The following is a 72,089-nucleotide window of genomic DNA, read 5'->3' as shown; positions in this document are numbered from 1 at the left end:
GTAGAGGCCCCCAACCAATCAATTGGTTTAGTATGTTGATGGAGCCACCAGGAAAATTTGAGCTCCTAACCAAACAAACTGATTCTAGAATTTTCCAAGTCAGTTTGGTCACTTTTTGACCATTTTTAGGTCAATTAAGCTAACTTTTTGGAACTAGACTTGAATGAGGAGAGAGGAGAGATGAAATATCTTAATTTTTTATGAGTTTAAAACTCATTCAAGCATGTGAAATATGCACCTCCTTTAAAGAATTCCCCTTCCTTACATATGTGTCATAATGGAATCATTTTAATATTGCTCATAGTTTTTTTACTAATAAGCCTTGTACATTTTCAACTCTTCATCTTATGTGAGCATTTAAGGGACTCCCCTTCCTTACATATGTGTCATAATAAAATCATTATTTCCAAAATATCTCATATTTTTAATATTGCTCATAGTTTTTTATTAATAGCCCTTGTACATTTTCAACTCTTCATCTTATGTGAAATATGCACCTCCTTTAAAGAACTCTCCTTCCTTACATATGTGTCATAATGGAATCATGCCAATGTGCAATTGGAATTAATTGGAAATAGGTATAAAGAATCTTAGCCTAAGGGTCTAGATTTTCAGAAATCTTTAGACTATGGTCCAATTAAGGTTTCTATGGGCCAATAGCATCAATCCATGTGTAGGGAGGAGATAAATCCAAATTGTAAAAGAAGATACCCAAAAATGAGTAAATGCTCACATAACATGAAGAGTTGAAAATGTACAAGGTTTATTAGTAAATAAACACATATGTAAGGAAGGGGAGTTCTTTAAAGGAGGTGCATATTTCACATAAGATGAAGAGTTGAAAATGTACAAGGTTTATTAGTAAATAAACACATATGTAAGGAAGGGGAGTTCTTTAAAGGAGGTGCATATTTCACATAAGATGAAGAGTTGAAAATGTACAAGGCTTATTAGTAAAAAAAACAAACTATGACACATATGTAAGGAAGAGGAGTTCTTTAAAGGAGGTGCATATTTCACATAAGATGAAGAGTTGAAAATGTACAAGGTTTATTAGTAAAAAAACTATGAGCAATATTAAAATGATTCCATTATGACACATATGTAAGGAAGGAGAGTTCTTTAAAGGAGGTGCATATTTCACATAAGATGAAGAGTTGAAAATGTACAAGGGTTATTAATAAAAACTATGAGCAATATTAAAAATATGAGATATTTTGGGAATAATGATTTTATTATGACACATATGTAAGGAAGGGGAGTCCCTTAAATGCTCACATAAGATGAAGAGTTGAAAATGTACAAGGCTTATTAGTAAAAAACTATGAGCAATATTAAAATGATTCCATTATGACACATATGTAAGGAAGGGGAATTCTTTAAAGGAGGTGCATATTTCACATGCTTGAATGAGTTTTAAACTCATAAAAATTAAGATATTTCATCTCTCCTCTCTCCTCATTCAAGTCTAGTTCCAAAAAGTTAGCTTAATTGACCTAAAAATGGTCAAAAAGTGACCAAACTGACTTGGAAAATTCTAGAATCAGTTTGTTTGGTTAGGAGCTCAAATTTTCCTATAAATAGAAGCCTCCCCTTGTTGAAAAAAAACATAGTGTCTTATGCTTTGTTACTCTACTCCTCCTAAGCCAAAATAGATAGTGTCTTATGCTTTGTTACTCTACTCCTCCTAAGCCAAAATAGATAGTGTCTTATGCTTTGTTACTCTACTCCTCCTAAGCCAAAATAGATAGTGTCTTATGCTTTGTTACTCTACTCCACCTAAGCCAAAATATAGAGTGTCTTAGGCATTGTTACTCTACTCTACCTAAGCCAAGAACTGTGAATTCTTTAATAATTCACTAGTTTTTGATACTTCTCTCTTTCTTCAATCCCCATTGGTGGCTCCATCAACATACTAAACCAATTGATTGGTTGGGGGCCTCTACCGTGAAGAATCAAGCAAATTATAAGGTAAGTATATTGAATTTTGATCTTTTCTATAATTACTCAATGATTCTCTCTTCTCAACCCCTCTCAAGCTTGAGAAGTTTAATTGGTATGGTTTTTTAAATGCTATTGAAGTTAATTGGTGAATAGTAGTGAAGAGTTACATAATTTAATAAATGCTATAGAAGTTAATTTCCATTTATATTTAAATTCTAATGGTTTTTATGTAATTTCTCTCTCTCACCCAAGAAATGGTCATACTCATGACCCATTCTCAATCCAAATGAAGCTTTTCATAAAGCTTTTCCTTAATCCAAGATTAAGCTATGCTTGAGGCCAAATTAATGGCTTTTTTCTATGCTTTTAGTTTATGTATGTTGATGATTCAATCCATTAGGGATTGATGATCCAATTAGAGACCATTCTAATTATTTTCTTAATGATCCAATTAGAGACCATTATGGATTGATGATCCAATTAGAGACCATTCTAATTATTTTATTAATGATCCAATTAGAGACCATTACGGATTGATGATCCAATTAGAGACCATTCTAATTATTTCTTTAATGATAAGCCTTATCCCTTAGAAAAAAATTGAGATTTATCCGTCATAGTAGCGGAACTATGACAAAATTTTTATAGAAATTACGCATAAAATAATTTCATTCAAAGCCTAAAAAGAGGACTTCCTACCATATCCTAGGAACTATCATCCTAGATTAATTAAAAGAATATTATTATGCATGGAGATATGGATGTTTGCATGTAGATGTAGAGGTATGGATGTGAGTGTGAATGTGGAGGTGGATGTATGCATGTAGATGTAGATGTATAGATGTAGATGTGGATGTGGAGGTGGGTGGATGCATGTAGATGTAGATGTATAGATGTAGGTGAGAATGGAGATGTGGATGTATACATGTAGATGTAGACGTATAGATGTAGATGTGAATAGAGATGTGGATGTATACATGTAGATGTAGATGTAGATGGGAATGGATGTATACATGTATACATGTAGATGTAGATGTGGATGTATACATGTAGATGTAGATGTAGATGTAGATGTATAGATGTAGATGGGAATGGAGATGTGAATGTATACATGTAGATGTAGATGTATAGATGTAGATGTGAATGGAGATGTGGATGTATGCATGTAGATGTAGGTGTATAGACGTAGATGTGGATGTAGAGGTGGATGTATACATGTAGATGTAGATGTATAGATGTGGATGTGAATGTGGAGGTGGATGTATGCATGTAGATGTAGATGTATGGAGGTGAATGTGAATGTGGATGTGGATGTATGCATAGGGATGTAGATGTATGCATGTAGATGTGAATGTACGCATATAGTTGTGGATGTATGGATGTGAATATACGATTGTGATGTGAGGGAATTTGAAGTGATGAGATGGAAATGATGAGATGGGATGAGTATACATATAAATGGAATATGGAATAAGTAATGTAGATTGAGGAGGGATAATGTGGAAAAATGAAAGTTAAAATAGAAATTGTATTGTAAACTGTTTGTAAATGCTGTTTGTAAATGCTGTTTGTAAATGATTGTTTTATGTCAAGAATGCTGGGGGGAGCATTTTGACCGTCTTGTGATTAAGGTCGTGATGAGAAAGTTGCAACTGCTGACGGGGAGTCAATGAAGGACGTCTCGCGTAGCAAGGTCGGCCGAGGTCTTGACCAGCCTCGGTGCGATTAAAATGGTGAGCTTCCGGTACGGTGGATGAGGGGCCAAGGAAGCGGCCTATGCGTGAAGCGCTAGGTTACCTGCGAAGGATCCTAGAGGGTGCTGACCATACGGTGCTCGGGCTCTGGGTCGCCTAGGATACCCACGCGTGCGTCGAGGAAGATATTGGAACAAAGTTGGAGTTGTTTTCTGAAATCGAGCATGGATCTGGTTGATTGACCTTGCTGGTCTTCAATGGATGAGTCCATGGCTCCTTATATGGATCTGTTGGTTGATCTTGCTGATCTTCAACGAGAGTCCATCTTGTTAAGTGATTATATTGCCAAGTATTATGGGCTAGGAACTATCGAAACGGCTCCTGAGCGTTCTAGTTGCCAATGATGCCATAGATACTCTGATGAAGGAATGATGGGAAATTAAGAATCAATTGGATAAATTGGAAGATGGTGATCAATGATACTATGGTTTTATTAAAGGATTCTTTTAAACTGGTTGAATCTGGTTGAAAAAGGCAATTTCATATTGGGTGTGTGAGTGGTGTGACTAGTTTTATTTTGCATGAACATCCGGCTAGGGGGCCTTGGAACTCTTTTCCTTGGTACCCGGGACAAAACCTAACCAAATTTTTAATTGGATCCCATCACTAGAGTGGTTGGGCGGTTGGCTAACCCATGGGATTGGATGGGGTTAGGCTGGACTGATGGATCCGTAAATCGAGACTCAAACTTTTGTTTTTACGATAGAAAAAAAAAATCCCGGACAGTAACTGTTCTATGGAAAGGAATCAATGGCTGTGCCTCTTGAATGGGGAAAAAAGCGTTGATCCCAATGATCCAAGTGCAAGTTTCTTCCTTGAACTGACTAAGTATCTTATAGATGTAATTGGATCATCTCGATCAGAAATGATCTTGACTATGTTAGAGTAAAAAGCTATCCTGGTGGAATCGCCCGTGCTTCCGGTTAAGGAAGTTTTTTCGGGTTCGGTTTTGGAACAACCGACGGATTAGTCTTTTATCCGGATATCCGTGGGCGAGGCCCCGAGTGTGGGACCCCTGTCCCGCGCGAGAAGCGCTGCTTCCGCTGCCAGTACCCCGAATCCGTTGCTCGGCCACCTAAGCCAAATTAGATAGAGTCTTATGCTTTGTTACTCTACTCCACCTAATCCAAATTAGATAGTGTCTTATGCTTTGTTACTCTACTCCACCTAAGCTAAAATATATAGTGTCTTATGCCTTGTTACTCTACTCTACCTAAGCCAAGAGCTGTGAATTCTTTAATAATTCACTAGTTTTTGATACTTCTCTCTTTCTTCAATCCCCATTGGTGGCTCCATCAACATACTAAACCAATTGATTGGTTGGGGGCCTCTACCGTGAATAAAGAATCGAGCAAATTATAAGGTAAGTATATTGAATTTTGATCTTTTCTATAATTACTCAATGATTCTCTCTTCTCAACCCCTCTCAAGCTTGAGAAGTTTAATTGGTATGGTTTTTTTTAATGCTATTGAAGTTAATTGGTGAATAGTAGTGAAGAGTTACATAATTTAATAAATGCTATAGAAGTTAATTTCCACTTATATTTAAATTCTAATGGTTTTTATAATTTCTCTCTCTCACTCAAGAAATGGTCATACTCATGACCCATTCTCAATCCAAATGAAACTTTTCATAAAGCTTTTCCTTAATCCAAGATTAAGCTATGCTTGAGGCCAAATTAATGGCTTTTTGCTATGCTTTTAGTTTATGCCCATTGATGATTCAATCCATTATGGATTGATGACCCAATTAGAGACCATTCTAATTGTTTTCTTAATGATCCAATTAGAGACCATTATGGATTGATGATCCAATTAGAGACCATTCTAATTAATTCTTTAATAATGAGCTTTATCCCTTAGAAAAAAAAATTGAGATTTATCAGTCATAGTAGCGGAGCTATGGCAAAATTCTTATAAAAATCACGCATAAAATAAATTCATTCAAAGCATAAAAAGAGGACTTCCTACCATATTCTAGGAACTATCATCCTAGATTAATTAAAAGAATTTTATTATGCATGGAGATGTGGATGTTTGCATGTAGATGTAGATGTATAGATGTAGATGTGGATGTGGAGGTGGATGGATGCATGTAGATGTAGATGTATAGATGTAGATGTGAATGGAGATGTGGATGTATGCATGTAGATGTAGATGTATAGATGTGGATGTGGATGTATACATGTAGATGTAGATGTATAGATGTAGATGTGGATGTGGAGGTAGATGGATGCATGTAGATGTAGATGTATAGATGTAGATGGGAATGGAGATATGGATGTATGCATGTAGATGTAGATGTATAGATGTAGATGTGGATGTGGAGGTGGATGGATGCATGTAGATGTAGATGTATAGATGTAGATGTGAATGGAGATGTGGATGTATGCATGTAGATGTAGATGTATGGAGGTGAATGTGAATGTGAATGTGGATGTGGATGTATGCATAGAGATGTAGATATATGCATGTAGATGTGAATGTACGCATATAGATGTGGATGTATGGATGTGAATATACAATATGCGATGTGAGGGAATCTGAAGTGATGAGATAGAAATGATGTGATGGGATGAGTATACATATAAATGGAATATGGAATAAGTAATGTAGATTGATGAGGGATAATGTGGAAAAATGAAAGTTAAAATAGAAATTGTGTTGTAAACTATTTGTAAATACTGTTTGTAAATGCTGTTTGTAAATGATTGTTTTATGTCAAGAATGCTGGGGGGAGCATTTTGACCGTCTTGTGATTAAAGTCGTGATGGTAAAGTTGCAACTGCTGACGGGGAGTCAATGAAGGACGTCTCGCGTAGCAAGGTCGGCCGAGGTCTTGACCAGCCTCGGTGCGATTAAAATGGTGAGCTTCCGGTACGGTGGATGAGGGGCCAAGGAAGCGGCCTATGCGTGAAGCGCTAGGTTACCTGCGAAGGATCCTAGAGGGTGCTGACCATACGGTGCTCGGGCTCTGGGTTGCCTAGGATACCCACGCGTGCGTCGAGGAAGATATTGGAACAGAGTTGGAGTTGTTTTCTGAAATCGAGCATGGATCTGGTTGATTGACCTTGCTGGTCTTCAATGGATGAGTCCATGGCTCCTTATATGGATCTGTTGGTTGATCTTGCTGATATTCAACGAGAGTCCATCTTGTTAAGTGATTATATTGCCAAGTATTATGGGCTAGGAACTATCGAAACGGCTCCTGAGCGTTCTAGTTGCCAATGATGCCATAGATACTCTGATGAAGGAATGATGGGAAATTAAGAATCAATTGGATAAATTGGAAGATGGTGATCAATGATACTATGGTTTTATTAAAGGATTCTTTTAAACTGGTTGAATCTGGTTGAAAAAGGCAATTTCATATTGGGTGTGTGAGTGGTGTGACTAGTTTTATTTTGCATGAACATCCGGCTAGGGGGCCTTGGAACTCTTTTCCTTGGTACCCGGGACAAAACCTAACCAAATTTTTAATTGGATCCCATCACTACAGTGGTTGGGCGGTTGGCTAACCCATGGGATTGGATGGGGTTAGGCTGGACTGATGGATCCGTAAATCGAGACTCAAACTTTTGTTTTTACGATAGAAAAAAAAATAATAAATCCCGGACCGAAACTGTTCTATGGATAGGAATCAACGGCTGTGCCTCTTGAATGGGGAAAAAAGCGTTGATCCCAATGATCCAAGTGCAAGTTTCTTCCTTGAACTGACTAAGTATCTTATAGATGTAATCGGATCATCTCGATCAGAAATGATCTTGACTACGTTAGAGTAAAAAGTTATCCTGGTGGAATCGCCCGTGCTTTCCGGTAAAGGAAGTTTTTCCGGGTTCGGTTTTGGAACAACCGACGGATTAGTCTCTTATCCGGATATCCGTGGGCGAGGCCCCGAGTGTGGGACCCCTGTCCCGCGCGAGAAGCGCTACTTCCGCTGCCAGTACCCCGAATCCGTTGCTCGGCGAGACGTCCTTCATTGACTCCCCGTCAGCAGTTGCAACTTTACCATCACGACTTTAATCACAAGACGGTCAAAATGCTCCCCCCAGCATTCTTGACATGAAACAATCATTTACAAACAGCATTTACAAACAGTATTTACAAATAGTTTACAACACAATTTCTATTTTAACTTTCATTTTTCCACATTATCCCTCATCAATCTACATTACTTATTCCATATTCCATTTATATGTATACTCATCCCATCACATCATTTCTATCTCATCACTTCAGATTCCCTCACATCGCATATTGTATATTCACATCCATACATCCACATCTATATGCGTACATTCACATCTACATGCATATATCTACATCTCTATGCATACATCCACATCCACATTCACATTCACCTCCATACATCTACATCTACATGCATACATCCACATCTCCATTCACATCTACATCTATACATCTACATCTACATGCATCCATCCACCTCCACATCCACATCTACATCTATACATCTACATCTACATGCATACATCCATATCTCCATTCCCATCTACATCTATACATCTACATCTACATGCATCCATCTACCTCCACATCCACATCTACATCTATACATCTACATCTACATGTATACATCCACATCCACATCTATACATCTACATCTACATGCATACATCCACATCTCCATTCACATCTACATCTATACATCTACATCTACATGCATCCATCCACCTCCACATCCACATCTACATCTATACATCTACATCTACATGAAAACATCCACATCTCCATGCATAATAAAATTCTTTTAATTAATCTAGGATGATAGTTCCTAGAATATGGTAGGAAGTCCTCTTTTTATACTTTGAATGAATTTATTTTATGCGTGATTTCTATAAAAATTTTGCCATAGCTCCGCTACTATGACTGATAAATCTCAATTTTTTTTTCTAAGGGATAAAGCTCATTATTAAAGAATTAATTAGAATGGTCTCTAATTGGATCATTAATCCATAATGGTCTCTAATTGGATCATTAAGAAAACAATTAGAATGGTCTCTAATTGGGTCATCAATCCATAATGGATTGAATCATCAATGGGCATAAACTAAAAGCATAGCAAAAAGCCATTAATTTGGCCTCAAGCATAGCTTAATCTTGGATTAAGGAAAAGCTTTATGAAAAGCTTCATTTGGATTGAGAATGGGTCATGAGTATGACCATTTCTTGAGTGAGAGAGAGAAATTATAAAAACCATTAGAATTTAAATATAAGTGGAAATTAACTTCTATAGCATTTATTAAATTATGTAACTCTTCACTACTATTCACCAATTAACTTCAATAGCATTAAAAAAAACCATACCAATTAAACTTCTCAAGCTTGAGAGGGGTTGAGAAGAGAGAATCATTGAGTAATTATAGAAAAGATCAAAATTCAATATACTTACCTTATAATTTGCTCGATTCTTTATTCACGGTAGAGGCCCCCAACCAATCAATTGGTTTAGTATGTTGATGGAGCCACCAATGGGGATTGAAGAAAGAGAGAAGTATCAAAAACTAGTGAATTATTAAAGAATTCACAGCTCTTGGCTTAGGTAGAGTAGAGTAACAAGGCATAAGAGACTATATATTTTAGCTTAGGTGGAGTAGAGTAACAAAGCATAAGACACTATCTAATTTGGCTTAGGTGGAGTAGAGTAACAAAGCATAAGACTCTATCTAATTTGGCTTAGGTGGAGTAGAGTAACAAGCATAAGAGACTATATATTTTGGCTTAGGTGGAGTAGAGTAACAAAGCATAAGAGACTATCTAATTTGGCTTAGGTGGAGTAGAGTAACAAGCATAAGAGACTATATATTTTGGCTTAGGTGGAGTAGAGAAACAAAGCATAAGAGACTATGTTTTTTTCAACAAGGGGAGGCTTCTATTTATAGGAAAATTTGAGCTCCTAACCAAACAAACTGATTCTAGAATTTTCCAAGTCAGTTTGGTCACTTTTTGACCATTTTTAGGTCAATTAAGCTAACTTTTTGGAACTAGACTTGAATGAGGAGAGAGGAGAGATGAAATATCTTAATTTTTTATGAGTTTAAAACTCATTCAAGCATGTGAAATATGCACCTCCTTTAAAGAATTCCCCTTCCTTACATATGTGTCATAATGGAATCATTTTAATATTGCTCATAGTTTTTTTACTAATAAGCCTTGTACATTTTCAACTCTTCATCTTATGTGAGCATTTAAGGGACTCCCCTTCCTTACATATGTGTCATAATAAAATCATTATTCCCAAAATATCTCATATTTTTAATATTGCTCATAGTTTTTTATTAATAACCCTTGTACATTTTCAACTCTTCATCTTATGTGAAATATGCACCTCCTTTAAAGAACTCTCCTTCCTTACATATGTGTCATAATGGAATCATTTTAATACTGCTCATAGTTTTTTACTAAAAAACCTTGTACATTTTCAACTCTTCATCTTATGTGAGCATTTAAGGGACTCCCCCTTCCTTACATATGTGTCATAATAAAATCATTATTCCCAAAATATCTCATATTTTTAATATTGCTCATAGTTTTTTACTAATAAACCTTGTACATTTTCAACTCTTCACCTCATGTGAGCATTTACTCATTTTTGGGTATTTTCTTTTTACAATTTGGATTTATCTCCTCCCTACACATGGATTGATGCTATTGGCCCATAGGAACCTTAATTGGACCATAGTCTAAAGATTTCTAAAAATCTAGACCCTTAGGCTAAGGTTCTTTATACCTATTTCCAATTAATTCCAATTGCACATTGGAAAATTCTTTTTAAAATTCTGTTTCAGGGGAACTCATCTGAATTATAAGAGATATTTTTCTATCCAAAAATATTCAAAATCTGAATATTCTCTCTCTAGAATATTTTCTCTCTCTAGGTTAAAACAGCCACAACAAGATCTCTTATATTTTAGAAAAGGAATTGATTACAGGGAAATATACTAGACATCAAAAAGGGGTTGGGAGAGGAATCTTACATTCTACCCCACTTAAAAAACGCGAGATGTCCTCATCTCGCAACTTGGAATAATTTTGCAAGATGCACGAATATGAGACTTAGAGAAAAATTTTAATCACGATTAACCACCAAGAAAAGTCTTAAAGAGAGCAAGATTCAAAATAAGAACAAGATTTAAACTTTATTCATTCACGGGACTTATACAGTAAAGATAGAAGAACTCTTTACACTTCCATAAGCCCGTCCATCATATGGTCACAAAAGCAGTCCTCACAAGCTGCACAAGTATAGGGTAACTCATCTATGGGAATGATTCTGCTGGTTATTGCCGCACCTATCTCAGTGGTATGAGGTGATCTAACAAAAGGACCTCTGAGAGGCAAGCCAAAAATGGGATAAAGGCATATCTTCTCATGAGGAAGAAAACTCGCCAGTAAGAAGACCCGCTCAGAAAACCCAAGATGCCTTGATCTCATGACGCAGTAGAATCGGGGACCCAAACCCAAAGCTTCAATAACCATGGCCAAGCGGACATTGTTACGAAAGTGCTGCTGACCCCAGGGTGTTACCCTAGTTATGTTTTGATAGGTCCGCCATTTGGTCTGCGCTACAGAAGTTCCTAGGTGAGGAAAAAGTGAGCGCTCATACTGTTCTATAAAGTCTTTCTTCACAGATTCTCTTGCGTCTTGAAGGTGAGAAATCATCAGGGATAAAACTAATTCCTATTGCCAGGCCGCCATGAAGGAGATTAAGAAAGAAAGGAGATTGATGGGAGTAAGATTACTGTGAGCGGCAAGTAAAAGTTACGACTTATATAAAGGGAGGAGCTAGCGTATCCTAGAAGCCAACGGTAACTTGCCACTGAAGTTTTACCGTCTTTCCATGATTTGGGTTTGGCACATTTTTCTATAGAAGGTATTAAGAATTTTGAGATGAGGAGATAAAAGAAACTTGTAGGCTAAGACACCTACTTTCATTGAATTCAGATATAAGGGTCACAATATCTGGGGGATAACTTCTTATACTCCCCAAGAGATAAAGAACTTCTTTTGGGCTGTACTCGAATGAAAATTAAAACCTTGGTATCCAAAACACCGATTCTCACTTTTGAACTCATTGTTCTAAATCCTTAAAACAGGTGGGACACCTGAGAAGTATTCTAGGGAAAGGGTCTTCCTTTTTTTTTAAACAGAAACATTCTTTTATTTTAGAGAGGGAGTAATTATAAGATCAAAAAGGGAGATTCTTACTCCTGTATACCTCGAAGTTTGGGGAGGAATCTTACATTCTACCCCACTTAAAAAGTGCGAGATGTCCTCATCTCGCAAGGTAGAGGACATCTCTTTTTCTTAAGATCCAATTTTATTCTAGGGTTCCTTATATTCTGGTCAACCCAACAGAACACTGGGATAAATATCCCTTATATAGAACTCATCATTAAATAACAATTCATTCAGATCATGTCATTCATATCTTTAACATGATAATGGTCCATTAGACCGAAAAGTTTCCTTCGGAACATTCCTCCACGGAAATTTCAGTCAAGCAAGTTCTCAATTTGACATCCCTTAACTTGATCTACCGGTCAAGTATTAATAGCAGCAATCTGACAGCACAACCCACTAATCTCATAGTGATTTGCTGAATTCATTATCATCATTCTAGTTATGAATATCATCACAGGGACTCGTCCCATTCCCCCTCATTGTGGTTTCATTATATTTCAACTAATTTTTAAAAATCAACATTTTTCAATCAGCATTTTCAATCAGAATCCAAATCAATTCATTCATTCTCAAACAGAATTAAAAATCATATCAATCACATTCGAAATCATCATCTAGATAGCATTAACGCTTATAATTTCAAGTCTTAGATTTACTCGTATATACTGTCAGTAAAGAGCTGCAGTATACTCTCGGTATATACGGGTAGTCACGGCCCTTGGAATTATAAGGTAAATACTATCATGTCTAGGCCTCAAGCAAGTCAGGGTTTCTATATAATTGCGGTACTTCCATATGAAGAACCAATTACCAAATTATGAATTTCAGTTTGAATATCAAATTGTATGAGTTATATCACACAATTATAACCTTTTTGTGTTTCTTGATAAATTTTTGACATATTTGTCTTCTCAGTTGATCTTTATTAACCAAATGCTCTGATACCAACTGTAAGATCCCTGTTCCCACCGAGCAACGGATTCGGGGTACTGGCAGCGGAAGTAGCGCTTCTCGCGCGGGACAGGGGTCCCACACTCGGGGCCTCGTCCACGGATATCCGGATAAGAGACTAATCCGTCGGTTGTTCCAAAACCGAACCCGGAAAAACTTCCTTTACCGGAAAGCACGGGCGATTCCACCAGGATAACTTTTTACTCTAACGTAGTCAAGATCATTTCTGATCGAGATGATCCGATTACATCTATAAGATACTTAGTCAGTTCAAGGAAGAAACTTGCACTTGGATCATTGGGATCAACGCTTGGTATCATTGATCACCATCTTCCAATTTATCCAATTGATTCTTAATTTCCCATCATTCCTTCATCAGAGTATCTATGGCATCATTGGCAACTAGAACGCTCAGGAGCCGTTTCGATAGTTCCTAGCCCATAATACTTGGCAATATAATCACTTAACAAGATGGACTCTCGTTGAAGATCAGCAAGATCAACCAACAGATCCATATAAGGAGCCATGGACTCATCCATTGAAGACCAGCAAGGTCAATCAACCAGATCCATGCTCGATTTCAGAAAACAACTCCAACTCTGTTCCAATATCTTCCTCGACGCACGCGTGGGTATCCTAGGCAACCCAGAGCCCGAGCACCGTATGGTCAGCACCCTCTAGGATCCTTCGCAGGTAACCTAGCGCTTCACGCATAGGCCGCTTCCTTGGCCCCTCATCCACCGTACCGGAAGCTCACCATTTTAATCGCACCGAGGCTGGTCAAGACCTCGGTCGACCTTGCTACGCGAGACGTCCTTCATTGACTCCCCGTCAGCAGTTGCAACTTTACCATCACGACTTTAATCACAAGACGGTCAAAATGCTCCCCCCAGCATTCTTGACATGAAACAATCATTTACAAACAGCATTTACAAACAGTATTTACAAATAGTTTACAACACAATTTCTATTTTAACTTTCATTTTTCCACATTATCCCTCATCAATCTACATTACTTATTCCATATTCCATTTATATGTATACTCATCCCATCACATCATTTCTATCTCATCACTTCAGATTCCCTCACATCGCATATTGTATATTCACATCCATACATCCACATCTATATGCGTATATTCACATCTACATGCATATATCTACATCTCTATGCATACATCCACATCCACATTCACATTCACCTCCATACATCTACATCTACATGCATACATCCACATCTCCATTCACATCTACATCTATACATCTACATCTACATGCATCCATCCACCTCCACATCCACATCTACATCTATACATCTACATCTACATGCATACATCCATATCTCCATTCCCATCTACATCTATACATCTACATCTACATGCATCCATCTACCTCCACATCCACATCTACATCTATACATCACATATGTAAGGAAGGGGAATTCTTTAAAGGAGGTGCATATTTCACATGCTTGAATGAGTTTTAAACTCATAAAAAATTAAGATATTTCATCTCTCCTCTCTCCTCATTCAAGTCTAGTTCCAAAAAGTTAGCTTAATTGACCTAAAAATGGTCAAAAAGTGACCAAACTGACTTGGAAAATTCTAGAATCAGTTTGTGTGGTTAGGAGCTCAAATTTTCCTATAAATAGAAGCCTCCCCTTGTTGAAAAAAACATAGTCTCTTATGCTTTGTTACTCTACTCCACCTAAGCCAAAATATATAGTCTCTTGTGCTTGTTACTCTACTCCACCTAAGCCAAATTAGATAGTCTCTTATGCTTTGTTACTCTACTCCACCTAAGCCAAAATATATAGTCTCTTATGCTTTGTTACTCTACTCCACCTAAGCCAAAATATATAGTCTCTTATGCTTGTTACTCTACTCCACCTAAGCCAAATTAGATAGTCTCTTATGCTTTGTTACTCTACTCCACCTAAGCCAAAATATATAGTCTCTTATGCTTGTTACTCTACTCCACCTAAGCCAAATTAGATAGAGTCTTATGCTTTGTTACTCTACTCCACCTAAGCCAAATTAGATAGTGTCTTATGCTTTGTTACTCTACTCCACCTAAGCTAAAATATATAGTGTCTTATGCCTTGTTACTCTACTCTACCTAAGCCAAGAGCTGTGAATTCTTTAATAATTCACTAGTTTTTGATACTTCTCTCTTTCTTCAATCCCCATTGGTGGCTCCATCAACATACTAAACCAATTGATTGGTTGGGGGCCTCTACCGTGAATAAAGAATCGAGCAAATTATAAGGTAAGTATATTGAATTTTGATCTTTTCTATAATTACTCAATGATTCTCTCTTCTCAACCCCTCTCAAGCTTGAGAAGTTTAATCGGTATGGTTTTTTTTAATGCTATTGAAGTTAATTGGTGAATAGTAGTGAAGAGTTACATAATTTAATGAATGCTATAGAAGTTAATTTCCACTTATATTTAAATTCTAATGGTTTTTATAATTTCTCTCTCTCACTCAAGAAATGGTCATACTCATGACCCATTCTCAATCCAAATGAAGCCTTTCATAAAGCTTTTCCTTAATCCAAGATTAAGCTATGCTTGAGGCCAAATTAATGGCTTTTTGCTATGCTTTTAGTTTATGCCCATTGATGATTCAATCCATTATGGATTGATGACCCAATTAGAGACCATTCTAATTGTTTTCTTAATGATCCAATTAGAGACCATTATGGATTGATGATCCAATTAGAGACCATTCTAATTAATTCTTTAATAATGAGCTTTATCCCTTAGAAAAAAAAATTGAGATTTATCAGTCATAGTAGCGGAGCTATGGCAAAATTTTTATAGAAATCACGCATAAAATAAATTCATTCAAAGCATAAAAAGAGGACTTCCTACCATATTCTAGGAACTATCATCCTAGATTAATTAAAAGAATTTTATTATGCATGGAGATGTGGATGTTTGCATGTAGATGTAGATGTATAGATGTAGATGTGGATGTGGAGGTGGATGGATGCATGTAGATGTAGATGTATAGATGTAGATGTGAATGGAGATGTGGATGTATGCATGTAGATGTAGATGTATAGATGTGGATGTGGATGTATACATGTAGATGTAGATGTATAGATGTAGATGTGGATGTGGAGGTAGATGGATGCATGTAGATGTAGATGTATAGATGTAGATGGGAATGGAGATATGGATGTATGCATGTAGATGTAGATGTAGATGTATAGATGTAGATGTGGATGTGGAGGTGGATGGATGCATGTAGATGTAGATGTATAGATGTAGATGTGAATGGAGATGTGGATGTATGCATGTAGATGTAGATGTATGGAGGTGAATGTGAATGTGGATGTGGATGTATGCATAGAGATGTAGATATATGCATGTAGATGTGAATGTACGCATATAGATGTGGATGTATGGATGTGAATATACAATATGCGATGTGAGGGAATCTGAAGTGATGAGATAGAAATGATGTGATGGGATGAGTATACATATAAATGGAATATGGAATAAGTAATGTAGATTGATGAGGGATAATGTGGAAAAATGAAAGTTAAAATAGAAATTGTGTTGTAAACTATTTGTAAATACTGTTTGTAAATGCTGTTTGTAAATGATTGTTTCATGTCAAGAATGCTGGGGGGAGCATTTTGACCGTCTTGTGATTAAAGTCGTGATGGTAAAGTTGCAACTGCTGACGGGGAGTCAATGAAGGACGTCTCGCGTAGCAAGGTCGGCCGAGGTCTTGACCAGCCTCGGTGCGATTAAAATGGTGAGCTTCCGGTACGGTGGATGAGGGGCCAAGGAAGCGGCCTATGCGTCAAGCGCTAGGTTACCTGCGAAGGATCCTAGAGGGTGCTCGGGCTCTGGGTTGCCTAGGATACCCACGCGTGTGTCGAGGAAGATATTGGAACAGAGTTGGAGTTGTTTTCTGAAATCGAGCATGGATCTGGTTGATTGACCTTGCTGGTCTTCAATGGATGAGTCCATGGCTCCTTATATGGATCTGTTGGTTGATCTTGCTGATCTTCAACGAGAGTCCATCTTGTTAAGTGATTATATTGCCAAGTATTATGGGCTAGGAACTATCGAAACGGCTCCTGAGCGTTCTAGTTGCCAATGATGCCATAGATACTCTGATGAAGGAATGATGGGAAATTAAGAATCAATTGGATAAATTGGAAGATGGTGATCAATGATACTATGGTTTTATTAAAGGATTCTTTTAAACTGGTTGAATCTGGTTGAAAAAGGCAATTTCATATTGGGTGTGTGAGTGGTGTGACTAGTTTTATTTTGCATGAACATCCGGCTAGGGGGCCTTGGAACTCTTTTCCTTGGTACCCGGGACAAAACCTAACCAAATTTTTAATTGGATCCCATCACTACAGTGGTTGGGCGGTTGGCTAACCCATGGGATTGGATGGGGTTAGGCTGGATTGATGGATCCGTAAATCGAGACTCAAACTTTTGTTTTTACGATAGAAAAAAATAATAATAAATCCCGGACAGAAACTGTTCTATGGATAGGAATCAACGGCTGTGCCTCTTGAATGGGGAAAAAAGCGTTGATCCCAATGATCCAAGTGCAAGTTTCTTCCTTGAACTGACTAAGTATCTTATAGATGTAATCGGATCATCTCGATCAGAAATGATCTTGACTACGTTAGAGTAAAAAGTTATCCTGGTGGAATCGCCCGTGCTTTCCGGTAAAGGAAGTTTTTCCGGGTTCGGTTTTGGAACAACCGACGGATTAGTCTCTTATCCGGATATCCGTGGGCGAGGCCCCGAGTGTGGGACCCCTGTCCCGCGGGAGAAGCGCTACTTCCGCTGCCAGTACCCCGAATCCGTTGCTCGGTGGGAACAAGGATCTTACAGTTGGTATCAGAGCATTTGGTTAATAAAGATCAACTGAGAAGACAAATATGTCAAAAATTTATCAAGAAACACAAAAAGGTTATAATTGTGTGATATAACTCATACAATTTGATATTCAAACTGAAATTCATAATTTGGTAATTGGTTCTTCATATGGAAGTACCGCAATTATATAGAAACCCTGACTTGCTTGAGGCCTAGACATGATAGTATTTACCTTATAATTCCAAGGGCCGTGACTACCCGTATATACCGAGAGTATACTGCAGCTCTTTACTGACAGTATATACGAGTAAATCTAAGACTTGAAATTATAAGCGTTAATGCTATCTAGATGATGATTTCGAATGTGATTGATATGATTTTTAATTCTGTTTGAGAATGAATGAATTGATTTGGATTCTGATTGAAAATGCTGATTGAAAAATGTTGATTTTTAAAAATTAGTTGAAATATAATGAAACCACAATGAGGGGGAATGGGACGAGTCCCTGTGATGATATTCATAACTAGAATGATGATAATGAATTCAGCAAATCACTATGAGATTAGTGGGTTGTGCTGTCAGATTGCTGCTATTAATACTTGACCGGTAGATCAAGTTAAGGGATGTCAAATTGAGAACTTGCTTGACTGAAATTTCTGTGGAGGAATGTTCCGAAGGAAACTTTTCGGTCTAATGGACCATTAGCATGTTAAAGATATGAATGACATGATCTGAATGAATTGTTATTTAATGATGAGTTCTATATAAGGGATATTTATCCCAGTGTTCTGTTGGGTTGACCAGAATATAAGGAACCCTAGAATAAAATTGGATCTTAAGAAAAAGAGATGTCCTCTACCTTGCGAGATGAGGACATCTCGCACTTTTTAAGTGGGGTAGAATGTAAGATTCCTCCCCAAACTTCGAGGTATACAGGAGTAAGAATCTCCCTTTTTGATCTTATAATTACTCCCTCTCTAAAATAAAAGAATGTTTCTGTTTAAAAAAAAAGGAAGACCCTTTCCCTAGAATACTTCTCACTGTGTCCCACCTGTTTTAAGGATTTAGAACAATGAGTTCAGAAGTGAGAATCGGTGTTTTGGATACCAAGGTTTTGGTTTTCATTCGAGTACAGCCCAAAAGAAGTTCTTTATCTCTTGGGGAGTATAAGAAGTTATCCCCCAGATATTGTGACCCTTATATCTGAATTCAATGAAAGTAGGTGTCTTAGCCTACAAGTTTCTTTTATCTCCTCATCTCAAAATTCTTAATACCTTCTATAGAAAAATGTGCCAAACCCAAATCATGGAAAGACGGTAAAACTTCAGTGGCAAGTTACCGTTGGCTTCTAGGATACGCTAGCTCCTCCCTTTATATAAGTCGTAACTTTTACTTGCCGCTCACAGTAATCTTACTCCCATCAATCTCCTTTCTTTCTTAATCTCCTTCATGGCGGCCTGGCAACAGGAATTAGTTTTATCCCTGATGATTTCTCACCTTCAAGACGCAAGAGAATCTGTGAAGAAAGACTTTATAGAACAGTATGAGCGCTCACTTTTTCCTCACCTAGGAACTTCTGTAGCGCAGACCAAATGGCGGACCTATCAAAACATAACTAGGGTAACACCCTGGGGTCAACAGCACTTTCGTAACAATGTCCGCTTGGCCATGGTTATTGAAGCTTTGGGTTTGGGTCCCCGATTCTACTGCGTCATGAGATCAAGGCATCTTGGGTTTTCTGAGCGAGTCTTCTTACTGGCGAGTTTTCTTCCTCATGAGAAGATATGCCTTTATCCCGTTTTTGGCTTGCCTCTCAGAGGTCCTTTTGTTAGATCACCTCATACCACTGAGATAGGTGCGGCAATAACCAGCAGAATCATTCCCATAGATGAGTTACCCTATACTTGTGCAGCTTGTGAGGACTGCTTTTGTGACCATATGATGGACGGGCTTATGGAAGTGTAAAGAGTTCTTCTATCTTTACTGTATAAGTCCCGTGAATGAATAAAGTTTAAATCTTGTTCTTATTTTGAATCTTGCTCTCTTTAAGACTTTTCTTGGTGGTTAATCGTGATTAAAATTTTTCTCTAAGTCTCATATTCGTGCATCTTGCGAAATTATTCCAAGTTGCGAGATGAGGACATCTCGCGTTTTTTAAGTGGGGTAGAATGTAAGATTCCTCTCCCAACCCCTTTTTGATGTCTAGTATATTTCCCTGTAATCAATTCCTTTTCTACAATATAAGAGATCTTGTTGTGGCTGTTTTAACCTAGAGAGAGAAAATATTCTAGAGAGAGAATATTCAGATTTTGAATATTTTTGGATAGAAAAATATCTCTTATAATTCAGATGAGTTCCCCTGAAACAGAAATTTAAAAAGAATTTTCCAATGTGCAATTGGAATTAATTGGAAATAGCTATAAAGAACCTTAGCCTAAGGGTCTAGATTTTTAGAAATCTTTAGACTATGGTCCAATTAAGGTTCCTATGGGCCAATAGCATCAATCCATGTGTAGGGAGGAGATAAATCCAAATTGTAAAAAGAAAATACCCAAAAATGAGTAAATGCTCACATGAGGTGAAGAGTTGAAAATGTACAAGGTTTATTAGTAAAAAACTATGAGCAATATTAAAAATATGAGATATTTTGGGAATAATGATTTTATTATGACACATATGTAAGGAAGGGGGAGTCCCTTAAATGCTCACATAAGATGAAGAGTTGAAAATGTACAAGGTTTTTTAGTAAAAAACTATGAGCAGTATTAAAATGATTCCATTATGACACATATGTAAGGAAGGAGAGTTCTTTAAAGGAGGTGCATATTTCACATAAGATGAAGAGTTGAAAATGTACAAGGGTTATTAATAAAAAACTATGAGCAATATTAAAAATATGAGATATTTTGGGAATAATGATTTTATTATGGCACATATGTAAGGAAGGGGAGTCCCTTAAATGCTCACATAAGATGAAGAGTTGAAAATGTACAAGGCTTATTAGTAAAAAAACTATGAGCAATATTAAAATGATTCCATTATGACACATATGTAAGGAAGGGGAATTCTTTAAAGGAGGTGCATATTTCACATGCTTGAATGAGTTTTAAACTCATAAAAAATTAAGATATTTCATCTCTCCTCTCTCCTCATTCAAGTCTAGTTCCAAAAAGTTAGCTTAATTGACCTAAAAATGGTCAAAAAGTGACCAAACTGACTTGAAAAATTCTAGAATCAGTTTGTTTGGTTAGGAGCTCAAATTTTCCTATAAATAGAAGCCTCCCCTTGTTGAAAAAAACATAGTCTCTTATGCTTTGTTACTCTACTCCACCTAAGCCAAAATGTAAAGTCTCTTATGCTTGTTACTCTACTCCACCTAAGCCAAATTAGATAGTCTCTTATGCTTTGTTACTCTACTCCACCTAAGCCAAAATATATAGTCTCTTATGCTTTGTTACTCTACTCCACCTAAGCCAAAATATATAGTCTCTTATGCTTGTTACTCTACTCCACCTAAGCCAAATTAGATAGTCTCTTATGCTTTGTTACTCTACTCCACCTAAGCCAAAATATATAGTCTCTTATGCTTGTTACTCTACTCCACCTAAGCCAAATTAGATAGAGTCTTATGCTTTGTTACTCTACTCCACCTAAGCCAAATTAGATAGTGTCTTATGCTTTGTTACTCTACTCCACCTAAGCTAAAATATATAGTGTCTTATGCCTTGTTACTCTACTCTACCTAAGCGAAGAGCTGTGAATTCTTTAATAATTCACTAGTTTTTGATACTTCTCTCTTTCTTCAATCCCCATTGGTAGCTCCATCAACATACTAAACCAATTGATTGGTTGGGGGCCTCTACCGTGAATAAAGAATCGAGCAAATTATAAGGTAAGTATATTGAATTTTGATCTTTTCTATAATTACTCAATGATTCTCTCTTCTCAACCCCTCTCAAGCTTGAGAAGTTTAATCGGTATGGTTTTTTTTAATGCTATTGAAGTTAATTGGTGAATAGTAGTGAAGAGTTACATAATTTAATAAATGCTATAGAAGTTAATTTTCACTTATATTTAAATTCTAATGGTTTTTATAATTTCTCTCTCTCACTCAAGAAATGGTCATACTCATGACCCATTCTCAATCCAAATGAAGCTTTTCATAAAGCTTTTCCTTAATCCAAGATTAAGCTATGCTTGAGGCCAAATTAATGGCTTTTTGCTATGCTTTTAGTTTATGCCCATTGATGATTCAATCCATTATGGATTGATGACCCAATTAGAGACCGTTCTAATAGTTTTCTTAATGATCAAATTAGAGACCATTATGGATTGATGATCCAATTAGAGACCATTCTAATTAATTCTTTAATAATGAGCTTTATCCCTTAGAAAAAAAAATTGAGATTTATCAGTCATAGTAGCGGAGCTATGGCAAAATTTTTATAGAAATCACGCATAAAATAAATTCATTCAAAGCATAAAAAGAGGACTTCCTACCATATTCTAGGAACTATCATCCTAGATTAATTAAAAGAATTTTATTATGCATGGAGATGTGGATGTTTGCATGTAGATGTAGATGTATAGATGTAGATGTGGATGTGGAGGTGGATGGATGCATGTAGATGTAGATGTATAGATGTAGATGTGAATGGAGATGTGGATGTATGCATGTAGATGTAGATGTATAGATGTGGATGTGGATGTATACATGTAGATGTAGATGTATAGATGTAGATGTGGATGTGGAGGTAGATGGATGCATGTAGATGTAGATGTATATATGTAGATGGGAATGGAGATATGGATGTATGCATGTAGATGTAGATGTATAGATGTAGATGTGGATGTGGAGGTGGATGGATGCATGTAGATGTAGATGTATAGATGTAGATGTGAATGGAGATGTGGATGTATGCATGTAGATGTAGATGTATGGAGGTGAATGTGAATGTGGATGTGGATGTATGCATAGAGATGTAGATATATGCATGTAGATGTGAATGTACGCATATAGATGTGGATGTATGGATGTGAATATACAATATGCGATGTGAATGTAGATGTGAATGTACGCATATAGATGTGGATGTATGGATGTGAATATACAATATGCGATGTGAGGGAATCTGAAGTGATGAGATAGAAATGATGTGATGGGATGAGTATACATATAAATGGAATATGGAATAAGTAATGTAGATTGATGAGAGATAATGTGGAAAAATGAAAGTTAAAATAGAAATTGTGTTGTAAACTATTTGTAAATACTGTTTGTAAATGCTGTTTGTAAATGATTGTTTCATGTCAAGAATGCTGGGGGGAGCATTTTGACCGTCTTGTGATTAAAGTCGTGATGGTAAAGTTGCAACTGCTGACGGGGAGTCAATGAAGGACGTCTCGCGTAGCAAGGTCGGCCGAGGTCTTGACCAGCCTCGGTGCGATTAAAATGGTGAGCTTCCGGTACGGTGGATGAGGGGCCAAGGAAGCGGCCTATGCGTCAAGCGCTAGGTTACCTGCGAAGGATCCTAGAGGGTGCTCGGGCTCTGGGTTGCCTAGGATACCCACGCGTGCGTCGAGAAAGATATTGGAACAGAGTTGGAGTTGTTTTCTGAAATCGAGCATGGATCTGGTTGATTGACCTTGCTGGTCTTCAATGGATGAGTCCATGGCTCCTTATATGGATCTGTTGGTTGATCTTGCTGATCTTCAACGAGAGTCCATCTTGTTAAGTGATTATATTGCCAAGTATTATGGGCTAGGAACTATCGAAACGGCTCCTGAGCGTTCTAGTTGCCAATGATGCCATAGATACTCTGATGAAGGAATGATGGAAAATTAAGAATCAATTGGATAAATTGGAAGATGGTGATCAATGATACTATGGTTTTATTAAAGGATTGTTTTAAACTGGTTGAATCTGGTTGAAAAAGGCAATTTCATATTGGGTGTGTGAGTGGTGTGACTAGTTTTATTTTGCATGAACATCCGGCTAGGGGGCCTTGGAACTCTTTTCCTTGGTACCCGGGACAAAACCTAACCAAATTTTTAATTGGATCCCATCACTACAGTGGTTGGGCGGTTGGCTAACCCATGGGATTGGATGGGGTTAGGCTGGACTGATGGATCCGTAAATCGAGACTCAAACTTTTGTTTTTACGATAGAAAAAAATAATAATAAATCCCGGACAGAAACTGTTCTATGGATAGGAATCAACGGCTGTGCCTCTTGAATGGGGAAAAAAGCGTTGATCCCAATGATCCAAGTGCAAGTTTCTTCCTTGAACTGACTAAGTATCTTATAGATGTAATCGGATCATCTCGATCAGAAATGATCTTGACTACGTTAGAGTAAAAAGTTATCCTGGTGGAATCGCCCGTGCTTTCCGGTAAAGGAAGTTTTTCCGGGTTCGGTTTTGAAACAACCGACGGATTAGTCTCTTATCCGGATATCCGTGGGCGAGGCCCCGAGTGTGGGACCCCTGTCCCGCGCGAGAAGCGCTACTTCCGCTGCCAGTACCCCGAATCCGTTGCTCGGTTGGAACAGGGACTTGTGAATGTACGCATATAGATGTGGATGTATGGATGTGAATATACAATATGCGATGTGAGGGAATCTGAAGTGATGAGATAGAAATGATGTGATGGGATGAGTATACATATAAATGGAATATGGAATAAGTAATGTAGATTGATGAGGGATAATGTGGAAAAATGAAAGTTAAAATAGAAATTGTGTTGTAAACTATTTGTAAATACTGTTTGTAAATGCTGTTTGTAAATGATTGTTTCATTTACTGTTGGCTTCTAGGATACGCTAGCTCCTCCCTTTATATAAGTCGTAACTTTTACTTGCCGCTCACAGTAATCTTACTCCCATCAATCTCCTTTCTTTCTTAATCTCCTTCATGGCGGCCTGGCAACAGGAATTAGTTTTATCCCTGATGATTTCTCACCTTCAAGACGCAAGAGAATCTGTGAAGAAAGACTTTATAGAACAGTATGAGCGCTCACTTTTTCCTCACCTAGGAACTTCTGTAGCGCAGACCAAATGGCGGACCTATCAAAACATAACTAGGGTAACACCCTGGGGTCAACAGCACTTTCGTAACAATGTCCGCTTGGCCATGGTTATTGAAGCTTTGGGTTTGGGTCCCCGATTCTACTGCGTCATGAGATCAAGGCATCTTGGGTTTTTTGAGCGGGTCTTCTTACTGGCGAGTTTTCTTCCTCATGAGAAGATATGCCTTTATCCCGTTTTTGGCTTGCCTCTCAGAGGTCCTTTTGTTAGATCACCTCATACCACTGAGATAGGTGCGGCAATAACCAGCAGAATCATTCCCATAGATGAGTTACCCTATACTTGTGCAGCTTGTGAGGATTGCTTTTGTGACCATATAATGGACGGGCTTATGGAAGTGTAAAGAGTTCTTCTATCTTTACTGTATAAGTCCCGTGAATGAATAAAGTTTAAATCTTGTTCTTATTTTGAATCTTGCTCTCTTTAAGACTTTTCTTGGTGGTTAATCGTGATTAAAATTTTTCTCTAAGTCTCATATTCGTGCATCTTGCGAAATTATTCCAAGTTGCGAGATGAGGACATCTCGCGTTTTTTAAGTGGGGTAGAATGTAAGATTCCTCTCCCAACCCCTTTTTGATGTCTAGTATATTTCCCTGTAATCAATTCCTTTTCTAAAATATAAGAGATCTTGTTGTGGCTGTTTTAACCTAGAGAGAGAAAATATTCTAGAGAGAGAATATTTAGATTTTGAATATTTTTGGATAGAAAAATATCTCTTATAATTCAGATGAGTTCCCCTGAAACAGAAATTTAAAAAGAATTTTTCAATGTGCAATTGGAATTAATTGGAAATAGCTATAAAGAACCTTAGCCTAAGGGTCTAGATTTTTAGAAATCTTTAGACTATGGTCCAATTAAGGTTCCTATGGGCCAATAGCATCAATCCATGTGTAGGGAGGAGATAAATCCAAATTGTAAAAAGAAAATACCCAAAAATGAGTAAATGCTCACATGAGGTGAAGAGTTGAAAATGTACAAGGTTTATTAGTAAAAAACTATGAGCAATATTAAAAATATGAGATATTTTGGGAATAATGATTTTATTATGACACATATGTAAGGAAGGGGGAGTCCCTTAAATGCTCACATAAGATGAAGAGTTGAAAATGTACAAGGTTTTTTAGTAAAAAACTATGAGCAGTATTAAAATGATTCCATTATGACACATATGTAAGGAAGGAGAGTTCTTTAAAGGAGGTGCATATTTCACATAAGATGAAGAGTTGAAAATGTACAAGGGTTATTAATAAAAAACTATGAGCAATATTAAAAATATGAGATATTTTGGGAATAATGATTTTATTATGACACATATGTAAGGAAGGGGAGTCCCTTAAATGCTCACATAAGATGAAGAGTTGAAAATGTACAAGGCTTATTAGTAAAAAAACTATGAGCAATATTAAAATGATTCCATTATGACACATATGTAAGGAAGGGGAATTCTTTAAAGGAGGTGCATATTTCACATGCTTGAATGAGTTTTAAACTCATAAAAAATTAAGATATTTCATCTCTCCTCTCTCCTCATTCAAGTCTAGTTCCAAAAAGTTAGCTTAATTGACCTAAAAATGGTCAAAAAGTGACCAAACTGACTTGGAAAATTCTAGAATCAGTTTGTTTGGTTAGGAGCTCAAATTTTCCTATAAATAGAAGCCTCCCCTTGTTGAAAAAAACATAGTCTCTTATGCTTTGTTACTCTACTCCACCTAAGCCAAAATATATAGTCTCTTATGCTTGTTACTCTACTCCACCTAAGCCAAATTAGATAGTCTCTTATGCTTTGTTACTCTACTCCACCTAAGCCAAAATATATAGTCTCTTATGCTTTGTTACTCTACTGAGCAATATTAAAAATATGAGATATTTTGGGTATCCAAAAATGAGTAAATGCTCACATAAGATGAAGAGTTGAAAATGTACAAGGTTTATTAGTAAAAAACTATGAGCAATATTAAAAATATGAGATATTTTGGGTATAATGATTCCATTTCGACACATATGTAAGGAAGGGGAGTTCTTTAAAGGAGGTGCATATTTCACATAAGATGAAGAGTTGAAAATGTACAAGGTTTATTAGTAAAAAACTATGAGCAATATTAAAAATATGAGATATTTTGGGTATAATGATTCCATTTTGACACATATGTAAGGAAGGGGAGTTCTTTAAAGGAGGTGCATATTTCACATGCTTGAATGAGTTTTAAACTCATAAAAATTGAGATATTTCATCTCTCCTCTCTCCTCATTCAAGTCTAGTTCCAAAAATTTAGCTTAACTGACCTAAAAATGGTCAAAAAGTTACCAAATTGACTTGGAAAATTCTAGAATCAGTTTGTTTGGTTAGGAGCTCAATTTTTCCTATAAATAGAAGCCTCCCCTTGTTGAAAAAAATATAGTGTCTTATACATTGTTACTCTATTCCACCTAGGCCAAGAACTGTGAATTCTTTAATAATTCACTAGTTTTTGACACTTCTCTCTTTCTTCAATTCCCATTGGTGGCTCCATCAACATACTAAACCAATTGATTGGTTGGGGGCCTCTACCGTGAGTAAAGAATCAAGCAAATTGTAAGGTAAGTATGGTGAATTTTGATCTTTTCTATAATTTCTCAATGTTTCTCTCTTCTCAACCCCTCTCAAGCTTGAGAAGCTTAATTGGTATGGTTTTTTGAATGCTATTAAAGTTAATTGATTAATGATAGTAAGAAATTACATAAATTTCCATTTATGTTTAATTCTAATGGTTTTTTCTCTCTCACTTAAGAAATAGTCATACTCATGACCCATTCTTAATCCAAAGGAAGCTTTTCATAAAGCTTTTCCTTAATCCAAGATTAATCTATGCTTAAGAATAAATTAATGATTTTTTAAATCTATGCTTATTTTTTATTTAATCCATTAAGGGTTAATGATCCTATTAGGGATCATTCTAATCATTTCCTTAAAGATAACCTATCTTTTAAAATAATTGAGATTAATTAGTTATAGTAGCGGAGCTATGGCAGAATTTTATAAAAATTTACACATAAAATAATTTCATTCAAAGCATGAAAAGAGAATTTCCTACCATATTCTAGGAATTATCATCCTAGATTAATTGAAAGAATTTCATAGTAATCATGGAAAAATTAAATTTTTATATTATGCATAAAAGATAAATATTTTATTATAAAAGTGTTACTTTTAACATAATTGAATTTTATGCATAGAGGTATGCATAAAAGATGAATATTTTATTATAAAAGTGTTACTTTTAACATAATTAAATTTTATGCATAGAGGTATGCATAAAAGATTAATATTTTATTATAAAAGTGTTACTTTTAACATAATTGAATTTTATGCATAAGAGGTATACATAAAAGATGAATATTTTATTATAAAAGCGTTACTTTTAGCATAATTAAATTTTGTGCATAGAGGCATGCATAAAAGATAAATATTTTATTATAAAAGTATTACTTTTAGCATAATTGAATTTCATGCATAGAGGTATGCATAAGAGATGAATATTTTATTATAAAAGAGTTACTTTTAGCATAATTGAAATTCATGCATAGAGGTATGCATAAGAGATGAATATTTTATTATAAAAGAGTTACTTTTAGCATAATTGAAATTCATGCATAGAGGTATGCATAAGAGATGAATATTTTATTTTAAAAGAGTTACTTTTAGCATAATTTAAATTCATGCATAGAGGTATGCATAAGAGATGAATATTTTATTATAAAAGAGCTACTTTTAGCATAGTTGAGTTTCATGCATAGAGGTATGCATAAGAGATGAATATTTTATTATAAAAGAGTTACTTTTAGCATAATTGAAATTCATGCAGAGGTATGCATAAGAGATGAATATTTTATTATAAAAGAGTTACTTTTAGCATAATTGAAATTCATGCATAGAGGTATGCATAAGAGATAAATATTTTATTATAAAAGAGTTACTTTTAGCATAATTGAATTTCATGCATAGAGGTATGCATAAGAGATGAGTTAGGATGTGATAAGATGAGTCAAGAAGTGATAGGATGTGTATGGGATGAGGTAAGAAGTGTATGTGATGGGATAAGATGTTTGGGTTGTGATAAGATGAGGTAAGAAGTGATAGGATGTGTATGGGATGAGGTAAGACGTGTATGTGATGGGATAAGATGTATATGGGTTGTGATAGGGTGAATATGGATGTAAATGTGGATGTGTATGTATGGATGTATGGAGTGTGAATGTGGATGTATGGATGTAAATGAGGATGTCGATATAGATGCATGGATGGGATGTGGATGTATGCATGTAGATGTGAATGTAAGCATATAGATGTGGATGTATGGATGTGAATGTGCATGTAGATGTGGATGTATGGATGAGGATGCAGGAATGTGCATGTAGATGTGGATGTGAAAATAGATGCATGGATGTAGATGTGGATGTATGGATGTGGATGTGGATATATGTATGGATGTATGGATGTAGATGTGGATATATGTATGGATGTGAATATATGATATGTGATGTGAAGGAAGCTGAAGTGATGAGATGGAAAATGATGTGATGGGATGAGTACACATATAACTGGAATGTGGAATAAGCAATGTGGATTGATGAGGGATAATGTGGAAAAATGAGAGTTAATATAGAAACTGTATTTTGTGACTGTTTGTATATGCTGTTTGTAAATGAGTGTTTTATGTCAAGAATGCTGGAAAAGCATTTTGACCATCTTGTGATTAAGGTCGTGGAGACCTAACTGATAAAGTTGCAACTGCTGACGGAGAGTCAATGAAGGACGTCTCGCGTAGCAAGGTCGGCCGAGGTCTTGACCAGCCTCGGTGCGATTAAAATGGTGAGCTTCCGGTGTACGGTGGATGAGGGGCCAAGGAAGCGGCCTATGAGTGAAGCGCTAGGTCACTTGCGAAGGATCCTAGAGGGTGCTGACCATACGGTGCTCGGGCTCTGGGTCGCCCAGGATACCCACGCGTGCGTCAAGGAAGATATTGGAACAAGGAGTAAGAGTTGTTTTCTGAAACCGGGCATGGATCTGGTTGACTGACCTTGCTGGTCCTCAACAACGGATGAGTCCATGGCTCTTTATATGGATCTGTTGGTTGATCTTGCTGATCTTCAACGAGAGTCCATCTTGATAAGTGATTATATTGTCGAGTATTATGGGCTAGGAACTAGGAAACGGCCCCTGAGTGGACAGGTGGTGAGCGTCCTAGTTGCCAATGATGCCATAGATACTCTAATGAAGGAATGATGGGAAAATTAGGAATCAACCGGAAAAATTGGAAGATGGTGATCAGTGATACTATGGTTTTATTAAAGGATTGTTTTAAAACTGGTTGAATCTGTGAAAAGGCAATTTCATATTGGGTGTGTAAGTGGTGTGACTAGTTTTATTTTTGCATGAACTTCCGGCTAGGGGACCTTGGAACTCTTTTCCTTCGTACCCGGGACAAAACCTAACCAAATTCTAATTGGATCCCATCACTACAGTGGTTGGGCGGTTGGCTAACCCATGGGACTAGAGATGGGGTTAGGCTGGACTGATGGATCCGTAAATCGAGACTCAAAAATTTTGTTATTACCATTTAAAATCATAAAATCCATAAAATAAGTGAAAAAAAAAAGAGAATCACCAACTTACTAATGACTTTGATAGCTTTCCTTTGACTTGATGGTTTGAGGGTTCAACTCTTGTTGGGGGCAAGAGTGGCCACCAATCTTTGGAAGAGGAAAATGTCAAAAACTAGTGAATTATTAATGAATTCATAGTTCTTGGCTTGGGTGGAGTAGAGTAACAGTGCATAAAACACTATTCTTTTTCAACAAAGGGGGAGGCTTCTATTTATAGGAAAAATTGAGCTCCTAACCAAACAAATTGATTCTAGAATTTTCCAAATCAGTTTGGTGATCAATTTTTGACCATTTTTAGGTCAGTTAAGCTAACTTTTTGGAACTAGACTTGAATGAGGAGAGAGGAGAGATGAAATATCTCAATTTTTATGAGTTTATAACTCAATCAAGTATGTGAATTAGGTGCCTCATTGAAGGCCCTCCCCTTCCTTACATATGTGTCAAAAATGGAATCATTATACCCAAAATATCTTATATTTTGATATTACTCATAGTTTCTTACTAATAAACCTTGTACATATTCAACTCTTCATCTTATGTGAGCATTGAAGGGACTCTCCTTCCTTACATATGTGTCAAAATAGAATCATTATACCCAAAATATCTCATATTTTTAATATTGCTCATAGTTTCTTACTAATAAACCTTGTACATAGTCAACTCTTCATCTTATGTGAGCATTTACTCATTTTTGGGTATCTTCTTTTACAAAATTCGATTTATCTCCTCCCCACACATGGATTTATCTCCTCCCCACACATGGATTGATCTTATTGGCCCATAGGAACCTTAATTGGACCATAATCCAAAAATTTCTGAAAATCTAGACCCTTAGGCTAAGGTCCTTTATACCCATTTCCAATTAATTCCAATTGCACATTGGAAAGTTCTTTCTGAATTTCTGTTTCAGGGGAATTCATTTTAATAAGATGAGATATTTTTCTATCCAAATATATCAAAAATATTTTTATTCTCTCTCTAGAATATTTTCTCTCTCTATGTTAAAATGGTTAGAAACAAGGTCTTTTATATTTCTGAAGAGGAATTTAATTACATGAGAAGATGTTGGACATCTTGAGAGGCTGGGGAGGAATCTTACATTCTTTCCCACTTGAAAAATGCGAGATATCCTCATCTCGCAAACTGGGGATAATTTCGCAAGATGCACGAATATGAGACTAAGAGAAAATTTAATTAAGATTAACCACCAAGAAGTCTCAAAGAGAGCAAGACTTAAGACAAGAACAAAGATTTCAACTTTATTCACTCTTGGAACATATACAGCAAGATAGAAGAACTTTTTACAATTCCATAAGCCCGTCCATCATATGGTCACAAAAGCAACACTCACAAGCTGCACACGTATAAGGTAACTCATCTATGCGAATAATTTGGCCAGTTATTGCAGCACCTATCTCACTGGTATGAGGTGACCTATTAAAAGGACCTCTGAGAGGCAAGCCAAAAACGGGATAAAGGCATATCTTCTGATGAGGAAGAAAACACGCTAGTAAGAAGACCCGCTCAGAAAACCCAACATGCCTTGATCTCATCACGCAATAGTATCGGGGACCCAAACCCAAAGCTTCAATAACCATAGTCAAGCGGACATTGTTACGAAAGTGCTGCTGACCCCATGGTGTTACCCTAGTTATGTCTTGATAGGTCCGCCATTTGGTCTGAGCTACAAAAGTTCCCAAGTGAGGGAAAAGTGAGCGCTCATACAGTTCTATAAAATCCTTCTTCACAGACTCGCTTGCATCTTGAAGGTGAGAAATCATTATGGATAAAACCAATTCCTGCTACCAAGCCATAAAGGAGATTAAGAAAGAAAGGGGATCGATGGAAGTAAGATTACTACGAGCGACAATATATAGTATATAAGTATATATATATATGTAATTCAATAAACCAAAATCATTCGTTTAGAGTTTTCAAGTACCTATCGACCGTATGGTCTCATGGCCATCTCAAACTGTGCATCCGTAATACACCCCTTGGCTCTGAAGAGGGCCCATGTGTCACGTCTGCTATGCCGACGAGCATACCCAGTATCGTGGGCTGTGGGCTTCCTCCCCGTAACTCGTCTCGCTGTATCATAATCAACACAATTTGTAAGATTAAAACAATCATAGAATCAATGAATTAAGTAAACAATCAAATAAAGTGGCAAGATACTTACGAACTCTGCCTCCCATGACTCGACGCCACTAGATCTGAAATGCGAAGATCCAATGGTCTCCATCTGGATCCGTCGTGCCTCCACATGCTGCCTACTCTCTTCACGCCACCCTCTGCTCGTTTCTTTGTCTCCTTCCACTCGCGTTTGTGCGCAGTGGCAGGTTTCTCGGCAGGATAGCCACCCGCAGCTACATTTAGCCCATCATCGTACGCGAGTTTCTTAAGGTGAGATCTTTTATTACTTAAGATCTCCCTTATTCGCCTCCTTCCCCATACATCCGAGAATGTCACATGTGGGGGATTGGGGTACCGACTATGTACAGCATCTATCACCTCCCCAACTAATCGGCTATTTTGATCTTTAAATCTAATAAAACAATTTCTATACAAGTTTGATACTACCCCACGCATGTACTCCATTTAAGAGTTACAACTTATATAAAAGAAGGAACTAGCGTAACCTAGAAGCCAACAGGGTATCTTGCCACTGAAGTTTTACCACCTTTTGATGAATTGGGTTTGGCACATTTTTCTTTAGAAGGCTTACATGAAATACATTATGAACTTTGAGATGAGGAGTTAAAAGAAGCTCGTAGGTTAAGTCACCTACTTTCAATGAAATCAGATATGGTCCACAATATCCGGGGGATAACTTTTTATACTTCCCAAGAGATATAGAACTTCTTTTGGGCCGTACTCGAATGAAGACCATATCTACTTCTTTGAATTTTCTGATTGTCCTCTTCTTATCTGCATACTGCTTCTGTCGATCCTGGGCAGCTTTTATATCTTTATGAATTGCCTGCATCTGCTGCTCCATGTCGTCAAGCATTTGTCTGGACATCTCGATCCTAATCAATGGGTCAGACCTAGTTAATGGAGTTAAGCAATCTTGTCCTAGACAAACCCTGATTAGATTGGTATGAAGGAATCGGTCTCTGAATTCGGGGTTCTTGACTTCCCTGTGCTCTTGGCATGGCAGGAGTCGGGCAGTCTTTTAACTGGTGACCAAAAACCTTGGCACCCAAAACACCGATTCTCACTTCTGAACTCATCGTTCTGAATCCTTAAAACAGGTGGGACTCCTGAGGAGTATTCTGGGGAAAGGGTCTTCCTTTTTTAAACAGAATCTTTCTTTTATTTTAGAGAGAGAATAATTATAAGATCAGAAAAGGGAGATTCTTACTCTTGCATACCTCGAAGGCTGGGGAAGGAATCTTACATTCTACCCCACTTAAAAAAGTGCGAGATGTCCTCATCTCGCAAAGTAGAGGACAACTCTTTTTCTTAAGATCCAATTTATTCTGGGGATCCTTATATTCTGGTCAACCCAACAGAATACGGGAATAAATATCCCTTATATAGAACTCATCATTGAATAACAATTCATTCAGATCATATCATTCATATCTTTAACACGATAATGGTCCATTAGACCGAAAAATTTCCTTCTGAACATTCCTCCACGGAAATTTCAGTTAAGCAAGTTCTCAATTTGTCATCCCTTAACTTGATCTACCGTGTCAAGTATTAACAGCAGCAATTTGACAGCACAATCCACTAATCTCATAGTGATTTGTTGAAATCATTATCATCATTTATCATCACAGGGACTCGTCTCAATCATCCACATTGATTTCACTTAGCTTATTACATTTCAACCCATTTTCAGGGATCATCATTTTTCAATCAAAATCCAAATCAATTCATCAGTTCCCAAACAGAATTAAAAATCATATCAACCACATTCGAATTCATCAACTGGATAGCATTAATGCTTATAATTTCAAGTCTTAGATTTACTCCTATATACTGCCGGTAAAGAGCTGTAGTTATACCCTCGGTATATACGGGTAGTCAGGATACCATAATGCTTTTGTCCATCTTGGGCAGCTTTAATATCCTTTTAGATTGCCTTGGTTTGTTCCTCCATCTCTTCGAGCATTTTTCTAGATGCCTCAACTCTTATGGTCAGATCAGAGAAATTTAGAGGAGACAAGCATGCTTGCCCATAGAGTGCTTTGAATGGTGACATTCCTATGCTCTGATGATAAGATGCATTGTAGGCAAATTCTACCAGAGGAAGGTATTGAATCCACCTTCTTAGTTCCCATCCACAATATGCTCTGAGAATGTCTTCAATTACTTGATTGACTCTCTTAGTCTGGCCATCGGTCTCTGGATGATAAGCTGTGCTAAAGCAAAGTTGAGTTCCCAGGGCTTGAAATAAGGACTGCCAGAACTTTGAAGTGAAGTCAGAATCTCGGTCACTTATTATCCTTTTTGGGAGACCATGAAGTTTGAGGACTTCCTTGATGAATATTCGAGCAACATTAGAAGTTTTGAAGGTCTTCTTCGCTGGTATAAGGTGAGCTACTTTGGTAAGTAAGTCCACTACTACCAGAATGGAGTCATATCCTCCTTGAACAGTGGGGAGACTTGTGACAAAATCCATATTAATGCACTCCCACTTCATTTGGGGAATATCCAAGGGTTGAAGTTTTCCAGGCATCTTGACCCTTTTAGCTTTGATCCTTTGGCATGAGAGACATTGCTTCAAGTACCAAAGGACATCATTTTTAAAACCTGCCCAATGAAAGCTCCTTCTTACGGCATTTAATGTTTTTGCATAGCCTGGGTTTCTTACAGTAGGACTATCATGAGCTTCATGGAGGATTAGTTTCTTTAAGGCAGGATCCTTAGGGATACATAGCCTGTGAATTGAAGTAGAGGCTTCCTTCATGAGTGGAGTATCCCTTGATTAGATTCTTCTCTTTCTCTGAATTTCCCCCTTCTTCTACTAATTTCATCATCCTCTGATAATCTGGATCATGAGATGAGACTTCTTCCACCTTGACCAGTATGGGATTATTTGGCATTGAAATTGCACTCAAGAAAGATTTGCGGCTAAGTGCATCTACTACCACATTATCTTTCCCAGGGCAGAATTTGATGTCGAAGTCATATTCTTGTAGAATTTCAATCCATCTCCTTTGCCGCATGTTGAGGTTAGGCTGGGTGAAGATCCACTTTAGACTTTTGTGGCCAGTTACAAGCTGGAATTGGTCCCCCAAGAGATAATGTCTCCATAATTTGAGGCAATGAACAATTGCTAAGAGCTCCAAATCATGGGTGGCATAATTTGCTTCATATTGCTTTAGCTTGCGGGAAGTATAAGCGACTGACCTTCCTTCTTGGCCGAAGACACCACCAAGTGCTAGACTACTAGCATCAGTAACCACTTCAAATTACTTGGTGAAATCGGGAAGTTTCAGGACTGAAGTAATAATGACCTTGAGCTGATCAAAACTGTTTTGATGGATTGGCAGCCACACTATTTTGCAATCCTTCTTAAGAAGATCCGTCAAAGGTGCAGCTACCAAGGCATAATCTTTGATAAAAATCCTATACCATCCCGTGATTCCCAAAAACCCACGAACTTCACGAACTGATTTAGGGGGTGGCCACTCCAGAATATCCTTGACCTTGGCGGGGTCTACTGAAATGCCATCTTTGGAGACGATGAATCCAAGATACTCAATTTGATGAGTAAAGAAGGTACATTTGCTCTTCTTGGCATAGAGTTTGTGTCTACACAACAATTGCAAAACTCTACGCACATGCTCCTTATGCTCTTCCATTGATTTGGAGTAGATTAAGATGTCATCAAAGAAAACAAGCACAAATTCATCCAAGTAAGGACGGACTATATCTTGCATTAGAAGGTTGAAGATTGCAGGAGCATTGGTTAACCCGAATGACATTACAGTAAACTCATAGTGGCCATAATAGGTATTGAAGGCTGTCTTGGGTATATTTACTTCCTTGACTTTCATCTGATAGTAACCAAACCTTAAATCTATTTTTGAGAAGACTTTGGCCCCATGAAGCCTGTCAAGAAGTTCGTCGATGCGAGGGATAGGATACTAATTCTTGACAGTGACTTGATTTAGCCCTCGATAATCTATGCAGAGGCAGAGAGTTCCGTCCTCCTTTTTTTGGAAAAGAACAGGTGCCCCCCAAGGAGAGCTATTGGGACGTATGAATCCTTGCTCAATGAGTTGGGAAAGTTGCTCCTTAAGTTCAATGGCTTCAAGAAGGGACATTTTATAGGGCGTTTTTGAGATGGGTTAGGCTCTGGGGATCACCTCGATTTCATGATCAACTTCTCGAGGAGGCGGTAGCCCTGTAAGCTCATTAGGGAAGATGTCAGAGAATTCTTGGAGCCAAGAGGGTTCTGTCTCCTTACTAGGTTCAATGGCTTTGTTGAGCTTGACTAAGAAAACTTGCTGACCCTTACGTGTTCCCTTGACAAGATGTTTTGCCTTGACTACCCTAGATTTAGGTTTTCTTGTTACCCTTGAACAGATATTACTTGGCCATGCTCATTTTCAAAAGTGATACTCCCCTGGTTATAATGAATGCTAGCTTTATTTGCAATTAACCAATACATCCCAAGGATTCCATCATAAATTCCTAATGGCAAGACTCTAAAGTGGCCATGAGTTTGCTCATTACCCAGCTCAAAATCAAGGTTTCCTATAGAGTGGCGAGATACTACTTCTTTCCCACTGGCTAACTCTACAATCATTCTTCTAGTTGTTTTTTGACCCAAGTTTAATTTTTGCAAGAGAAAGAAATGAATGGGTATCGCCACAATCAATCAAAAGCTGAAATGGCTTACCGTGATGAGTGGCTGGGGTTTGGATTACACCAAATTGTTTATTTGGACCTTGGTGTTCTACTGCCGTATTGACGGTGGCGCACTCTTCTTCAGCCATTTCCAAGGTCGGTTCTTCACTTATAATATAGGCGGTCCTAGCAACTGCTCCTCCGCGGCCTCTGCCACGCCCACTGCCTCTTGCAACTTGGTTGGATAGGGGTTCCATGGCCTTGATTTCCTTTGCTACCTTGGGGAAATGATGTTGCCATCTTGGGACAGTTGGCTCTAAAGTGTCCCGTCTCATTGCACTCAAAACATAGAGGGCCTTCTCTGGAAGAAGCAGTATACGAGCGGGGGACAAAAGAGTTGCCTTTGTCGCCCTCTATTGTAGTAGGGAAAATTCTGTTGGGGTTTCTTGTAGGGTTGATCTTTAGGATTCGCCTCAGGGTAAGATCTCTTTTCATGCTTAGGTTTGTCAGTCCTCATTTCTTTCACAAGGGGCTTTGCTCGTATGAGAGCATCCTGTAATATGCTTGGCCTCATTGCTTCAAGGTGGGAATCTAAGGGTTCATTTAACCCTTGGCAGAAACGAGCCACTTGCTGGGAAGTAGTCATAGCTGGGGCATACTTCTGAAGAGTGATAAATTTGGAATAGTAGTCCTCAGGAGTTAAGCTGCACTGCCTAAGACTAAAAAACTCATTCATCTTTCCTTCACTTCCTACTTGATGTCTTCCCACATTTGAGAATGCTCGGTGACTTCCTTGTCGGCACCACTGTTTCCACCAGAGTTTAGCATCTCCGATGAGGCGAAACCGTGCAAGCATAGAGTGATTTGCTACTCTAGTACCGGTGGGCAGAGAAATAATCGTCCATCGCTTCAATCCAGACTTCAGCATCCTTCTCAACCTTTGAGGGAGGTTGCATTTGCTTGAGCAGGAGATTCTTCTCCTGGGTATCAGTATAAAGCGCATTGGGAAGTGGAGGGTGATCATCCTGGCCATCATTGTAAAAACAATCTTAAGATTACAAGATTCATATTTGCACAACGCTTATTTTTGGAGAGTAAAACATTGAAATCATTTTATTTCCAAATAATTACAAGAACGAGTTTTATTACAAAGGTCTGAGACTAATATAATTAGTCTTATTTGCCATCAAGGGAAACTCCTAAGCTTGACTATGACATAAGGGTAGAGCGGTCCACATAGGTGAAATATGGGGGTTCCGCTGTAGTTTCTAAGACTCTAAAAACTAATGGTAAGGGTGGTAGACTCTGGATTGGGGTAGGTCCCAACACGGCTACTCTGTCAGCAGGTAAGACCTGCATCACTTGGTCATACACCCAGCGATCCTGAGGTATGCGAATCCCATCTATAGTCACAGAGGTGTCGGCCCTAGGGGTACGACGAGCCAAAATAAACAGATCATCTTCAACTTTTCAATCCAACAAATCCGCTTTAGGTCGGTGGTAAGGTTCCCAATTCGATATGCTCGGATGAAGAAATATCTCGGCCCACAACTCCAGAAATCTCTACCCCATCCTCTTTCAATACGAGAAAAATGAGGGAGGGACATCTTCTCTAGTATCTGCACCATGGTGTCACGGAACTCAAAAATTTGAGGAGTGACTAGCAGTCTCGAAGATGCATTGGAAAACTAGAAACTTTGAGTAGGCATCTTCCTCTTCCTACAATCATTCAAACATCAATTCAACTTGTTTGTTTTAGTAGGATGTTTTTATTAATTAGCATTATGTTAGGTAAAACATTCATTTTGCAAAACAGTCCTTAAATGGTAATTCCTAGGAGCTAAGATCGGCTTTGATACCAATTGTAAGGTTCCCCCCTTTTAAAATAGGAGAAACACTTTAAGATAGTCCACTAAGTCTTAACTTGGAGAAAATTTTCTATTTATCGACACCTTGACCATGGAGATTCAAGGATACGATTCATAGATAGGACTTAGTCCTATCACGCAGGGGAAGCGTGATCTTCTAAAAATCAAATCACCCATAGGGTAATTGATCATAAATTGGGCAACTACTAGACTTTAATTTCTAGAGGCAATGTTTTTTTCCTCATCCATGATGCAAGGCACAGCCGGCTGACCTAGTCTTCTAGAATAGAGTTACCCAAGAACCTATTTGTCTAGCGCAGGGCTTTCACTTAATCTATTGGAAAGCTACCCGACTAATCGGGTCCACCCGTCCGTAGGATGGTGCCATCGGGGCATTCCATCCTCCCACTTTCCACCCTACTCACGCGTCAATTTATTTTCTAATTAATCCTACCACACTGTTTGACATAAATAAACATGTTCTTTAATTAAGGCCCTTTTCACAAGGTTTGTTAAAACAACCTTCGGAATGTGAATGGATATAGGAATAATGTGAATGGATGTGAATGAATGTGAATGGATATAGGAATGATGTGAATGGATCTGAATGGATATAGGAATGATGTGAATGGATATAGGAATGATGTGAATGGATATAGGAATAATGTGAATTGATGTAGGAATGATGTGAATGGATGTGACTGAATGTGAATGGATATAGGAATAATGTGAATGGATATAGGTATTAAAAGACTAAGGTCATGTAAAAGGGTAGGAGAAGGGTGTGTATGTGAATGGACTTATGGTCCACTAGCTCACCTATTTAAAGGTGAAGCTAGAAGGCATTAGGTAGTGTGCAAAGGCCAAGTTGTATGCATAAGCAACTTAATAAACAAGATTTGTTCTTGTATTTGTTAGGTCTCTCTCCTCCACTCATCTTGATCTAGCATAAGCACCACAAATTTTAACATGACATCTAGAGCTAGGCAACTTGCAAGTTGTAGACTAGGTCAAAAAAGTGTTCTTTGAGTGCATCTCATCTACCCCCAGCTAGTAGAGGCCTTCTAGCTGCTTCCTTATGGAGGCCATATCTTGGCGTGCTTTCAACTAGGAAGATGAAGAATACCTTCGGGCGCTCACGTTCGTACAGCCAATTGCTGGATTACATCTCTCTCAGTCGCATCAGGCCGGTGCCTGTTTCTCTCTGCATTGCTGATTTCGTACAGCATTACACCTCCTGTGGGTAAACTTAAGCCACACAAGAATTAGGACCTATGGGCCCTTTTATTTGGCAGTTTAAGGGAGTCAAACCTTTTCTCTTAAGAAGAAACGTTTTCTAATTAGAAGCTTCAAAACGGCTACTTTATTTGAATTTGAATTTTGGGGGGGGAAATGGAATTTAAAATCTAGCAGATAAAACCATATCATGTAACATATCTATGGAAAGCTCTTGATGCGTAGATCACGGATCTGTAATCTCCGCTCAAATCGGAGCTTGTATGTAGAAGTTATGGAGGTCCGAAAATTGTAAAATTGCCCCTCTCCCCCCTTTTGGGAAAAAAGTGCACCCTTTGACCACTCTTACACCTCTCTTAAAAACCCAACATTTCAGTCCACATGGTTACCGCCCATTTGGCTATTCCTTAATCACCTTGATTAGGCTTGGGCAAATTAAAGGACCCAAGAAGACCCCATTCACTTCCTAATGCTTAGGGTTTTTGAAGCCCATAGTATCAAGGAGCTCCAGTCAAGAGATGAGCTCCAATGCTTGCTTAATGCGCGCACAAGAAGCATAAAACCAGGGCAGCCCTGTGAGGAAGCCATGGAAGCTTCAATAAAAGCTTCAAAATAGTGTTTTTTTACACTAATCTTTGATCAATTAATCTTAATCACTTAAGTTCTTCTTGAAAGTTCTTTTGCTCCAAATCCTCTGAAGTGGTTAGCATACACCATGAGGTGTTGATAAGTCTCATTGTCATCAAGCTTCATCAAGTGTTCAACATTCCAAAGTGTGCTTATAAGCACTAAAGGTGTTGCTAAACACCATTGGTGGATGTAGCCATCAGCAAAGGGGAGCCTCTTGACATTATGAAGTGATTCTAAGCACTAAGAGTGTTGCTAAACACTAATGGTGCATCTAATCACCAATGCAAGTGTCATTTTGACACTAAAAAATGTGCTCTTAAGCACTAATAGTGTTGCTAAACACTAATGGTGATCTTAATTACCAAAGAAAGTGTTCTTTGACTCTAATGAAGCTCATCTCCATCAGAAAAAACTCAGAAAGAGCATTTACATATTGTATTCTCATTCCTTAAGCTTCATTAATGAAGACTTTTAATCGATGAATTGGGTTTTTAGATGGAAGTACTGCAATTGTGTGGAATCCTTGACTTGCATGAGACCTAGACATGATGGTATTTACCTTATAGCTCCAAGGACCGTGATTACCTGTATATATCGTGAGTATAACTATAGCTCTATATTGATAATATATACGAGTGAATCTAAGACCTTGAAGTTATAAGCAAAAATGTTATCCCAGATGATGAATTCGAATGCTGGTTGATATGATTTTAGAATTTTGGTTGAGAATTGATGAATTGATTTGGATTTTGATTGAAAGATGATGATTTCTTAATTCGGGATGATGAACTGAATAAGTCATGATGATGATGAATGGAGAGAATTCCAGTAATGATGCTGGTAACTAGGAAGACGATCAAGTCTTTTAGTAGATCACTATGAGATTAGTGGATTGTGCTGACAGATTGTTCGTAGCTTGACCTTTGGCCCAATAGACCCAGTTGTGGAATGGCAAATTAAGAACCTATATAACTGAAATTCCCTTGGACATGTTCAGATGATAATTGGAAATTATTGGTCTAATGGACCATTTTTGTGTTAAGGATATGAATGAACTATTTTCTGATGAGATGACTTCTGTATGTTTCTTCTTGTAGAAGGGATCTTTATCCCAGGATTCTAAGAGGGTTGACCAACTTTAAGGAACCCCAGAATCAGTTGGATCTAAAGTTTAACTCCTTTCAAATTTGAAGTGATCTTTTCACTTGAGCGTCTTGGTTAAGTTGGAAAAAGGGACTTAAGAGGGAATCTTTGTATTGATAGGATCATAGGTCAAGGTCATCGTGGTAGAAATGTTAGCCCCCGATGATGAGGAAGAGCTCAACCTGGATGTTCGTAAAGCTCTTTATAGATCTCAGCCTAGACCTTTCAAAGGTGAAGGGGAGCACTTGGGAGAAACAGTAGAGAAGTGGATTGAAGCTATGGAAGAGTACTTCAATGTCACCTGGTCAATGAAAAAGTAAGGTGGCTCTTACCAGGCTGAAGATTGTAGATACAGCCAGAGTAGTGTGGAGGAACCACTGTGAGATGAACCGTTTGGATCGGAACACCCAAACGTGGAATGCTCTCAAAGCTTACCTCAGGAGGAAGAGATTATGTCCTATTGGCTTCCCAAAAACTAAGATGAATTAATTCCTGGAGCTAACCCATGGAACCCGAACCACGGAGGAATATCACCAGGCGTTCGCCCTCCTCCTCAAATACTCGCCAACTGCTGGATGAAGAATAGCTGATGGTGGCCAGGTTCACTCGAGGAATAAACGAACCCTTGGATACCCTGGTGAAGAATGCTAAGCCAGTTTCTATGGCTAAAATAGTGTGGATGGCAAAGGATTTCGCCAAGGCCTTTGATGGTCCCGTCGAAGCCAACACCATCATCTTTCAAAAGATTCCTAGCTCCGAAAGGTGATTCCAACTTTCCACCTCCTAAGAGACAACAAGGTCAAACTCGGGATACGGGAAGTTCTAGAATGGAAGAAAGGTATTTTTTCGGAACACAATCCCCTGGAATTCAACTTCAGAAGTTCCACCCTTGAACAAAGAAGTTAAATACTTTAAGTGCCAAGGATATGGTCATCGTAGTATGGATTGTCCAACTTCTTTTGGATCAAGGTTTTCAGGACAAGGAAGTCAAGGACCAAGATTCCAGATGCCGACTCCTTTCTTCTAGAGTAATCAAGGTCCTTCTCGTCAAAATCAGGGAAACACTAGAGGTAGACCCCCTAAGCAACCCTCAACTTCAATGCAAAGTAATGTAAGACCTCCGCCTCAGAATAGGGGAAGTCAAAGAGAGATATTCCCAAATCGTCCATCTACTTCCAAGACAGTAACGCTAGAAGTAATCGAAGAAGAAAAAGGTGAAAGAGATTATCCTCCAGCCTGCGAGATGAGGACATATCGCATTTTTTAAGTGGGATAGGATGTAAGATTCCTCCCTCTAGATTTTGAGATGTAAAGGTGTAAGAACCTTCCCTTTAGTCTCTGTAATCATCCCCTAATTCTGAATGCAAGAAAATATTATTTTTCCTTGTTTTTGGTCTAGAGAGAGAAAATATTCTAGAGAGAGATAATAAAAAATTGAGATATTTTTGGATACAAATTTCTCCTAATATCTAAGATAAATTTCCCTGAAACATAAGTTTAAAAATAATTTTCCAACGTGCATTAGAAATTAACTGTGTATTAAAGGCCTTAGCCTAAGGGTCCACATTTTCAGACATTTTTAACTTAGGTCTAAATAAGGTTCTAATGGGCCAATAGAATTAATCCAAGTGTTGGGATGAGAAAAATACAAAGAATAAAAGAAAACACCCCAAAAATGAGTAAATGCTCACATAAGATGAAGAGTGGACCAAGGACGGTTTATTAGTTAAAAATTGGGATATTTTAGTAAAATTATGAATTTTTGACACCTCAGTAAGGAGGGAGATATTTTTGAAGTAGGTGCCTTTTTTTCATAATTTCCTTGCATTTTAATTCAAAAAAATGAGATATTTTTATCTCTCTTCCTACAAACTGGATCATAAAGTAAGCTAAACTGGTCCAGAACTTGTCCAAAATGGATCAAACTGAAGCTGGAAGCCTTTAGATCCCAGTTGGACTTGGTTAGTGGCCTCCCTCACCTATAAATAGACCCTCATTCCTTTGTATTTTAATCTTTGTGTATTTACATGCCAGTATTATCTTCAAAATTAGTGTAATTTTATTATCCCTCTATTTTGCCTCTTCTTTGTTGGGAAGCTTTGGAGCTTCAAAATTCTCCATCCTCTCTTGGAGATTACCCTCCCCAACTTGGTGGCCAAAGCTTGCTTTGTGGGCTTCACTTCTCTCCAAAGAATCAAGCCAAAAACCAAGGGTGTAAGCCTTAACCCATGGTGTTTTTCTATCTTTCTCAATGGTATCTCCCTCTCCCAACCCCTCTAATGCTTGGGAAGCTTTCAATTAAATGGTTTTTTCTTGAAATCAAGCTTTCTAATGATTCATAATGGTTAAATGGTTTAATACTAATCTTTATGTTTAATTAAATGGTTTTTTCTTGAAATCAAGCTTTCTAATGATTCATAATGGTTAAATGGTTTAATACTAATCTTTATGTTTAATTAAAGTATTTTTATTAGTAAATCTCTCTTTTTGGAAAGGTTAATCATCTTTATGGTTAGATCCTTGTTAGAAGGATGGTTCTTAATGATAAACTCATTATCTTAAACAAAACTCTAGGCTTGACAAGCTAGAGAAAAAGATTAGGTATTTTTATGATTTTAATCTAGTTAAAAATGATGATTAATTTCTTTAAGCTTGTTTATGATTAAGAAAAATCATATTAATCCATTTTAAGTTGAAAGAGGGTTATGCTAACATTTTTGGAAATGACGAATGGATATTTAAGAATAATCAAGATATTTAATCATAATTATGCTTATAATTATGATTATAATTATGTTATGTATGCATAGTTAAATTTTAGTCTAAAACAGGAGTTCCTATCACCTTTCAATTACAAGTATTCATTTTAGAGTAGAAAATCAAACATGCCCAATAATTGCAGCAGTGAAGCTATGGTAAAATTTTCCAGAAACAAAAAAGATAAATCTTATTTTTATGCTTAAATTTAATAAAGCAAAAAGATAAATTTTTGTTATATTTATCTTCATATATGTACATGCATAAATAAATTTTATGCTAAAAGAAGATTAGTAATGCATACATACAAAAGATTAGTAATCAAATATTAAGAAAATATAAGCTTATGCATAAGGCATAAAGCCTTAAGAATAAAGCTTAAAGCTTATGCATAAGGCTTATGCATAAAGCTTAAAGCATAAGGCATAAAGCCCATGCATAAGGCTTATTCATAAAGTATAAAGCTTAAGCATAAGGCCTTAAGCATAAAGCATAAAGCTTATGCACATAAGGCATAAGGCTTATGCATAAAGCGTAAAGCTTAAGCATAAGGCCTTAAGCATTAGGCCTTATGCATAAAGCATGCATGAGCATTATGCATAAAGCATAAAGCTTAAGCATAAGGCCTTAAGCATGAGGCATTATGCATAAAGTATTATGCATAAAGCATTATGCATAAAGCTTATGGGTAAACCTACAAAGAAAAACCCAAGGGTGCAATAATAATAGAGGAAAGATATAAAATCACTTACCTCTTTTTCATGATGTTGAATGAGAGGATTAGAGGACCTACAAAACCAACAAAAGGGTGAGCAAAAGATTAGTAATGCATACATACAAACCAAGAAAATATTAAGAATATTAGTAATGCATATATACAAAACATTAGTAATCAAATATTAAGAAAATATAATAAACAAACCAAGAAGCCTACCTTGGTTATTTGTGATTTTTGAGGTAAAATCTGTAAAAAAGAAACAACAAAAAAAAGTGAGCTATATAAACACTTGATTGTGTTTTACAAAAGAAAAATAGGGTTCAAGAAGAAGAGAAAGAGTAAGAGCAAGAGCAAGAGCAAGAGCAAGAAGAAGAAGAAGAGAAAGAGACTCACCACAACCTTAAGGTATGTACCAAGGTAAACTCTTATTCCACAGTCTTTTGTAAAGTAGATTTGCAGCCTGGTGATGAAGCTTGAGAGGATGACAGAGGCTCAAGAGGGTGAGAGAGGGTTAGAATCTTGAGAGGGTGAGAGGATTAGAAATAGGGCGGGATGCTTTTTGGAAGAACTGTGTTTTGTCAAAATACTAGCAAAACACTCTCGGGTTTAATTTTCGATCTTTTTCGCAGTGCACATCTATAAACACATCTCTATATGCACCTATTATGCAGAGTAGACGCATTTATAGACGTGCTTTTAGACACGTGTACAGATGCGTTTATAGACGCACTAATAGACGCGAAACAGAATAGTTTTTAAACACACATAGAAAGATGAAAATTATTTATTCTTTTTTTGAATATGCAGGATGTCTTCATCAATCAGTTCTTCTAGTGATGATGAGTCCCTTCGTGTTTAAAATCGAGATCATTGGTTGCAACAAGAAATAAAATGTATGTGTGATCATTGTTGAGGATGTATGCGTCAACAACGTAGCATTACGATGAATCACATTTCAATGTATGGAAAATGGGAACCGACGGGATCAATGGTAAGTATACTTTGCTTATATTGTAAAAATTTAATTAAGAATTAGTAGTCAATGGAGACTCACATTGAAATACTCGTGTGTAGAATAATGCGCCACACCCTTCTATGTTAACTCATAGGCGACGTCAAGAGGCCAAGCATCGTAGAGAAATGGCAGAGGCTTTACAAAACGTAGAAGTGGTGGAGGATTGGAATGATGGAGATACAAGCCCACCACCCTTTCCTCATGAGATGTTGGAGGAAGAGGTTTTAGAAGATATGGTACATGCTCTATTTGCCAATGAGCATAGTGAAAATGAAAAAGCCATGGAAAATGATCACCTTTATAACGTGGCTTCGACCTCACTTTTTGAGAGATGCATATATTCCATTCTACGCGCTGCTCTCGAGTTGCTCAACTTGTAAACAATCTATGGATGGAGCAATGCAAGTTTGAATGCACTTCTCAAGTGAGTTTTCTACTTTCATAAATTGTCTACTTCCATTATAGATATATAAGAAGAAGTTATTTTGTATATTAATGTATTTGATTGTTTTATCGATAGGATTTTGTCAAAGATGCTTCCAAAGGAGAATAAATTGCCAACCTCAAGAAACCAAGCAAGGCACTTTGTGACATCTCTTGGAGGCTTTGATTATACTCGCATCCATGCATGTATATCAATGATTGTGTTCTCTTCGGTGGGATATATGCAACGGCTCAAGAGTGTCCTATTTGCGGTGGCGAGCCAAGATATCGAGAGGACCTTAAAGGTCTACATGTGCCACATAAGGTGTTGCGACATTTTTCCACCATTCCTTGCATCCAGCACATGTTCAAGTGCAAATCTATTGCAAAGCTCATGTCATGGCATTCCTGGCATCGATCCAATGATTAAAAGATGAGAATTTCCATAGACACTCCTGCATGGAAGCACATCGAGGAAATGTGGCCAATGTGCAAAGAAGAGCCTAGACGTTTGAGACTTGGATTGGGTATGAATGGTGTTAATCCTTTTGGAATCAAGAGCACCTCATCTAGTATATGGCCAGTGGTAGTGGTGAATTACAACATTCCTCCATCCATGGAAATAAAGAAAGGACATGTCATGTTATCCCTCTCATTCCTAGGAAACATAAGGTAAAGAATATGGATATATATCTTGAGCCCTTGATTGATGAGCTTGAGATACTTTGGAGAGGTATCCATGTGCATGACATATGTCGGCCTCCATCTTCACGAGACTTTCTCTTGAAGGCCATCTTGATGTGGACGATGCACGACTTTCCTGGTTATGGCAAGTGTTCAAGTGAGTCAAATGGGTTTCTATTCATGATGATTCTTTATTATCATTGTATTGCTTTTTAGTATGCTTGAATGTCTATGTTGTTTAGGTCTCTTCACGTCTGGATACCATGCATGTCCTAGTTGTGGTCCATCATTGGTGGCATCTAGGCCAGAGAGCTTGAAGAAAGTGATATATGAGAATCATCATCGATTTCTCCCTCATCATCATCCCAAATTTATTCGTTCTTAGATGGGAGTCCCTCCACATCCACTAAGCATGAGAGATTGGAAGGCATTATGGAATGGAGTGGAAAGTTCTCCTCCCCCCGGCATGAATAGGTAATATATCTTTGACATAGAATTCCAATACAAGCTTTGGATGAAAAGATAATCCTCTTAATATTTGTTGTTATTTGATAAGGTACTCTATCTTCTTTTTCCTACCATATTGGATGAGCCTCAAAATCAACCATCTTCTTGATCCAATGCACATCTTCAAGAATGTCGCCTCTAACATTTGGGAGCACTTGAGAGGAACACGGGACTCCTTGCTTGTAAGAGAGGATTTATAAAGCATAGAGAGGATGCAAAGAGCTTGGCCCACGAGAGAGACCAAATGGGAAGACAATTCTACCTCGAGCACCTTGGATATTGAAAAAGAAGGAGGAGAAGTGGCTGAAAGATGCCATTACTACATTTCGTACTCCAACGGGGTGCATGAGGTGTTTAAAAGGTGCCTTCACAAAGACAAAGAAGAGAGGTGTTAATAAGCAATTATATGGCTTGAAGTCCCACAATCGGCACAAGATGCTTCAAGTAAGTGAAACATTGAAGTTGTACATATTTAACTTGTTCAATCATGGTGTATAAATGTTTATAGTTTATTCTTCCTACAAGCATTTCCACTTGTGCATCCCACAAAGTGCGAGAGACGATTTATAAGATGGGGGAGCTTGTGAGGTTTGTACCCCAAACCCTCATCGCCAATTTTCTACACACGTTTTCCTCAAAATGATTTGTTTATTGTTTCGCATTGTAGATATGTGAGCTCAAAGGAAATTGATCCATGTACACTTGACTATGCAAGGGTCATGGCGGTGGAGGTGGTTTGTTTGGTGGAGGAGACATTCCCACGGTCAATTCTCACAAGCCAACTACATCTTATGGTTCATTTAATTGATCAGATTGCCATATGTGGCACTGTGCATGCTCAATGGATGCTCTTTCTTGAGTGTTTCATGAAGACCTTGAAGGATTTTGTAAGGCAAAATGCAAAGCCAGAAGGTAGTATGGCTGAGGGTTAGTTGGTACAAATTTCACTTGTTTATATCTCAGAATACCTTGTCGAAGTGGATCCCTCTCTCCATCACCTATGGAGCAATGAAGAAGACTTGAGGATGACCTCTCATGTTCCTCAAGGAAAGGGAAAGACCAAAGTCATGGATACAGAGATGCATAGTAAGCTTAATACCTGTTGTGTGCTTAATAGTGATGTGACTCAGAAGATGGGTGGCAAAGTACGAGGATGAAAAGGCAAGAAGACAAAGTGAAAGGTCGAAATTCCATAAGCGCCATGGACGTAGTGTGCCATACCCCGAGCACCTACAATCACTTCCCAAGGATCTTGATGTAGATTGGCTACATGAGGAGATGGAGAGAGTGGCGCAAGATGAAAACATGCATATCACATTGGAGGAGTGGGAGTATGCCCGAGGATGCTTCAAAAAGGTAAACATACTTGTGTTCTCAATCATATTTTAGTATGTTAAACTTGCAAAAATTTATTTTTGAGGTATTTATAATTTTTTTGCCTTGGTATAGTGTACAATGTTTAATGCTTTGTGGTCGAAGGGTAAACATTCTCGCACACAAAGGATTGATGAGAAGAGGAACACCCAAGATTGTCGAGTAATTGCAAGCTTTGAGGGAGCCAATGGAGCCATGGATGATTATTGTGGATTGATCCAAAATATCGTTAAGCTTGACTTTCGCAGCTTCTTTGTATATATTTTGGAGGTCAAGTGGTTTAAGGATGTGGTAGTGGAAAGAGGTCCTAATGCAACAATCAAGCGTTATGCAAGTGGCTTTGTAACCATTGACTCTACAAAGTTTTGGCAAGAAAAGGATGGGACTCTAGTGCTACCACAACATTATGAACAGGTATATATAATTATTGGTAATTACAATATATGCATTTATACAGATAGTAAAGATATAATTTTTTGTATAATGTACCTATGCGCTTGAATAGGTTGTGTATCAACCAATAATTGACAATAAGAGATGGTGGCATATAATCCCAATCTCACCATGTTCAAGAGCCATTTATAGTACATTCACCCACATTGAGCATATGGAGGAGCATGTCAACTCAACTATGGAGGGAGATAGCTTGGAAAACATTGATGATGATCGTGCCATTGGAGATGATGATCGTGTTATTGGACCATCCTCTACTTGTCAGTATCGATTGGCTAGTAGTGGGATGGATCTCTTTGTAGATTTGGATATAGGCATAGAAATTGAGATAGATACTTTAGCAACGGTGACCTCATTGAAGATAAGGTTGAACTCTAGTTCTTTCATTGTACTTTTACTATGGCTATGGTTTTTCTTTTGGTATAGATTCATTGCCTTTTTGAGATTACATGTATAGATTCATGCCTTTTGGAGATTACATGTATAGATTTATTGTGATATGTTGCTTTTCGTCGCATTACTTAATCAATCACCTTTGGACTGCTTTTCATGGAGGTTCAAGATTTTTTTAAAAGCTTCACTTTGATAAAAAGATGTGGGGATTGAATCATTGTTCTTTGGATTGTTTTTCATGGGATTACTTGATATACCTAAGCCTTTGCATGTATCCATCCCTTTCACCACATTACTCGATTTATACCTATTTCTTTTCTCTTTCTTTAGCATATTTTTCCTTGCAATTATGCTTTCTAGAGATTCATTTGTATATAAATGCACCAAAAAATCTTGCATATTATCAAAATCTGATGCACATAGTTCAACAAATGATATTTTTGGAGATTGAAGATTCTGTTTTTCTTTGCAAGGTCCACAATTGCAACTATATAAAAAATTATTGCAGATTGCGTCTATAAGTGCGTCTGTAATTGTGTCGTCTATGCTCGCGTCTATAAGCGCGTCTAATTTCAAAGGAACTAGACGCGTTTATAGACGCGACTATAGACGTAAACGTAACTTATGCATCTATAAGAGTGTCTAGTTTCAAAGAAAGTAGAGACGCTTATAGACACATTTATAGACGTGAGTATAGACGCTCCCATAACTTGCACGTCTATGCAACGCGTCTATGCTTGCTTTATGTTGTAGTGTTAGAAATCACTGGTGGGAGACTGCTTCGCAAGCACTCCGGCCCACGATCCTACTCGAGGCACTACGTCCTCGGTAGAAGAAAAATGCACCCTCTTCTATGCAAATCTCGACATGCAACAACACTCCCTACGAGAGTAGCACAACTAGAGTCCAAACGGGCATGAATACTCCTAAGCCTGGAAAAAACCTCAATCTGTTTTCTCTCCAATGCGTTAGTCCTTGCAAACTACTAAGCTATGGAATCCCTCGACATATCCATCTCGGCCTCTAACTCCACATCCATGGGACGAGTATCATCTCCATAGGCATCCTCATCATCGAGAAGATCATCCTCAAATTAATTCTTACAGTTAGTGTCATCAGCTTGTAAGAGCTTCTTGTCCACTAACTCCATGATGTCCGTCGTTTGCGGATGGATCTAGGGGGTCATCTATAGACAAGGAAACATCAACAGCTATGTCAATGGGAACATCCATGGTCCCTCACAAACCGGAAGGAGATTGTGTCATCTTGGTCTATGAGCGCTGGAGACGCGGTCTCATCGATATGAGAGAGAGAGAGAGAGAGAGAGAACGTCCAAAACTTGTTGCTAATGCCAAGATTTTCGCTTTCTTGCGTAGCCAGGGTGGTACATTAACGCCTTCCACCTGTCGAATGGCAACGCACAAGAGAGAGAGAGAGAGAGAGAGAGAGAGAGAGAGAGAGAGAGAGAAATCTTTGGTTGTTGTTTTGCTCAGAGGTTCATGCCCAGTGTCGTTCAAGCTTCATGACCCCCCTTTGCTATTGTTGCAAGTGACTATCCATGCATGGGATAAAGATTCCTCGCTTCTACGCATACAGGAGAGAGAGGGAGAGATAAGGTGACAACCACCCCTTGCTTCCTTCTGCTGGTGCGCTTTGCTCTGTCGGGCTCTTGTTGCTTGAACCTTCTCTCAAGGACTCGATCTTGCGTGGGCGGGCTGCCAGTCGTTGGTTGTGCTGCCGAGTTGCACCGTTGGTGCACTGTGAGCCATTGTTGGGTGGTGCTCACTTGACTAAAGGGAATATGGCATGCTGTTGTGCCCACTGCTTACAGTCGAACAGCATGCCAATATGGCATGCTGCTGTGCCCACTGCTTACAGTCGACGAGCAATCACCCCCACTTGTCAGTTGCTTCTGACAAGGCGAGAGAGCACATGGCTACTCTCTCTCTTTCTTTCTCTCGTGACCACGTTGGAGAGAGATCCCCCAGCTGCCTTCACACTGGCTTGCGCTTCCTCCTTCCCACCGGCTTCCTCCACACAGTCGCGAGCCAGAAAGAAATGGATAAGGTGATTTTTCTCTTTCCACCTTGGGGGCTACTGCAGTCAAGGCCAAGAGAGAGATTTCTCTTAAGCCTCCCCTCTTGTTGCTACCACACTCGTGCCCATGAAAGCCCAAACAAAAACGATGCAGAGCATTTACAGCTATGGTGGCTCCTCTCCAGACAGTCGAGAGGTATGCAGATAAGATGGTGTTTTCCTTTGCTTGCTCCTATGCAATGGTTGGAAGAAGAGCAAAAGTAAACAAGAGAAGAGTAAAAGAGGGCTATGGCTATGGTGATTTCTTCTACTCCACACGTAGTCGACCGGCTCCCTATCTAGATAAGGTCCACTTTTCTTCAATGGTTCACTAACCTTAGCATGGGCTTGGTCCCAATTCACATGCGGGTTCTAATACCAATGTTACACTAGCGCAGCAACAACGCGTCAAACATAGAGGAGAAGGAGCTCTTGTTCACCACTCATCCATTGAAAGAATGAGGATAGGGATCCCTACAACCGAACATACATAGTGGCCAACATGCCCACACATGTCCGGTCGCCCGCGAGACGACGCTCGAGCGCCCTCTCCCCTAAACCCCGGCTCGCTCGGCACCCACGCTCTGGTGGATGGTCTCAGAGGCCGGTCGAGCTCCCCCTTAGCTGCTATGAGGTACGTAACAAAATGACTTACTCATACATAAATTTATGAGGGTCAACTATCCCAGAGGCTCTAGCTTTTGCCCATTTAGTGAAATAATCAGTAGCATAATAATATAACATAATTGAGTCTATCTTGCATGTTACGATCCTTCCTCTCACAATGACTGTAAAGTCAAATTCCAAAAGTAAAAGCAACCAACATGTAATACATCCAGTTGTGTAAGACTTTCGGCCTTTTGCTTGGGTCATGACACTTGGATGATTCTAGTCTTGCTCTTCTCAATCACCACTTAAATGCACAAGTTGTGTATGGCTTGGGCCATTTGATTGGGTCATACGGCACTTGGATGATTCTAGTCTAGCTCTTCTCAATCTGCATAGGGATACAAAGCCCTACTCCACTTGAGGACGAAGGTGTGACTTGTCTGACTATAAGAGTTTTGTAGGAGACTCCCTAAATATGTAGTGCACATGTTGTACCGCCATAAATGTAGAGACGTGATATAGGGAAACTAGCATGTTTTTTATTATTGTATGAGGAGTTACATATATAGATCTTGCATGATGTTGCATGACACATTTGAGATCTACCGGGTGGCAACAACCGTTCACACTCACAGGCGGACATTCCTACATTCCCCCCATTTTCTCAAATGGAAAATCAAGAGGATTTAGGAGTTTGCTAATGCATATGCATGAGATGAAATGTGGAATGCATGAAAACATTTTTCCCGGCAATTTTTAGTGAAGTGTTGTGCTTCACCCTAGTTGCATCCTAAGCTACGTGCTATAATTGATTACATCATGATATTAACATTTAGCCGGATCTATTAGAGATTTAATAGTTTGATAGAGAAATACAACAATCTTTTTCTTCTTCACTTTTGCTTGTGGGCGTCGGGCCTTCATTGATTACTTCTTCGTATATTTTCACATTGATCTATACCCCAGGTGTTTCGCATTCTGGTTCATAGATCCAAGATGGTATGTAACCTTCGACAGAATAGTTCTATTATTATTATGTACCTATAAAGTTTGCACGCATATGTTGATTTTTAGAGCTTTTCAAAGATCAACGGCATTCCAAATTGGGGCTGTATGGTGAAGACAGTGGTGGGGGCATGGCGGTAGTTACGGGAGACGCAGAAACTGTAACGTTGCAAGATGGAGGAAAGCACCACTTTGGCCTCGAGCATGGCAAATGTCTGCCCTATGCAGCTGCGTGGCCCCATGGAGAATGGCATAAAAGCCCCAGCCACTGCACTTGCCTTGGCAACACCCCCCCCAAACCTCTCAGGACGAAACTCGTTAGCATCCGGACCCCAATACCGCTGGTCATGGTGCCAAGCAAGTATTGGCACTACCAACGTCGTCCCTGCTGGGACTTCGATCTTCCCCAGCTTCATATCAGTGCCTGCTTTCCTAAACATGGCCACTACTGGAGGGTACAATCTCAGTGCCTCATTCAGCACCATACCTGCCTGCAAGCAAAGACGCTTTGTTAGCCATTACATTCTCAGTTTTTCTTGTTTTTCAAGCCACGGTCAACTAGGCTGATCATCTGATCATCTGCCACTTACCAATTTCAGATGGTTTACCGACTCGGCTGTCGGTAGCTCTGTTGTCCCGCACACCGCATGCACCTCCTCCCTAACACGCTCTTGCCATTCCGGACTGCTTGCAAGCAGTAGAAATGTCCAAGTCAGCAACGTTGATGTCGTCTCATGCCCTGCAAAGAAGAAGGTCTTGCACTCATCAATGATTTCACCGATCCCCATACTCAGGTTCTTCTGGTTACCCTGGAGCTCTCCCTTGTTAGCAGCCATCATCAGGCCAAGCAAATCGTTGCCATACATGTCTCCACGACCAATATCAGAGGACTCTAGGCGCTTTTCAATGAGTTGGCCAAGGACCTTGGCAATTCTCTTGCGGAGCTTCCAGCGGTACCGATTTCGCGCAGTTGGGAGAAATCTGCCTCAAAGAAAGGTCAAAAAGCATATGTTTAGAACATTCTGGACATTGAGAACTGGAAAGCCATTAATTCTGCTCTCAGCTTCTCACCTTGATCCAGGGATATATACAGTGCGATTGACCTCGTCTAAGAGGATCTGCTGCTCATGCTGCATTTCAAACACTTGCTTGCCTTCTGTGAAGCTGCTCCCAAATGCAGTGTGAGCAATAATATCAGCTGTCAGAGCTCTAAAGTCTGCATGAACATTAATCTCCTCTTCTTTCTCCACTCGGGCTTCCCATTTTTCCATCATTGCAACCGTACACCCGGCCATCGTAGGAGCCATGGACTAGTGTACATGATCCCAACCATGATGTTAGGCCCAATAAACCCTTGCATGAAAAGGTATTCACAATGTTGCACTCCAGTCACCCTCAAAACACAAGTAATATAAATCAGATAATTTCATTTCATATGTAATGTCACATGCTATGTGTCATATATAATGGCATATGTTATGTGTCCCATGCTATGGAAAATGTTATGTGTCACATATCATGGCAGACGACATGAATCTTATCGCCATCACAGAACTTACTGCATATATTAGAAGTTGAGGCTACCTTCAGCTTCTCAAGAAAGAACGCTGGGTTCATGATGCGCCGATGTTGAGCCCACTTCTCGCCCTCCAAAGCCGTCAGCCCATTTCCCCCCAAGTCTCTAGTATCAGGCCTTGCACGATTCTTCTGATAATGCCCAAATTTGTTGGACAATATTTCCTTGGCCTGGTCAGGTTCTGTTAGGATGAGTCGAGCTTGAGAACCAAACCAATGCACAAAGAGCTCACCTGTCATGATAGCAAACCAGCAACAATAAGAAAACTGTGTATGTGCATGTGTGTGTGTGTGTGTGTGTGTAGAGGCTAGAGCTGAGGGGTGTGTGGATTATAGGAACATTGAGCTATGGACACAACTTTGGACTGTCAAACATCCCCCTATTTCATGAGGTCTTGAAGCGATGAGATTCCTATCCATATCTAACATTGTGGACTTGTAATAATTGGAAGTTATTCAGTGAACAATATCAATCAGTAGATGGGGGTTGGACTGAGTGAGCCCCCAGTGATGGTGAGCAATGATGAAGCCATATAACAAGCCAGAAAGCCGTCAATAAACAAGCAAATGAGGAGAAGCAACCAACTGAGAGTAAACCCTACAAGGTCAAGGAGCAAAAGAAGAAGAAACAAGGAAGTCAAGAGGTTAGCCATTCTCAAGGATGACCAGGAACTAGAGGAAAAAAATGACAAGATGAGACTCTCCACCCATTGTTAAGATGGTTGCATGCCCTATTTACGAGTTGGGCAGGGTGACAACCGAGAGTAATATCTATCTGATCAAGTGAAAAGAAAAAGAAGCTTACCGTATGTTTTGGGCCAGTTGTAGTAGTGGGGCAGGATGCGGGGGGCGATGTCATGGGAGAGATGAGGCATGGGGAGGGAGCGGGCATCGTTGCACATGGCCACAATCTCTGGGAGGTTGCCATACAGGAAGCGGCCGGGCATGCATTTCACCCCCTGCGCTTCAAACACCCGCCTGATGCGCCGAGGCCGCCACCACATGCCTACCACCACGCTCGTCCACAGCGTGTAAACAAGGGGGGCGCCCAGCACCACCAGCAGCGAAATCACTACATCTCGGTAACAGATCTCGGGCAGCGCAAATCCCATCGTCGTCTCCGCAAGCGTGGGTTCAGAGCGCTCTCTCTCTCTCTCTGTCCACAAGCTGGGTTTTCCTTCTCTCTTCTCTGTGTTATCGTGTGTGTGTGTGTGGGGAATGCGCGCGCGCTAGTCTTATAGAGCTGCAAACTATCAGTATCCGAGGTCGTCACCCGTGCTGTCATCCTGCTCAATATGTCAAAGAAGATGTCGGACATTTTCACTCAAACTCTTGTTGCCTTCTTGGCCGCTTCCTCTCACTTGGCCATAGGACCCACACATGCTCACTTCTTGCATTCAGAGGGAGACTTATTAACATTATAATGACCCACGAAATATCGTTGGGCCAGTGTCAAAAATAAACTTTAAGGATGACTTTCAAGCCCAACCAGTTTTTATTGAAAAAATGCATAGATTAATCGGTTTTATAAGTAAACTTCAAAAAATTGAACCTTTAAATTCAGGGCTAGGTAAAATTATTGGGGCAAAGTTATAGAATGACAAGGTTACATTTAAAGCTGCCATCGAATTTACGGTGGCCGTAACGAAACATGGCTTTTAGTGACACCTAACGAAATCCAAGTCAGCCCCTCGAATAAACATGCTCCTCTACTCATTTTTTAAAACCACTCGATTAAGGGCTTTTAGTGACACCTAACGAATAATCTAAGGCATCCCCTCGATTAAGGGCGTAGCCTCTTGGGTATAATAAAGGAAGTGATGGCGCGCAATTTTAGTACCAATTCCTCTCAATAAAGGCAAGAAAAAGATTAAGGGCATATCATTTCTAAAACATGGCACAAAAATAGCATGGATAGCTACTAGAGCGAATTACCTTGATAATCTTACCTAGAAAGGGAATATTATTCCAATAGAGGGCCACTAGTATGACGGATTTTGCATTGTGTTGCAACATCATTACATTTTTGTTCTACTTTTGGAGTGTGGTGTTTCAAATATTGGAGGCTGCGTAGAATAAAGTGAGGGTGAGGCTATCAATAGTTCCTCTACCATTATATTTTTCAAGGGTGTCAACCCATCCATATGTACCTATTCACACTAACGTCGTCAAGGGTGTTTGGCCCCTCTATCCTAATATTTTATGAAGGGGGTGTATTTTTGCTTGAAAAAATCAAAATTACTATTTTGATTTATTACCTTATAGAAATACTTGGAATCACAGAGTTTTTACCATCCTTACACAAACTAATAATTTAATCTTGTGTAATGGCACAAAGATGGAGAGCTGAGAGAGAGAGAGAGAGAGAGAGAGAGTTACTACTCCGAAGAGGAGTGGAGGGGCAGCCCTACTAGATGTCAGATTACATATGGTCGCTATAGGAGATGACCTTCATTACAAGATATGTGTGTATCTCAAGAGCCATGGGTGGTAATGGCTAAGGCCCTCATAGAGGAGGTCACACTTGTGCATGGTAATACCAGGATTGATGGCACACGGTGGGATGTAGTCAGGGATTTCACTGACGTAAACGAAAACATGTGAACATGTTAATAACATATGTTAATAACACAAAAAATCTTGTGATCACATGTTATATTCACAAAGCTTTCGCAAGGACCTAAAAAATTTATCTTTGTCGGGCATAAAAAAAAATTTTAGGTGGCCACTGACCTGCTATTATGTGAAGATGGTAACATGAGAACATGTGAATAGATTATTCCCATGTGTAGCCAAGCATTTAAGGGGTTCCCAAATAGCAAGTGACCTGTTATTTTGTGAACGGTAACAGGAGAACATGTGAATAACTTGTTCACATGTGTTATTATCACAAAAAATCTTGTGATCACGTGAATATTAAATCCCCGGATGTAGTGAATGGTTCCCAATAGGTTCGAGTGGTGGCTTCACCTCTCGTTTCTCATTTGATGATCTCGTGGAAGGAGGTCTTGGCACACCCTAACTGCAAGCCTTCATATTGCAGTTCAATTCTATGGCAGGTGAGGTCTTGGCTACTTCACGACTTCTGGAGTGGCTTGACAAACTTGTTGAGCGGCCAAAATTCAATAGAATGGCTCAATTGGGACTAGTGAGAATTATGGATGCTTTGTTACCACATAGAGGCCACTTATTGTCTTTTCACACAATGTGTAAAATAGCAAAAACTCTTCTAACATATGTGCTAGTAATATAGCAACACCACGCATAAGCATGCATGAATAATATGTACAATCATTTGACACATGGCCAACAAAAATAACTCATATGAGTAATAATAATCCGAGATAATATACACAAGATCCTCCATATGCGGCTCATGCACTTCTCATCACCTATCTCACAAACGTAAACACGTTAGTTGTTCCAATTAATTGCTATCATAACAATTAATCCCAATATGAAACATTGATAGGTATAAACACAATATACACTCACCACTTGTTACACTTTGATGAGAGTATCATTTTACACATCATCCAGCATGGCATGTATTACCACCTATTACACTTTAATTAGCATGGCACATCATTTCGTAAACCACTTGTTACGCTTTAATCGTGAAATGTGTCTAACATAGAAGATAACTCGCAAAATAACTCCTTGGTGCCGAAATAATCTAAGTAATAATGTGTTGAAGAAGACTTTAAAAAATTTTGTAGAAGAATCTTGAGTCATGTTTTATCTACTTTTTTGCTGAAATTTGCTATCAAGGCAAAAAGAAGAATTTTTGGGGTGGAATCATATGATTTCTGATTTGTTGAGATATGCATAGGAGCTACCTCTATGCAATTTGTAGGAGAGTTGAAAATTTTAGAACTTTTGAAAACTTTTGATTGGTTGATAATTCAATACAAGACAAGAAAATACCGACGTTTCTTGTGACGAAAAAGAATTTCTTGTAAAATTTACGATCGTTTATATGTACGTCGAAAAAAGCGTCGCTTCTATGAAATCGTCAGAAACATCGTCCAAACAAGCGTCGAAATTGATGTCACAATAAATGTCAAAATAAACGTCGAAAATGAATCGTTTATGATGCTCATTTTGACGTATATACCAATGTTTATTGTGCGACACATATAGCAACGAACATAGGCAATTTCTCGCCATAAATTTTGACGGACACAAACAAATTTCGACTGTCGTTCTGATGATTTTTCTGATGGATGCAGGAATAAATGTTTTTTGCATAATGGTGCCTCTAGGTACTTGGATACACCATTATGCCAAATATGTCAAGACTTTATTGCATTGAAGATTTACACAAACTTAAATAATTAAGGCAAACAGAGATGCATTGATAGAAAATCAAGTTTCAATACTAGATATCAAACCACAAAGATACATTGTTACCAATTGTTGAATATCAATCCTTATACGATAAATGTTGTATACAAAAAAGTTGCTGCATATGCAAGAAAACTATACATGCCTAAAATAGGTGCAAAAAAGATCTATACAATTCCAAAAATGTGCATAACATGTGAGCTAAAGTGGTGTCCAATCTACAAGCTAGCTTCAATGGAGAGGCTCAGGTATTGCTCTTTACAAAAACAATGGAATACCCACAAATTAGAACACTATTGTAGACAAAATAGGTAATATTTTCTGAAAACGAGAAACATTTGGCATCTTTCAAAGACACCATCAAAAAAGTTCAGTTTTTTTACCTCTTTTTAAAAAGTGGTTTACGCATGCGTACAACACTGCCAAAAAATGATAATATTTTGGGCACTTTACACGTTTCTTACAAAAATTGACATGAAAAAAAAGACTTCATTTTGCTTACTTTTTGAGATTATAATTGAAAATCTAACAATAAGTTTTCAAAAAACATATCAAAATAAAGACAATATTTATTATTTCCATCTTCAATCCATTAAAAAAATGATACAACTATAAAAAGAAGCTATTTTCTAGACTTATAGCTTATTGCATAGTTATGGTTCTTCATAATCATTGCTACACCATCACTAGTTAATGTGCCTTTCCCTGAGAAGGTTCTTCTTCACTATCCACAAATACATTTTTTCTTCTTCTATGTGTACGCTTGAAGTTTAGACTCCTTGGGTTATCTGCCATGTTAGCATGATTGAGGATGTGCTACAGAGTGCAACTATAAAAAACTATTTATATTACTATATTACAAAAGCATTATCTTGATACAGTTCTTATCTTAATTACAAAACCCTATTTTGGCTCTTGAGATGAGAGTAGTATTAAAATCCATTTTTAAGCTCTTGAGTGTAACAATTTCTTAATTGATAATATATACTTTTTTAAAAAGAGTTCGTTACATACAGATGAATTTTAAAATATCATGAATAAGCTATTTAAAGGTTGTCTAATTTTGAAAATGATTACACACTCACTTCTAAAGAAGATGTGACAAAAAGGGCTTAAATGGTAATTTTAGGTATTAAATGAGTTTAGAAAACATGAAAAAGCTCACTTAAGAAACAAAAGTTTAATACTTTCCAAAATACTTTTTTATAAAATATCAGGCACAGACTTAGGTTCGAATCCTGCTGGTTACTACACATGGTAAGGATGTTTTAGCTACATTATTTACGGCCAATCTTAATGTTGAGTAAGAACTTGTCTGGTAAGAGTTGATGTTTTTCATCAACTTGATACAAAACATCAACTTTTATGAAAATTTGATATTTTGCATCAACGTGATGTAAAACATCAATTTTATATGCAAAACATCAACTTTTTTTACAATACTTGATGTTTTGTATCAACGTTATGCAAAACATCAACCTTTAGGCTAAAAGTTGATGTTTTGCATCAAGTTGATGCAAAATATCAACTTTTTCACACAACTCGATGTTTTGCATCAAAGTGTTGATGCAAAACATCAACTCTACCACAAAACTCGATGTTTTGCATCAAGTTTTAGTGCTCTGGAGAAGAAAGTTGGAGGATCGGAGGTCGATTTTTACAAACAACTTGTTTTAGTGATTCTATCAAAGTGATTTGCTACATCTCGTTTTGTGACATCTGCACATCGCATCAAAACATAGTCATATTGGTACTCAAAATTTGTGGAATAGGTCGTCTAAGCATGCTAGCTGCATGGACAGAATTGCTAAAATAGGCTGTTTGTAAAAATCGACCTTCGATCCTCCAACTTTCTTCCGGAGCATCTAAAACTTGATGCAAAACATCAAGTTTTATGGTAGAGTTGATGTTTTGAATCAACTTTGATGCAAAACATCAAGTTTTATGGTAGAGTTGATGTTTTGAATCAACTTTGATGCAAAACATCAAGTTGTGTGGAAAAGTTGATGTTTTACATCACTTTGATATAAAACATCAACTTTGATAGAAGATAGGTTTAATAAGGCTAAGGACCTGAAAAACACATATGGTCGCAACCTTTGACTACAAATTTGAGAGGAGGTCAATAAAAAAAATGCTTATCTATGTAACCATGTAACCTTTGTATCATAAATAATATTGCTACTACATAGTAGATGCCAAAAATTCATGATAACAAAAGAGCTAGATGAGATAATCCATGATCACTTGTAATCCATTGGTTTTAATCCAGATGTGCAAGGCTCCATTGATTTAGAAAACTACAACTCAATTGATTCGCCTACAATTCAATTTAAAGGTGAATAACTATAAGCGAATACACGTGGTGGGACCATCTATGTGTCGAGGAGAGGGGTGCATGTGAGCCTGGACTCTACCATGCCTATGTGTAGTAGTATGCTCTCTAGCATAGGAGACCTTGAATCTATCGTCATCTCGCGAAAGCTCCAAACTCTTCGCTACTACCATTCCAAAAGCCCTAAGCTCCTCTCTTTTCTCTTTGTACACAAAGACAATGTCGCGAGAGCGAAGAATGCATCTCTCATCCTTCGCATGTCCTCCAAATAGTTATAACCAGAATTCATTCTACACTACCCTTAGACATACCATCTCTCAACATCCTTCACATGTACTCTAAATAATTATAACTAGAACTCATTCCTACACTACTCTTAGATATACCATCACCTACGTTCATGATGATGGCTATCTACATCAAACATCAACATATACATAATATGAATTTTTGCCACCACCACATATGTACATGATATATGCTATAATTTCTTCCTACTACCCTCATCTTTATTGCATAACGAAAAATTCCTTCATGAAAAAAATGCCTATGTGGGTCGAAATTTACACCCATAGGCTATATGATGTCTGCCTTTAAGATTGTCCTGCCAAAAAAATATTCCAATTTTCTACTCTTTTAACATGGTTAGGTTTACTTAGAGCCTCCATAGTTACCATCTTCTACATATATATGTGAATAGAAGTCTACCTTTTCACACCTATAAGTTAACCTTTTTAATCTCTTAACATTGGTTGTATATTATGCCCACTATCTGCTTATAAATAATAGAGCAAATAATTACATCATACACACTGTCAAGGTAAGTATATACTAAAGGCTTTGTTATTTGGGTCTAGAAATAGACTCAAGGATAATATTTTTTTAGTGCTTGTCAAATAATGTGCATATTTATGCATAGTGGTAGAATTTGTCCCAAGAAAGTCCATTAAAAAAAGTGTCTTACATTCATGAAATTTATAAAATAAATTTTTATTTGAAAAAGATTGATATTTCTTTAAGTTATATAGACTCCTATGTCATTTTGTAAGTTAAGTTTATTTTTATGTCACAAACAACAGTAGTTTATAAATCTACGAAGGTCACACGTGTTCTCAGTCATCTTGAAAAAAATAGTAAAATTCATGTAATTTTTAAATTTATATATGGAATTCTAGATGTGTTTTCAAAAAACTATGTTTTTAAGCCATTTTTGAGATTTCACATATTTTGAGAGGGAATCTTTTTAGGTAGCCCTCGTCAGCTACCTATTTTGCTCGCAACAGTGTTTTAGCATATACAAACTTATTGAACCCTCAAATTGGCATATGGTATGAAGCACTTACAAAAACCACAACTGTCCAGTCTACATTTCGCGTGTCTTGCTCAATGCCCTCAAGCAAGGCATAAGTGCCATATTTGAATGTATAACTCTTCTCTAGCTCGGTGGCCTAGTGTCTAACCACCCTCTCCTGTATACATGAAAACAAAAAATAAATGAAAACATACAACTATACTTGGTATACAAACGAGAGGCTATAGAAATCATGGATACTTACAAAATACTCATAAAATGAGTCCCATCCAACTGCTCGCGAGGTGCAAGCTCCCCATTCTCTCTAGTCGCTTGGTCGTTGCTCCCTCTTGTTGTGCATATCGTTGAGGGTTTTCTTCGTGATTCCTCATCCTATTTCTCTTGGTCACAAAACCAAGGCTTTCTCCCCCCGTTTTCACTGCTTGGGTGACATTGGACCTCTTGTGTTTCATACAATCTCTCATGAGATCGTGGATCCACTTGTTAGGTACTTCCTTGCTACCGAGGAAAGGCTTGAACTCATTCTTGATTTGATTACTGATTCTTGTTTTCTTCTCGAATGGGAGGTGGATGAATTTGGTCAGAGTGTCATGGGCAACCACTATGCCACATAGCTCCCTCACATGATTCCACATCACATAACCTACATCATCAAGCATGATCTTCCCTTCCCACATCGTGTAAAGATGATGATCTCCATTGGGGAGAGGGCTGCTACCAAAACGCCGACTAGATCGACGTGATGAGATGTGGGTATCGGCCACACTATGTATGGGTAGATGCTCACCTGGAGGGGTAGATGCATCCCTGGCACTACCACCACAACAACCACCACTACCCCAACAATGTAAACCACGACTGCGGTTGGAAGAACAGCCCGAGGGTGGGGGCAGTAGGGTATGGTATGGGTGTGGGTGTGAACATGGTCGTGGTTGCCGATGGGCGGGTGGTTGCAAGATAAGGGTACCCAGTTTTGTCCACTCAGGCACCCTATAAACAGTAAAAAACAGGCATTTGTTTACCTTTAGTGGCTAATCTCTCCTAGTAAATGAAGGAATTTCGCTTCAAGTTCTTTTGTTGGAACATCATATTCAAAGTTGGAAATATAGTTGCATAATTTGATTAAGCATTAGATGGTCAAAAGTCCTCATTTTCTTAGGTACAAAGTCAATGTATACACCCTGTCCCAAATTTGAACTGATTCCATAAAATGCTAATATCTTTTACATATAAACTCATATGAGATTCCCACTTTGTACCTTAGATCTTCACATAATATGGAGCTTAACTTGATTTTTCGAGAATATTTTAAGATATTTGTCTATTTTCTTTAAACATTTCAATGTCTCTAAAGTGTTATAATATACATCTCTTTTTGTACCCACAATAGCTACCACTTAAAATCCTCAATCTTGTAGATCAAAAGAGTGGGTAGATACTGAGACATTAGTAGAATGTGGTGGTTAGTGAAAATTACAAATCCAATGGTTGGATTTTTAATGATCTCTTTTTCAAAATTCTTCCAGACTACCAGAAGGCGTGCAAATATTAATAATCTAATTAGTAAAATTACATTTTTGATGTGAATGATCTAAAACCTATAGGGACTAGTGTACTTGTAATGGTGCATCTATGGAAAAATAAATTGGATCACTCTAAGTATGAAAAGATCATTTGTTTATCATTTCATCATATTTTTGATTAATTTTGATTAATTAGACTAATTTATATTAATTTAAGTTATATTAGGTTAATTTAACGACAAGCGTATTTTCTATTATTTGCTTGATCTAATTTTAAGTACCTTGCCCCCAAAATTTGCTCTCCAAGCTATGTCCCAGTCCAGCATAAACTGGATAAAACTGGATACCCTGATCTTGCAACAACCCGGGCCTCCATCTGGTTCTCCATGGGTAAAATAGACTCTAGCCATGGTGCTTGCTTTAAGGGTGGCTTGTGCAATGAAGGAAAAAAACTGGTCAGTGCTCATGACATGTGGGGTAGGTGGGCTAGTTGGTTGGGAAGTAATGTCAGGGGTGATTTCTCGGCTATATATGGTGTCCTCCATCTACATATGTGCATGGATGTGGTTATATAGGTTATGCAAGAGAGTATGAACATGTGACAAATATATTTAGAAAAGAGCAAAAGACTAGAAGGCTTACCTTTGAGATTAGGGGGTAAAGTTGTTAGAGTTAACGCATCACTAATCAACTACATTTTCAAAGCATAAAATCAATTAAATATGGAGAGATTAGGGAGAGGAAAAAGGGGCTTACCTCTGAGAGATTAGGGATAGATGGTAGAGATATGGGGATAGATGGTAGAGATATGCAACTTGCAAAAAAAGAACCCAAAAAAAAAAGATTAGAATGCAAGTGTAAGAAAACATGACAGCAAGAAAGATGGTGGAGTAGAAGAGTGCAAGGATGTGAGAGAGAGAGAGAGAGAGAGAGAGAGAGAGAGAGAGAGGACAACCAATAGGTCATGTGGGGGGGTGGAGATATGCAACCTACAAAAAAAACCCCAAAAAATAGATTAGAACACTATGCAACTGTAAGAAATCATGAAAGCAAGAAAGATGGTGGTGTAGGAGAGTGCAGGGAAGTAGGAGAGAGAGAGAGAGAGAGAGAGAGAGAGAGAGAGAGAGAGAGAGAGAGAGGACATGCAATAGGTCATGTGGGGAGGTGGAGGTGAACTTACCTCCTCCACAAACGACAATTCACACACCAACATGGAACTCTCTGCTCGTAGTATGTTTGTGCCTCATCAGCTTCATACTGCACGGATCTAGACAACATCACAGAAGTTGTCAATGGAGACAAGGATACACATCCTCACCCTATCACAGGACCTCTTAGGCATGTTAGAGGAGGTGGTGTACTAGAGGATGAGTCGGAACCTGTTTGACATTGGAACAAAATAAAAATTACAATAACTAATCCTTCAAGGTAGTTATGTATGAGTTTGTAGTAAAAGTATTCATAGCATGTTCATTTTTTTGCATCAAATGAACTGATTAAGTATTATCTCTAGTTGTAGTCTATATAAATAGACTCATTGTTTATTGCAACCTATGTCTACGTGATATGAAATTCGTTGATGGGTGGGTGTTTCACAGCTCACAGTTATTTTTATTGTAACTTCTTGGATGTGACTTCAAAATGTGTAGGAGATATTTTGCAGTGGCGGAGAATACCCACCCCACTAGTATGCATCCTAAGTTGTGGAGGGCCTTTGGGCCACAGGAGATGCGACTCAGGACACATTGGGATCAATAGAAGGTATGTAATATTTACTCGCTAGCTATGTATTAATGTTTATCTTACATCTTATGTCTATTTACTCATGTTTTTTGATTCCGAACATATGTCTATAGAATGTAGCAAACACCATATTGGGGAATATAGGAATTTCCCACAAGTTTGGGACACGTGGTCAAAAGTTTGGATTAACCATAACTTGAACACCACTAATCCAAAATGAGTGCTTTATAGCTCTTTAGATTCCATTTTTCAAGCCCTTTCCAATGATAGGTCATATGATAGGGTTTTGAGAAACTTACAAACATGTTATCCATGTCCCCTTAAGTATTCAAAAATGGGAATTGGGAACTTCCCAAATTCACTAATATGGTGTTAGCATGAGCTAGTAGGCATACATCACATCTTGGTAGGATGCGTATAAGAAGAGCTTCATTGCCACTTTTGTATGTTCACATTTTATCTTTGACATGCATGTAGGTATGTATTATATGTTCTTTATATCAGCTCGATAACTCATGTGGTTTTTAAATAACAGGTGAAGGACTATGGTCATGATCCCACTACTTAGGAGATAGAGACAGCCACCTATAGAAGACCTATCTACCTCCACCAACTACTTTTATAAGTAATCTAGATTAAATTTCACTTGACTTCTAATTAAAGTACTCAAACATTAACAAATTATGTTGCAGGGCGATGAGGAGATGACAGAGGTAGATCGACAAAGTGCCATTGGGTGTAAATTTATGTCGATGGAGAAGCCTGTGTTAGGGGAAGATGATGAGGATGGTGAGGGTATAGATCATGGAGACTAGAGGATCCTCCTTCTCCTTTCTCTATATCTCTAGCTTTTTTGAAGCCCCATTTTGTATTTTGAGGCGTTGTACATAGTTATACGTACTATTACCCATAGACATGAGTATAGGATTAGGTAAACAATGTTTGCCTCATATTCTACTATTTGTACTCATCATATTTTACCATTTACAGACATTTGATCACTTTATATACTTTGTACTCTTATACACGTACATATATTTACATGAGCTTTAATTTTTGTTCAACTTTGTGCACAAATGTAAATTGCTTACCGGTGTTATAATCTGCCAGGTTGAATTGATCTTTGCTCACTTGTGTGCTCGACCTGAGAGAGAGAGAGAGAGAGAGAGAGATTTCTTTAATGTGTGCTCAATCCGATTCAAGTCGAGAGAGAGAGAGAGAGAGAGAGAGAGAGAGAGAGAGAGAGAGAGAGAGAGAGAGAGGGAGGGAGAGTTCCAATTTAATGTGTGATCTCAATCTAATTCAGGTTGAGAGAGAGAGAGAGAGAGAGAGAGAGAGAGAGAGAGAGAGAGAGAGAGAGAAAATGACTACTTTGATATCATATGTATGTCTGTGGGAGAGAGAGAGAGAGAGAAGTATTATAATGAGCGACACAAAGAGATAGAGAGAACGGTTGTTCCAAAGCACATACATGCTAGAGGGATAGAGAGAACTATGAATTTTTATTCGTTTAAAAATATTCGTTGAATGTCTCTTATGTGTTGCCCGTCATCATTTAAGCAACGCCCTCAGACACACGTCTTTTAAGCGATGCCCAATCAGCAGGCGTCGCATATGCAATGCTTTTTTCGTTGCTTAAGAGATGTTTTTTGGTCCCTTATGTGACCTTCTTAATTTGGGTGTTTTCCTTTGACATTTGGTCTTGAAGGGAGATTACAAAAGTGTAATGGGCTAATTTATGAAGAAGAAAACGAGAAAATTTGTGATGTTTTAGCTTAAGTAGAAAGAGAATGGCTTATGAGAGTGCAACAACCCTTAATCAAGCCAAGGATGTTGCATAAAAAGAGATTAAGTTGATGAAGCTTATGGTTTAGCACTTAGGGTTTGTGCCCAACCACTAACTCTGATGGAAATGAGCTTCATTAGTGTCAAAGAACACTTTCTTTGGTGATTAAGATCACCATTAGTGTTAAGCAACACTATTAATGCTTAAGAGCATATTTTAGTATCTAATGACACTTTTATTGGTGATTAGATACACCATTAGTGTTTAAGAACACTCTTAGTGCTTAGAAACACTCCGTAATGTCGAGAGGCTCCCCTTTGCTGATGGCTACACCCACCAATAGTGTTTAGCAACAGTTGTAGTGCTAATAAGCACACTTGGGAATGTTGAACACTTGATGAAGCTTGATGAAGTTTGATGAATGAGACTTATGAACACCTCATGGTGTATGCCAACAACTTCAAAGGATCTGGAAGCAAAAGTACTTTCAAGAAACACTTAAGAGATTAAGATTATTTAAGCCAAGATTAGTGTAAAAAAAAAACTATTTTGAAGCTTTTATTGAAGCTTCCATGGCTTCCTCACAGGATCTCGAAGCAAAAGTACTTTCAAGAAGCACTTAAGTGATTAAGATTAATTAAGCCAAGATTAGTGTAAAAAAACACTATTTTGAAGCTTCCATGGCTTCCTCACAGGGTTGCCCTGGTTTTCAGCTTCTTGCGCACGCGTCGAGTAGCCATTGAGGCTCATCTCTTGACTACTGTAGAACCTTGAGGCTTAGGGCTTCAAAAGCCCTAAGCTTATGTGGCTTAAGCTTACCCACAGAAGGAGAATTTCTGTACAAAAACTAGCACTACAAAAATCGTGCGCCGACCTGCTCATAGCTGAGTGAGATGTAAACCAACAATTGGCTGTACCAAACTGAGTGCCCGGAGATGTTCTTAAATTTCCTCGCCAAGAAACGGCCTCTACAAGCAGTTGGAAGACCTCCACTGGGGCTAGGGGTAGATGAGATGCACTCAAAGAACACTTTTTTGACCTAGTCTACACCTTGCAAGTTTCCTAGCTCTAGATACCATGTTGAAATTCATGGTGTTTATGCTAGATCAAGATGAGTGGAGGAGAGAGACCACAATACAAGAACACATCTTGTTTATTAAGTTTCTTATGCATACAACTTGGCCTTTGCACACTACATAATGCCTTCTAGCTTCACCTTTAAATAGGTGAGCTAGTGGACCATAAGTCCATTCACACACACACCCTTCTCCTACCCTTTTACATGACCTTATTCTTTTAATAATTAGGTTGTGTTTCATGCTGATCGAATTGACCCAAAGTAGTGGTGTGTTATACAAGTGTCCCCTGATTCAAATCATATCTTTCAAGATCAAGATGCGGAGGTCGAATCTTTGGATGAGGTGTAAGTACTACCTCAAATCGGCTCATTGGAAGAAGATGATGAAGAAAACATTTTGGACGGGGCCGATGAAGAGCATGAGGAACATCAATCGGAAGAAGATGATAAGTCACCTATCAATCATGGGGCAATGCTTCATTAGATCATGATAGTGATATTGATATTGATATAGAACCCCATATTTTCATTGAGCTTCCATTAGATATAGACATTGATGAAGCAACACATATGGATATATTACAACGTAGGATAGAATCATGATCTTGAGATTAGTTCGCTTCTCAAAAGTTTTCAACTACCTTTTTTTTGATTGAAACATGGCTCTAAGGGTTTTAATGGATGATGTTTTAAAACTGATATATCATTATCTGTGTGCATATGACATGTATTTTCATAATTCAGCATCCAATAACTCTCTGGAATTTCATACAGCGAAAATAGCAGCGTAATTTCACTGTTATCTTCTCTGTTCACGGCAACAAAATCACAGTGTAGTAGTGAAATTTTGCTACTAAAAGTGCTGCTCATCATCACTGAAATTTTGCTGATAAACATTCTAGAGCAGCGAAATTTTACTGCTGCTAGGAGTGGTGCGTAGTAGCAGCGTCGAACGAAATCCTTGACATCCCGACAAAAAAAGCACTACTGAAATGCTAACTAGAAAACGTTGTTGTGCCCCCGACGTATTGTAGTGATTGACTATCAGCATGTGGCTGATAGTCAATCACTATCAGCATGTGTACTGAAATGCTAACTAGAAAACGTTGTTGTGCCCCCGACGTATTGTAGTGATTGACTATCAGCATGTGGCTGAGCGCATCCACTACTCTGTTAAATTTATCTCTCTCGAGTGTAAGGTCAAACTCCTATAAGGTCTCTGTCCATCGAGCTTTTCTACCCTTTAACACACCTTGACTTCAAAGCCATTTAAGACTTTGATGATCCATCCAAACCTTAAACGTAGTGCCATACAAAAAATGTTGTCACTTCTTTAGAGCATAAATAATCGCACAAGTAACTCTCGCTTGTAAGCCGAGTAGTTATGCTGGGCACAATTAAGCTTCTTCCTTTCAAATGTCACAAGGCATCCCCTTTGCATTAAAATTGTCCCAATGGTCTCCCCATTAGCATCTCTCTAAAATAAATGGCTCATTGGTGTCCACAATGCTCAATATTGGTGACGTCGCAATGGCCACTTTGATCTCTCAAAACTTCTTCAATGAGGATCCCCACAATGAATTGTTTTATCCTTTGTCCTCAACTCATCGGTTAAGGGGACTGCAATCTTTGAGTAGTCCTTGGTGGATACTATTAGTAAAACCCAAATATACCTTGAAAATTGTATAATTCCTTGATATTCCTAGGTTCATGCCATCTAACAATGGCATCCACCTTGTCAAGATCCATTTGCATACCATCCATGGAGAAAATATGGACTAAATAGTGGATCTCCTTAGTAAAAACTTTGCACTTGGGTTCCTTCCCAAATAGCTTATTTTCCTTGAGGAGTTTAAACATGAGCGAAAATGTTGTAAGTGTTCTTGTTAAGGAGTTTAAAAAATTTGTAAGTGTTATTCTTTCAACTTACTATATATAAGTATGTCCTCAAGGAAAACTACTACAATTTTTTCCAAATATGGACGTAAAACCTTGTCCGTTCACAGCGTCATAAAAAATGTCATTGGAGCATTCTTCAAGCCGAATAGCATGACTAGGAACTCGTAATATCCACAACGAGTCCTAACCATGGTCTTGGGAACATCTTATTACCTAATCCTAACCTGATGAGGGCCTTGATCTAAGATCAATCTTACAAAAATGCTTCACACCGTTGAGTTAATCAAACAACTTATGAATGCGCGGCATCAGATACTTTTTCTTAATCATTATTTGATTAAGA

At 38.1% G+C, this 72,089-nt stretch overlaps 1 protein-coding gene across 1 annotated transcript; it reads right to left on the bottom strand.

Annotated features, from left to right (window-relative positions):
• Positions 1 to 53,971: 53,971 nt before the first annotated feature.
• On the bottom strand, positions 53,972 to 56,935 carry LOC147609888 (cytochrome P450 734A1-like). Its single transcript, XM_086787111.1, has 5 exons — positions 56,529 to 56,935; positions 55,733 to 55,956; positions 55,220 to 55,458; positions 54,739 to 55,129; positions 53,972 to 54,639 (listed from the first exon to the last, which is right to left on the bottom strand). Exons 1-5 carry the CDS (start codon positions 56,833 to 56,835, stop codon positions 54,214 to 54,216), a joined length of 1,587 nt encoding a protein of 528 aa, XP_086643237.1. The 5' UTR covers positions 56,836 to 56,935; the 3' UTR covers positions 53,972 to 54,213.
• Between the last annotated feature and the right edge of the window lie 15,154 nt (positions 56,936 to 72,089).

The sequence above is a fragment of the Cibotium barometz genome, chromosome 50, assembly GCF_041138505.1.
Source record: "Cibotium barometz isolate CiBa-2024 chromosome 50, ASM4113850v1, whole genome shotgun sequence".
Taxonomy (NCBI): domain Eukaryota; kingdom Viridiplantae; phylum Streptophyta; class Polypodiopsida; order Cyatheales; family Cibotiaceae; genus Cibotium; species Cibotium barometz.
The sequence above is the reverse complement of the archived record's forward strand: the minus strand, read 5'-3'. Positions and strand labels throughout refer to the sequence as shown.

Excerpts from the sequence above, each read along its gene's own strand:
- LOC147609888 (XM_086787111.1), bottom strand. The coding sequence starts at position 56,835 with ATGGGATTTGCGCTGCCCGAGATCTGTTACCGAGATGTAGTGATTTCG. Across the intron at positions 55,459-55,732 it reads TCTTTCTTGAGAAGCTGAAG|TCCATGGCTCCTACGATGGC; the intron begins GTAGCCTCAACT and ends CATGTACACTAG. Across the intron at positions 55,130-55,219 it reads GTATATATCCCTGGATCAAG|ATTTCTCCCAACTGCGCGAA; the intron begins GTGAGAAGCTGA and ends TCTTTGAGGCAG.